Source organism: Bombus vancouverensis, chromosome 10, assembly GCF_051014615.1.
Source record: "Bombus vancouverensis nearcticus chromosome 10, iyBomVanc1_principal, whole genome shotgun sequence".
Lineage (NCBI taxonomy): Eukaryota > Metazoa > Arthropoda > Insecta > Hymenoptera > Apidae > Bombus > Bombus vancouverensis.
Genome location: NC_134920.1, coordinates 353,750 through 412,997, shown reverse-complemented (window position 1 = coordinate 412,997; position 59,248 = coordinate 353,750). Strand labels below are relative to the sequence as shown.

The 59,248-nt window shown below is 38.0% G+C and overlaps 1 protein-coding gene, 1 long non-coding RNA gene and 1 pseudogene across 6 annotated transcripts; 2 read left to right on the top strand and 1 right to left on the bottom strand.

Moving 5' to 3' along the window:
• Positions 1-18,092: 18,092 nt before the first annotated feature.
• Positions 18,093-49,655, bottom strand: LOC117162906 (uncharacterized). 4 transcript variants are annotated; one of them, XR_013059347.1, is made up of 4 exons: positions 47,236-47,373; positions 46,914-47,018; positions 45,903-46,108; positions 18,093-18,603 (listed from the first exon to the last, which is right to left on the bottom strand). It is a non-coding gene; the product is annotated as an uncharacterized LOC117162906 (long non-coding RNA). The 4 variants fall into 4 exon arrangements; XR_013059348.1 differs by lacking the exon at positions 18,093-18,603 and adding an exon at positions 45,780-45,821; XR_013059346.1 differs by lacking the exon at positions 18,093-18,603 and adding an exon at positions 49,373-49,655 and having other exon boundaries at positions 45,984-46,108; positions 47,236-48,639.
• Positions 32,216-33,873, top strand: LOC143303239 (organic cation/carnitine transporter 2-like). The gene is made up of 2 exons (XM_076622150.1): positions 32,216-32,583; positions 32,869-33,873. The coding sequence occupies exons 1-2, from the start codon at positions 32,366-32,368 to the stop codon at positions 33,047-33,049; spliced, it is 399 nt and encodes a 132-aa protein (XP_076478265.1). The 5' UTR covers positions 32,216-32,365; the 3' UTR covers positions 33,050-33,873.
• Positions 39,181-49,873, top strand: LOC117163566 (carcinine transporter-like; annotated as a pseudogene). Its single transcript, XR_013059344.1, has 11 exons — positions 39,181-39,442; positions 44,057-44,317; positions 44,619-44,771; positions 45,501-45,546; positions 45,876-46,134; positions 47,105-47,297; positions 47,404-47,509; positions 48,242-48,345; positions 48,411-48,625; positions 49,021-49,196; positions 49,655-49,873. The product of XR_013059344.1 is annotated as a carcinine transporter-like (transcript).
• The last annotated feature ends 9,375 nt before the right edge of the window (positions 49,874-59,248 follow it).

Here is a 59,248-nt window from a genome sequence, read left to right as displayed (position 1 = left end):
CTCCAGCAGCTTCAGATTCTCGTAATTCTCGATCAGATCAGACTTGTACATAAAGTTCAAATAATCGAGCAGAGCAACGAATGTTAAATCAGCCCAAGAGAGAGTACCATCGTAGAAGTAGCCGTCATTTTCCTTCACTTGCTGGTCCAAACGTTCTAAAATGAACGGCAGCGTCTCTTCAGCAGCCTTGCGTTTTGCAGCTTTGACCTTCTCGTCCTCCTCATAGTGGAAGGCGGCAATTTCTGAAAATTTGTTTTCAGTTAAATACTATTCGCTAATGTTATACTAACTTGAATACAGTGTTGTGCGAAATTTAAATGATACTGAAGATAGAATTACAATCCTTTTTAATCCTTTGTCTTGTATTGTTGACATACGTGTATCGTTCGATTAAATCAAATATTAAATCGGATTTCAACTAATAAATACCTGAACAGATATGTACTATCTGTTATCAAGATTCTCATAAGATTTATGCAAAACAGCACTGGATACTCACTATGACGAATATCATGAATAGTATCAAGAGTGGCATCAATATGAAGATTTGCCCAGTCAGTCTTTCCAGCTAAGTCATATTGTTTGGCTAAGTAACGGCAAATAGCTGTAGACTGAGCAACCTTCCTTCTATCAGCTACGAGCATAGGAAGCAGGCCATAAGGAGTCACTAAAAACATACAACTAATAGAATCAAAGATTCTATCGAACAAACAGATTATGATGCTTCTTAAATATCTAGCTTCCTGTTATCTGTTTTGGAAAGATATAATTTAATTTATTGATAATTTATCAGCAAACAAAGGGCATTGTCTCCTTAACAATACCTATTGTTCTACCACATATCTTATAGAGCAATGGAGAGTAAACAATAATCTCTGTTATACTCTGCATAATTGTGTTCTACTTTATTTAGCTACTTTAGTTAAATTAGGAAAGATGAGATTTAAGAAACAGAACTTCTTTAAATTTTAAGCTTACAGGGCTTTATTTCTGGCCAGACGTCCTTTTTGATACGTTCATCTTCAAATGGAATACTAGCATAGCTGAAGAAGAACGGATTGGTTCTGCCAATGCCGTAACTGGGAAGTAAGTCAATTTATAGAGCGGCATCTTCCTGGAAGTATAATATATACAAAGTAAAAACAAAGAATCATTGATGACAAGAATTATATTATTACAAATTATGAAGTATAAGACAATTTAAGTAAAAAGCATCAACTACTAACTACTCGCATAGCTATTTGTATCTTTATATTTTAATATAGCTTAGATATAAAAAGAATATTATTTTTGGATGTAATAATGTATAAACTTGCGCCAAATATTATAACGAAATATTGCACTTTCTATTTAAGTAGGATAGACATATTACCGGCATTTATCTTTTTTCTATAGCAATGAAATTGTTTATAAAAAAGTTTATAAGAAAACTATCAATTAATGCAAACAACGCATTTCAAAATATTAATTACATTCGCGCGATTCGTTATCCCTAGTATTAATTTAACCATATGGTCCTATACACCCAAGACCCTCTAACAGTAATTTAGTACCATTACTAGTCGTATGTACAATGTATGTTTGTATACAACTTTCGTAACTACAAAACATTCAGCAGTGATTATATATTCTTCCAAACATAAGAAACATTTTCTAATTGCATACTTAAATTTATCGATCAATTATGAACATATGATAACATTTATTTCTTTCAACTACTAATTTTCAAATCCTCTGCTGTTCCGTTAATTGAACGACGCGCCGACTTTTCGTACAAGTATCTTGTATCTTATCTGTATTATTTAGTTATCAATAAAGAAGAAACATTTTCTAATTGTATATTTAAATTTATCGATCAATTATGAACATGTAATAACATTTATATCTTTCAACTACTAATTTTTAAATCATCTGCTGTTCGGTTAATTGAAGGATGTCGGCTGTCTGTAGAAGTATTTCATATTTATTATTTAATTATGAATAAGGAAAAAACATACAAAATATAGCTTTTAAACGGTTTATTATTTATAAAGAGAAACTTTGACTCGAGATATATATACTATATATATACTATTTACTTACAATTTTTTTTTTAAGACTTCAAAGTCGAAACAAGCACAGGAAATTTCCAAGCCGGTTAACAGAAACTTGAATGAGACAAAAATAACCTTTAGATATCTATATGTTCTTCTTCCCCTCTGTTGCTTCCACGTAACTCTTATCCTATTGGTGGAGCTGTGCTGATATGTGAAATTATGTCTACATAAAAACATCCGGAAAGACTCATTGAATGATTTTATAGTTTAAGGTTAATAAATTTCCATAAATTAAAGTTGAAAATTTATGAGAACATGTTTTCTGTAACAAAACTTAGTAAAAACAAACTAGTAAGGTTTATAGATTCTTTAATGATTATGTACGTATTCATAAACTATTTCGATAAACATCGTTGGATAAAACGTCGAACAACACACAACATTGAAGCGCGACATTTCAAATTCAAGGACAAATATTGCGAACAAATGATATTAAATTTACAATAATCTCATGTAAGAAAAAATAAAAGGGATAAAGGTAGTACAGAAGATAGAAAAATCTATAAAACTGGTGGCTGGGAAATAGAAAATATATAAATTTATGTTATTAGAGTTTAGTACTTCTGTCGATCAATGTGTTACCACCGTTCGCGGAGAGACGCAGTCGCAGTAGCGAGAGGCGTAAATTCTCGCTACGATTCGGTGAATCGACGCCGCGAAGTAGTCGTTCCCCTGTTTCGGTTAAGATAAGAGGTGGTTAAATGAATATGACACAGTATAGTAAGTTATATTTCACCGTTTATTCCAACAATTTATAACGAAGGCAGTTACGCTGGTGCGTATGTACGAGATGAATGAGCGACTGATCTGTGGGTGTGTCCTACCCGGTGGAAGGATATTGACCGTTCGAAGGATGTAAAATCAGAACTGTCTTGGGAGACGATGCTGTCTCGGAGGAAAGCTAAGGATGGGTGTGTCTAGCGCACGGGACCATCGGATTTGTTGGTGACGATTTTAGTTAGGATTTTAGTTCAAGCTGAGTTGACCGTGATTCAATTCACGAATATCGGAGAGGAAAAGTCGTAATTCACAATATTACACACAATAATACCTTCACATAAAGGAACACAGCTCAGATGAGACTTTTTATAGTTAAACTTTAAACGTACTCATAGAAACGAAATTTTTTCTTTAAATAGAACTGTTACATTTTACGACACGTATAACATCGAACATTTACCAACATAGCGATGCCAGCGTACATATATATATACTGGTGTACTGGTCATCTTTTTTCCACACGTTTTTAGCTTTTTAGCTGTTTGTGAATGGGCGCCTAATCAGCCAATCAGAAATGGCTGGTATTCTATGAATTCTTTTCTTCAATGCTTGAAGAGCTGGATATTTATCCAAAGCTGGTGCCCCAAACATATACTCGAAATTTTCAAGGGCCGCTGCAAACACGAAGTCCGCCCATGTCGTCTGAAAAAAGGTTTGTATACATTTATTTTGTACCTCCTCTATTAAACAATTTATTTAATTTACCTTGAAAAATGTGAAAAATCGAACTCTTAACTAAAGATCACTAGCTTTTTAGGAAGAATTTGGATTTTTATTTTATTGTCAGAATTTAATGGATAATTTTAGAAACTTCAACCTTTGGAGGTATTTGTTAATTAAAAATGACAAAACTGGTATTATGTAAAAAAGAGTAATGTGTATCCTGAATCAATGTCGAATGGAAATTAGACAGTTCTATAAAAATAATCCTTCTCACGATTCCACAACTTCATAGCTTAATTAAATACAATTCTTCGGCGATATAATTACAAATACATTTACAGGAATTGTGTAATATGATAAATATCTCGTTAAAGAAATTGAAATCGTAAACTGTAGATTCTAGTATTCTTTCACTTTCATGTTTCCTATGAGCCCTTCAATCGCTAAATATTTTGCAATGAAACACGTATTATTAAACAACATAATCATACTAAATTAATTTAATGTGACTATTTATTATTGTTATATAATAACACAGTGATGAAAGAAATAAACTGGTCAAGTAATCTAAGGGACGATAATACGTATCTATGTCAGTGACAGTGAGAAAAATTCAGATATCTGTACTTAAGTGATTACACTTATAAGTATCATTATATATTATATAAATATGATATTTCGAATGGTATCATTTATCACTCATTAAACAAGAGTGTCATATCCAGAGAAATGATTTTACATATCTTAATCTTTGCTTTGATTACGATAGTAATAATTTCTATCAAACTTGATGAGGAAGATACATGAATAATTATCTAAAAGCTGAAAATCTTGGCAAATTCATTTGTACATAAACTAACAGGAGTGAATTTTAAAGATACACTCTGCTCTCAACAATTAAAGCTGTCTTGTCGCAACAAAGTTTCAATAATTTTTTATGGACAACATGGCCCAGTTTGCACAAAGACTAAAAATTTTAACATTAAATTTGGATAAAAAATCTTACGGTAGAAGGAATGATATATCCTTTATTTTTGCCAATAATGTGGTCGAATTTAGTCAAGTAAAATGTTTCGATCAAAAGTTGATTCTTCCTCGCTTCCTTCATTTCAGGATTCTCCTCCATGCGATAGTAGCAGATATCTGAAACGTATATGAAACCAACCGTTACGTTCATTTGTGTTTTTCCCCCCAAACGAAGAGAAAATAAGTTGTGAAAGAAGGAGTAGTCTCTCATAGTTCCTACAATTTCTTCATTCTCTTTGCTTCCTTCAATATTGCCTCAACAAGTTCCTGTGGTCACGATACTTGAAATGTATACAATGTTACCAGCGTGGAAATTGTCTTGGAAACTTGGAAAATCTTTCAAGAGGAACGACATTGCTAACTGAGATTCGAGAAAGGAAAGGTAAGTAAATCCTTGCTTCTACCTAGAGCTTTTTTATTTACTTCTGACGAGTAAAGTACTGTTATTAAAATTTGATTAAAAGTACCAAGAATGTCGAGATATAAACAACCATTTGTGGAAAGGTCAGGAGAAGCAGAATTATCGAATAAACGTTATATAACTCTTAGTGATTAAGTAAGAGAAGAGAAACGAGAAAAAAGTCTTTTATCTAGGTCTTAATAAAGTATACTATATCTATCTAATTGTATACTTAAATTTATCGATCAATTATGAACATGTAATAACATTTATATCTTTCAACTACTAATTTTTAAATCATCTGCTGTTCGGTTAATTGAAGGATGTCGGCTGTCTGTAGAAGTATTTCATATTTATTATTTAATTATGAATAAGGAAAAAACATACAAAATATAGCTTTTAAACGGTTTATTATTTATAAAGAGAAACTTTGACTCGAGATATATATACTATATATATACTATTTACTTACAATTTTTTTTTTAAGACTTCAAAGTCGAAACAAGCACAGGAAATTTCCAAGCCGGTTAACAGAAACTTGAATGAGACAAAAATAACCTTTAGATATCTATATGATCTTCTTCCCCCCTGTTGCTTCCACGTAACTCTTATCCTATTGGTGGAGCTGTGCTGATATGTGAAATTATGACTACATAAAAACATCCGGAAAGACTCATTGAATGATTTTATAGTTTAAGGTTAATAAATTTCCATAAATTAAAGTTGAAAATTTATGAGAACATGTTTTCTGTAACAAAACTTAGTAGAAACAAACTAGTAAGGTTTATAGATTCTTTAATGATTATGTACGTATTCATAAACTAGTTCGATAAACATCGTTGGATAAAACGTCGAACACACAACATTGAAGCGCGACATTTCAAATTCAAGGACAAATATTGCGAACAAATGATATTAAATTTACAATAATCTCATGTAAGAAAAAATAAAAGGGATAAAGGTAGTACAGAAGATAGAAAAATCTATAAAACTGGTGGCTGGGAAATAGAAAATATATAAATTTATGTTATTAGAGTTTAGTACTTCTGTCGATCAATGTGTTACGACCGTTCGCGGAGAGACGCAGTCGCAGTAGCGAGAGGCGTAAATTCTCGCTACGATTCGGTGAATCGACGCCGCGAAGTAGTCGTTCCCCTGTTTCGGTTAAGATAAGAGGTGGTTAAATGAATATGACACAGTATAGTAAGTTATATTTCACCGTTTATTCCAACAACTTATAACGAAGGCAGTTACGCTGGTGCGTATGTACCAGATTTTTTTTTTTTTATTTATTTGTTGATATTACAATCAATTCTCGCGTTGAGAATATGTACGAGATGAATGAGTGACTGATCTGTGGGTGTGCCCCACCCGGTGGAAGGATATTGACCGTTCGAAGGATGTGAAATCAGAACTGTCTTGGGAGACGATGCTGTCTCGGAGGAAAGCTAAGGATGGGTGTGTCTAGCGCACGGGACCATACGGATTTGTTGGTGACGATTTTAGTTAGGAGAGTGAAGGAAGTGGCTTCGTTGTTAATTGGTTAACGAAGGGTCTTAACCGCCCTCGAGAGAAAGTGGTTAGTGGGAGGAAAGTTGCAGCATACGTGAGAAAAACTAACTTTCCCTTGTCCAGTCGGGGTAGACAATAGTCTTTAGAAATTCTTCGGAAACAGACGTTTGTTTGGTTTGAAGGACCTTTTCTAGGAAATCTATGAGATTTATGGAAGGTACTTGAAACTATGGAGGATACGCTGCGAGTATCCGGTGACATCTCGTTGCCATATTGCTCGCGGTGCGACGTAACAAAATGGAATAGAAAGATTATACCACAGACGAAATTATACTTTATACTTTATTATACTTTATACTTTATTATTACATTACATCAATTGACATCTTTGGAATTACAACGATTCGATACACATTTTAACGTTTTAAACGTTTTAACGTTTAACATTCTAACATTCAGTTAGAACTTTGTATTGATTAGAGATATTGTAACGACCAGAAATATCGATACATATATCAATACTTTTACCTCGAAATTCGTAGATTCGTACTCTTCATTGTCCATACAAATTGTGTCATATATGTCCAAACCAAATTTAATTTCCAATTTAAAACCAAAATTCTTTTTCGAAAATGGCACTTCCAATTCTTCTTATTCTCACTATTTAATTGCTAGCCGTATCAAGTAACAACGAAAAAAATAATAATATCTAAACGTTAAGCAGGTCCATATTTTGGGGGATACAATTAAAAAAGTAAATCGTCGGTGGAATATTGTTTCACCTATCAAGAATTTTGGAAGATATAATTAGAAAGGGTAGAAAATTGTTCTCCTTATCGAGCATTTTTTAAAATATAATTGAGAAAGTGGAATCTGGATAGAAAATTGTTTTACCTACGAAGCATTATAAAAAGTAAGTTTAATAAAACTATACCTTGGATATTTCATATATTTTTTTCATATTATACGCATTCGTTAAAATTTTACACTCCCAAACATCCTGCTATACTTGCACAAAAAAGCGCAGTCTAGTAATATCCCCCTCACTGCTCCTCGCATTTTCTTTCTAATCATCTCTCGTTCGCTTTTCCTGATATTATTCTCAGCGTAAGTTCAGAGTGGCGGTTTTTAAACTCAGGAACGCGCGGCTGTTCGTTAAATGAAATATCAAACGTAAGAATTGCCGCAGTCTTAACGCGAGATAATTCATTTCGTGGCACAGAGCGCACGTCGTTGAATATTAATTCATATCTCATATAAGTTGCGAATAAAAAAAGCAGATAAAAGAGGACAAAAATCCGATAATTACCGCGAATCTTTACGCAATTTCAAGAAATACAAAAGAAATTTGTTTGTAAGCATGCTACTAAGTATTATTAGAAGTACTGTACTTTCGATATTTTACATATTCTTGCATATTTTCTACATTTTTCTGTATTTTTGTATCCTTAAACTTTCCGTAAACGCGTAAACGTCTGCGTTCTGACAATGACAAGGAAGATTCTACTGATAAAAATAAAGCATCGAATTTCACCGAACTCTCAGAAATGTAATTCTCAGATCACATAAATTAAAAAGAAAGAACAAAAGAAAATACAAATATATATATATACATACGTAGCCACAAATCAATTTGGATCACGACAGATAAAATAGGTAGCAATAATGTCTCCACGAACATTATCATAATTTATTGGAATTTACATAAAAGCCAAAGAATGCTATTGTTTCAATGACACGGCGTTTTGTCGAGTTAGATAAATACGAATTGTGTGTTTGAACAAGTGTTCGGTCGTGTTTCACGCGACGAAAAAGGAAATCACAAGACAAGGTGTCGCCTCGTTGGAAGCAACAAATCGCAATACGAGGGTGGAAATTGGGTGACACCGGGAGGATTACGAGGGATGAGAAATCTGTCGAGAGCGTGAAAGGCTCGCGGTCACCGGGTTTCTCCAGTTCTGTCGCTTTTAACGCCGAGTTCTTCCGCTTCGAGGATAGAAGCTGCGAAATATCGAGGCCATTGTCCAAAGATTTTCAAGAATATCCGATGCAACGTCTTGAAATTTACGAGAGCAAGTCTGATAAATTCTTATCTCTGGTCCATTCGTGGCCAACTTTTTAATACCCTCGTAACTTGTAACGACAAATAAAAATATTGGTACAGGCCAATTTTTTTTTGGATAAAATCTTGTGTGAATTTACGATTCTTCGTTTAATTTTTTTCCCTTATTGTCTTTACATATTTGGAGTTTAAACGCGTTATAAGTACGTTTTTTTTTAACATGATTACGTAGAATTCTTATTCTGAATAAATTATTTGTTTCCGCTTCATAACTGTTTCTAAATTACAGTGCATTTAATCTTGAAATGCACAGTAACATTTTATACTTTTTACGTTCTAAGGAATTTTCAGGATCGGTTAAAAATTAAATTACAGTAATGGTAATACTCAATATTAATGTCAGACGTGGATACTTCACTGTTTCGTATAATAATTTGTTATCTTGGCATCGATCAAGGTATTTAATATACAAAGCGTACAGATTAATAAGAATTTTAATTAATCCTTCTTCTATAGTATTCGCCGTTCCTTTCGAGCTCGTACCAATTCAAATAGACTTTCGAATAGATTTCAAAGATTTGTCTGTTCAAATAAAACGCGATCTTTTTTATTTCCCTATCAGTCGTCCCGTTACTGTTCCGTTGTTTCCAACAGATTGCAGATTCGTTTAAAAAACATTTGTAACGAAAAACAAACCCACTCGCAGAAATGTTATTCAATATCGCATTTATAACTTTCATAGACATCCTCCTCTCATTGCTATCATTGTAAACAGATTGAAACTTCGTTTGCAAACACTCGCGATTAAAAAAAAAAAAAGAAGAATTAATCTTAAACAATTTTATCTTGTGCTCCATTTATAATTTTCATAATTGTCTTCCCGACGTTGTATCATTTTAAATGGCTTTTTTCTATCCATCTATGTTGCAGCGAGATCAACGGTCCTAATTACTAAATTGCACGATGTGTTCATACAAATTCACTTTTTACGAACGCGATGAAACGAAATGAAACCTAAGTAGAGATTTGTTTTCTCATCAAGTATAACGAGTTTTACACTTTGGATAGATTGCCTCGTTGTGAGAAGGTCTTAATCGTTTATAATTGCGATTAAGTAATTGCAATAAGTCATATTTTTAAGAAACGTTCTCACATGCTGTCACACACTCTAATTAGAAAAGGATCATGAAACATTCGGTTTATGATATTATTTGTTTGTAAATCTTCCTGCTTCCGGAAACTTTTTTAAATATGAAAATATTTATATACAAAATTAAATATTTTTTTCAATATCAACACTTCTTGCGTTTATGTTGTCCTAGTCAGAATTATATTATTTCGTGTATCCTGTTGCTTTTTATATGATAGTCCTCCCGTTGGCCGCGGATTCGTTATCAAGCCTGAGGCCCTCGTCACTAGTGTCACTATCGACAATAAAGGTACCCCACCCGCGACCGGACGATGGAGAACTCCAACACGGAATCGCAATCTCCCGCGAGCCCTGCCCGGGAGGGCGCCTCGAGCTCGGACTCGGAATGTGACTCGAGCTCGGATTCGGATTCAGACTCGACATCAGAAGTGGCATCCGAACACACGTTGTCGGCACGGGATCGTAAGAGTATCGTGCGCGCACTAAAGCGGTCGCTAGGGAAGAAGAAGAGGAAGAAGAAGAAGAAGAAGAAGAAGAAGAAAGGACACCGGGCAACCTGGGTATCGCTGCCGCGCTTCAACCCCGAAGCCGCGGACGCAGATCCAGCCGCCTGTGCACAGCCGTCGGCCTGCTCATGAGGGACCACCGCCTGAAAAACAGCGCACTGTATTCTGCCCTAAACCGTGCCCTAGAGGGTCCGGCAGCGTACTGGCTTACGCAGATAATGAACGGCGACGAGCTCACCTGGCCAGATTTTAAGGAACAATTCGCCGCGCACTTCGGTGGCCAAGAAGTAGCAGCCGCGTCGCTAATCAAGGTAGCCGAGGAACTACCGCGGGACGGCGAAACACCAGGAGCGTACGGAAATCGTATCATCACCCTCCTGGGGTCGAAGTGGCGAAATTCAACCAGGAAAGAGGTACTCGCCGCCACCGCCCTCCATCTGCTGGGCTCGCGCGATGAACGTTTTAAACGATTAGCGCTCACGAGTGACATCACGTCGGTGAAACAATTCCAAAGAGAAATGAAGCCCTTCCTATACACGGAGTGGCCAACGCCCCCGCCGTGGAGGTCATTAGCGAGCTCCGGAAACAAACGAGGCAGGTCACCCGCCCCCTGGACCAGGTGTGGCCACTGCGGTATTTACAGACATCCGACATTCGAATGCCGCAAGAGGGCGAAGTGGTAACCGAAGGAGGACCCCCGACGTCCGGAGGAAAGCTGACCGGCTGCACCACCAAAAGCGTTGTGCTTTCACTGCCACATGCCGGGACACATCGCGTCTTGCTGTCCATCGCGGCGAGAAGAAAAACATTGCCCCGAGGACGAGCGCCGGGTCGATGCCTGCGTGGTGGAAGGCCCGACGGGTAGACTAAGCCAGCAGGCCACACACGAGGACGTGTAAGTGTCAGGATGGCCGAGTCGGAGACAAAAGGACGCCGGGGCCCCTGTGGAACTTCAGGACAACACCCTAACCTTGCAACCTAGAGCCTAATATAGCCATAACGAAATAATCGCAAGTATCCAAACCGATAGTAATCGTACGTCGATCGGAGGATCGTGTGTACTGAGACACTCGACCGGAGTCTTGTTTCGGTGGCGTCGTTGGGATGACGAGCAGTCTTGCTAGAGAGCTGATCGGTGAAGGAAGTCGAGTGCCTTACGAGCAGGGAGTGGTGCACGTGTGAGTTAGAGCAAGGGAACCTGTCCTCCCGTTGGTCACGGATTCGTTATCAAGCCTGAGGCCCTCGTCGCTAGTGTAACTATCGACAATAAAGGTACCCCACGCGCGACCGGACGATGGAGAACTTCAACGCAGAACCGCTATCTCCCGCGAGCCCTCCCCGGGAGGGCGCCTCGAGCTCGGACTCGGAGATTCAGACTCGACATATATATTATTATATATATTATATATACTATTATATCTATATAATATATGTATTTATATCTATAAATATACGTATAAATATATCTATTTAAAAAAATAAAGTTGACCTTCATATATCGCCAATAATATCGCGTGCGTATAAAGAAACTAATTACATTTAATTATTACATTTACATACATTTAACTATTATTACATGCATTTACATACATTTAATTATTATTTTTTTCATAATTATATCTCGTTTGAAATATTTTTCGACATAATTAATTGTTTCAAAAACACATATTCCAGCCTTCTAAATGATTTATTTTGCGTATTATACGAATTATTCCATCTATAAATAAATTGTTCTCTATACACACAAACACGCACACAGTCTGTTAATTACACGAGTTAATTGTATCATTTTTCTCGATAAGTTGACAGAGCAAGGAAAATGAGCGACGAACCTACCTACAAACAAATCTACTTCAATGCCCGTGGTCGTGCCGAACATATACGGTACATATTTGCATATACTGGCATCGAGTATACCGACGAGAGGATCCCCGAAGAACTCTGGCCTGAATACAAGGATTGTAAGCGTGAAGAATCGATTTTTACTTTCATCGTTCAACTCTCAGGTATCTACCATTTACTCAAACTTTTCTGTATATAAAACTTTCGTTTCACGTGCAGGCTAAACTTACTTAAAGTAAAATTTCATACGGAATAAAGTCGAACTTTTCATTAAGTTTTGCTTCCGTAATATCGTGTTTATCGAATACCAACTTAATTCACTTACGATTCTCGAATTTTTGTGTTGCAATCTTTATTGTTTTCAATGAATCGAAGCATTTCGAATATTTTGAGAAAACCGTAAATAGGTGACTTAAAATAGGAATACAAAAATACTTCTACGTTTCTCGTTAATTTAAAAATTTTTTAGGACTTGTCGGAAAAAAAGGATAAAAAATTGAAATCAGTTCGGAAATGAACAAGAACATAGCTAAAAAGTCGAAAGAACAAAGCAGACATAAAATTCGATCTTCCGTTGCGACATTTCTATCGTAAATAGTATAATAAAAGTTTTACGCAACCTAGTCTTCGATATAATCTTATATGTCGCTTGCAGATAGAGAAACCAAAAATCAACGTAAGTCTGTAAATCAATCCTGTCGGTGTAAAACACAAAATTACGTTCGCAAGAGACATTCGATTTATATTCCTTGCATTTCAATTTTCATTACAAGAACCGTGTACATTTTCTAATATCTTTTCCGTGTCTGGTATTATGCGACGTGAATTTTTTATTCGCAGTTGTAAGTCCACTATCATTGCATAAGGTCTTCCTTATGCAATGCTGCAAAACGATACTGATCGTTCCTCGTACATTCAGTACACCGCATCGGACAGATTCGTTCCTTTCCGTGAGAATTACAAATTTTATACTCGATCATTTATCCTTGATTTTAAAAACTTTAGGTTCTTCCCAACAGTCAAAAACACGCGATACCTTGTCCATCGTAATCGTAAGAAAAGAAAAAAAGGAGAAAGAAGACATTTCTGTATTTCTTTACTAGGCCATGTTGATTAAAACCGAAATGATTTCGATTCATTTATTCACAAGAACGCAACGGCCTCGGAAGCTGTGTTGTGATTTCCTATCGATCGTTTCCCTCTACACAGTGTTCATATGAGCCATGTTTGTTCTTAGCAATGCCTTATAAAATGCTGCCTGTGCTGGAGATAGACAGGAAACCGGTAGCGCAGAGTAACGCTGTGGCGCGATACTTGGCGAAGAAGTACGATCTAATGGGAAGGAACGAATGGGATGCGATGATATGCGACGTGCTCGTCGATGCTCTTGGAGATTTGAAGCAAGGTGAGTAACTGATGAGATGACTTTGCATTTGTCTCACCACAGAGACAGACGTTTAAGAATTCATTGTGAAAAGACGTGTACAAACAAGATACGTATGTCTTTCCGTTAAGCGAATGTTACAGTTTGTTTGCAAAAGTCAGTTTTTAGATTATAGAATCGTAGATAGAATTTAGAGGATAGAAACTTTTAATAGTCACTTTTAGTTTAGTAAAGTCTTATCGACAAAAAGCAGACTACGTTATGATACAACGATTCCAACTGAAGATTTCTATCGACATCACGAATTCGATGGCTTCCAAATTTTCTTCTCTGCAATCTCAGACGCTCAACTCGAAAGAATCTTTTAGATCCCCCGACAAACACTCGACTCAGGTTATCTATTATCGTAATCTTCCTACGGGATTTTTTTAACTGCGTTGCGTTAACGAATAACGGGATAACATCACGTTTCTCTCAACGCCTTTCAACGTTCTACAACTTTTATTCTTTGCAAATCCCTGTCTCTATATGATAAACGCTGGTTATCCGCGGAATTTACGATTTCAATTTCTTTAACGAGATATTTATCATATTACACAATTCCTGTAAATGTATTTGTAATTATATCGCCGAAGAATTGTATTTAATTAAGCTATGAAGTTGTGGAATCGTGAGAAGGATTATTTTTATAGAACTGTCTAATTTCCATTCGACATTGATTCAGGATACACATTACTCTTTTTTACATAATACCAGTTTTCTGTAAATTCTGACAATAAAATAAAAATCCAAATTCTTCCTAAAAAGCTAGTGATCTTTAGTTAAGAGTTCGATTTTTCACATTTTTCAAGGTAAATTAAAAAAATTGTTTAATAGAGGAGGTACAAAATAAATGTATACAAACCTTTTTTCAGACGACATGGGCGGACTTCGTGTTTGCAGCGGCCCTTGAAAATTTCGAGTATATGTTTGGGGCATCAGCTTTGGATAAATATCCAGCTCTTCGAGCATTGAAGAAAAGGATTCATAGAATACCGGCCATTTCTGATTGGCTGATTAGGCGCCCATTCACAAACAGCTAAAAAGCTAAAAACGTGTGGAAAAAAGATGACCAGTACACCACTACATATATGTAGTATCGTGGACGAAAGGCCTAAGAAATATCGGGCGAACTATGAACAATGTCGCGAGAGCCGAGGCGCCGTCGGGCCCATCAATGTGTCATCGGTCTTTTCAAGTGCATAGTTTCGTGGAAAAGACCTACGTGACCCTGGCTACGAGCGTCTGCAGAACACGTGTGCGGCGGGCCTAGGAAAAAGGCAATAGAATGCGACAACGGCCAGAGTGTGAGTCGAGAAACAGAGTGTGAGTCGAGGAGCCGAGTGCGAGTTGAGCGGAGACAGAGTTTGCGAGTGGCGTTGCCGAGAGAGTGTTGATTGCGTTTTGGTAAAAGTCGAGTCGCTATCTAGTTATTTAGTTGCGCTGTTTTCTGTACGTTTGGCGTGAATAGTTCAGGTTGAACAACAATCGTCTTTTTCTGTCTGATTAACATCTCTATTGTCCACTCCTTGTAAATACATTATATCACGATATTACATATTTTTGGGGGCTCGTCCGGGATTGGACAAGACAGAAAACGAAACGGTTTAACAGAGCTATTCGAGCTAGTTGTGAATTTACCGGTACGCGGTGCGGTAAAAGACGATATCGTTGACTGTTTAAGTTTGTGTAGTGTGAAAAATGGCAAACGTTGGGGACGAACGATTGTCGGGTGAAGAGGGTTCGACGCTGGAGGAGCTGAGGAGTAAGTTCGCGCGAATGAACCTCCCTATATCTGGTGCGAGGTCAGTGCTGATTGCAAGGCTGAATCGGGCGTGTAGGGCTGGACAATCGTATCCTAAGGGATCGACGGGTGGTGAAGAGCTAACCGGTCAACGAGATTTAGGAAACATACAGAGAGCTGAGCGTGATTGTAACGAAGATGAAGATGTTGAGAAAATGAATACGAAGGAGTTGAAGGAGCGCCTCGCTAGTTTGGGTTTAAAAACGACGGGCAGAAAAGTAGAATTACGCGCACGGATACAAGCGGCCATGGATGGTAACGACATATCGTCGGAAGAAGAAAGCGACGACGAAAGTGAGGATGAAGATGACAAGAAAAACGCAAGAGGATACAAGAGAGATACGCGAAGGGTGTGAGGCGAATGAAAAGAGAGTGTGAGTGTTTGCGTTTCGTCCCGGGACTACCGGTGGACTCGTCAGTAAGGCTATGCCCGGTAGTCCCTGCCTTAGACGTAGAGGGAGTCTCGCTAGGTGCGGTATTTATATCAATCGCTCGTATATTCGACCGCTAGCGAGTTAGACAGACAGACTCGTTGTCGTCGTAGCCCTCTAGTGTTGGCGGTTGGTACCCGCGGATCGCCCGGGAGGTGTTGCGCCGCGTTGATGCCTCGACCTGTCGGCGTCCTGTTGATACCGATCCGCCACAGGTGTATCAGGACCGTGATGAATATTGTCGAAGGGCATGTGTTGGTTCGACACTGAGTTTTAGAGACGTCGAAGATGCATTAGAGTCGTTTAGTGGCGACAAAGGTGAAAATGTCGAACGATGGTTCGAGTCGTTCGAGGAAGTCGCTGATACGTGCATGTGGTCGGATGTGCAGAAGGCAGTCTACGCCAGGAAGCTGCTGAAGGGATCAGCGAAAATATTTGCGAGCTTCGAGTGTCATGCCAGGACTTGGCATGAGTTGAAGAGGGGGCTAGTGAAAGAATTTTCGATGAAAGTCAACAGTAGGCAAGTACATCAGAAACTTGAAGAAACAAAAAAGGAGAGTGATGAAGCATGTTTGGCTTACATGTACCGCATGCTCGAAATAGCCAGCCATGTGGACATAAAGGAGGAAGCAAAGGTGGAATACATAGTGGATGGAATAATAGACGACGAGAACAATAAGGCTATATTGTACGGCGCTACGTCAATCAAAGAGTTGAGGAAGAGGTTAGTGATGTACGAAGAGCAGAAGAGTCGCAGAGCAAAGTCGATTGTGAAGCCGGCTAAAACCCAGAAGAACGGAAAGCCCAGTCAATCTGTAGATGCAATGAAGAAAAGAAGATGCTTCATTTGCGGTAGTGAGGATCATCTAAGTGTTAAGTGTCCGGAGAGGGGAGAAGGTGTTAGGTGTTCCGAGTGCAGCGGATTTGGACATATTGCAGCGAGGTGTACGGCACGATCGAAAGAGACTTGCGTAGTGTCAAGATCCGAAAAGGGGAAGTATGTGAAGGAAGTAATCGCAGGAATTAAGCTTCTATTCTCTGAAATTACTCTCAAATCTCAGAGTCAACCCTTCAAATCCTCCACACTGGATCTTCGATTCGTAATATTTGTAATATCGTAGAATAGCTTTGATTGGAGATCGGCTGAAATTAGAAAACACCGTGTACGTCGTCTTTCGTGGTTTGTTTACATCCAAGAGCGCCTAGTAACAGTGACGCGAGAAAAGATAAGCAGCGTCGAAACAGAAGTACGGTTCCACATTTCAAGGAGTGGCAGTCGAGAGGCCAGAGTATGTGAGCCGAAAAGTGTGCGTGTGTGTGTGTGAGAGAGGACGAGAGCAAGAGCGAGCACGACCGAGCAGGAGTGTATTGGCGAAGATCAGAGCTAATTGAGTCGTCGAAGAGTAGAGTCGTTGGAGGTTTCGAGTCGTCGAAGAGTAGAGTCGTGAGAATTGATAGAGTTGTTAGAGAGAGAGAGAGTGTGTGTGATAGATTCGTTGTGACGAGAGTGATCAAATAACTGCAAAGTTATTTGATATAGATACGAGTATTGCATTTAGTTTCCGTTAAATAAATATCGTTCTCTGTCCAATTTATATTTGTATATTCAATTTAATATTAATAAATTGTAAGTAATCGGAAAAAAATTTCTATCCTTATTTTCCGATATTACATATTTGAAGCATAAATTAAAAATCGACACATTGACTACTTCAAAGAAATTAGCCCGAACGAGACATAACTCGTTCATCGTGGTTTTCGCGCGAAGTAAATATGCGGTTTCTCAATCGTTGTGAGATTCCAACGACGTTAATTCTGTCGAAACGGCGACGCGCGACGACGATCGCACATTCTGTTGCTAGCGAGTGCTTGCAAATTGCGACGATATCGAGCGTAAAGACTAAGCGCAAAAATGGAGGACACTCGGCGGGGAATTGGAAATGCTCGATGACGAAAGGTATTTCAAGGTGTAATTATATCCACCTCCAATTGGATCGCACCTTCGTTCGGTTGCTAGGTCAACAACCTTCGATGTTATTCAAATAATGCAACGGCTGGGGCAGCCGGTAGCGAGTCGTAAAAGTTTCAATAAAACACGTTCCTGCTAGTGAACGTATGTTAAAACTTACACCGAGTTTTATTTCGCTACGCCGTTTACTAGTTCGAAACGATCGATTGCATAATAGTAGCTATTTCTTTCATCTCGGAAACACGATCGTAAACGGTGACAACGGTGATCGTGTTAATTTCCACGCAAACTTTGTAAACATTATACGTCGCGACGCTCTCGTTAACGCGTCATTCCCTCCAACTCGAAAGTCTTGCAACTTTGGTGATCCGTTTTCTGTGTAAAATTGGTTACGAGCATCAGGGGACTTATCGTCGTAATCTGTAAATTGTTTATTAAGGATCTACAGCTTTTAAGGATTTCTCTCTAGAGATTTAGAGATTAGAAGTTTCATTAACGCGTTATCGTGTCTCTAACTCGATCTTTTTTCGTGTAAATTGGTCACGAGACTTACGAGCTTCGTTGTAAATAGAAGATTAGTAATATTTCGTAGTTTCGTGATAGTATATAGACATTTTAGTGCTTAAACGCGCAATTTTTAGTTCGCTTTTCGCTCGCATCGGCGCTATGAAACGGATCAATATCTCAACACTTTCCTTTAGTTCTACGAATCATCTTTCGACCGGCTTTTCTTGGCCTACCGTTTCCTAACGCTGTCCTAATACTATCGTCTTGCTGAGATCCTTTTTCCGATTGTATCTTCTGCTTATTTTATTATAAATCCGAACTTTCATTCACGTCGTATGTTTTACAGCGTAAAATCCGCTAGAGCGTTCCAATAAATGTAACCAGTAGGTGCTCTAATACTCAAACGCACCTGTGCGTATCTCTGCATATTTGCTGAAAAAAAAGATGAATCTTACGTTACATTTTCAATATGCGTAATAAGCCGAAAATTTCTCTGATGCTAATCCTTCGTAACAAAAGGATGGCATCACTATATGCATGAAAATAGCATTTGGCAATCGTTAGAAACACAATACATGGATATATATGTAGTTGCCAAATTAACCTTCGCGGTGTTCAAAGTGAACGGCTAGAAACGATTGCTTTTTGCTATACGCGCATGGTTCGATTGCACCATAATTCGTTATTAAGACGTTTCGAGAGAGGCAAAGGATGTGGTGTCGCAACGTGTTGCGCTCGCACAATGCTCCTTGGATAAAATTCCCGGAGCGCGTATTATCGCGTACGCCGCGCGAACGCGTTGAACCTTCGCGCAAACAATGAGAGCGTGAAGGCGAAAAAATAGCGTCGAGCACGTAACATTCGGCCTGATATCGTTGATTGGCCGCGAATCGTCAACATGCACGGGACAGTTTTACGTAAAGACATTCGATCCGTACAATTATGTTAAGACGTCGACCATAGAACGTACTACGTTGATGCAATTAAAATTTCAATGAAACAGGAGAACGCGCTAATAACTAGTCACCCCGTTGTTGACCATAACGTACAAATACTTTTGTTTAAGAGCTGCTCGTTAGTGTTTACCGCGTGCAGCGATTAAGTGACGAACAAATTACGTTCAAAGGGTATAGAGCTCGTTCTCGATTAAAATTCTCCTAACTTTCTAATGGTATTAGAAATTATAACTTGAACGTATGTACGCGACTGGCAATAAATATCAGGACAGCCGCGGATATTTAGTATAAATCGAATATGTGTTCCATTGTCCTTAATTTCTTTTATTATCGATTATTATTATTATAATTTTTATATTAATATTAATATTATTTAATATTTTAATATTAATATTATTTAATATTTTAATATTAATATTATTTAATATTTTAATATTAATATTATTTAATATTTTAATATTAATATTATTTAATTTATTCTATTATTGATTCGTTCCATTCCGTTTACGTCATAATACGTAGCCTGCGGATTTTTACGCGTATTTTTCAGAATATAAAGGAAGCGAAAGAAAAAACTAGAAGCTGGATAAAAAATTGTTTTACCTCGATTAAACGTTACAAAGCGTGCTACTTTCCGATGTTTTTTTATATTTCCACGTGTCACACGTGTACTTTGCAATTTTGCCCTTTCAGATTTCACAGAAATGCATAAAACTTCCGTGACCTAATTTTTTGGCACGTGCACGTGCTTCAAAATAAATTCGATGATATTAAATACCAGATTATAGGAACCAGAAATGAAGAGTTCTACAACGATGGAATGGGTAAATGATTGTCGATCAGACGAAAGACAATAGCAAACAACGATATAGCGATGATTAATTAATGTAAGATTTTTTCCTTTCAGCAAACAAAAATAGAACTTAACGAACTCAGTAATTGATAAATGATTACGTATAAGGTAAGTGCATTTTCCAACTGTGAGTCATAGTTAACGTTTAGTTTAGCCTAGATAGGATCTTAGCTTTGGAGTAAATAAGTATAATAGTAGCAAAAAATCGATAGAATTGTTAAAAGGCTGTGACTAATCCTGGTCGACTGGTCAGTTATCATCTGAATCTATTGTTATTTTGCTAGTATACTTTTCGAATCATTTTCAGCTATTCTATGGGCAAGCATTCGTTTCTTTCGCGCATGCCACGTATCATTCGCTCATTAACTCGTTTTTGAAAGCTTTTACCGGCGAATGAAAAACGTAACGTACACTTGCATAATGCGTTCGAAGTGTTCGTTCGTTCAATATTCATGTAAAGGTTAGGCGATACGCGTGATAAGTCGCGATGCTACGAGATGTGATTAGATGCGGATGTTAATGTCTTGTAAATACCTTTCCTCGACTATGATAATCATCGAACACTAAGAATTTCGCAAATCGATGCAATTAATCGGTGATCTTGTGGGAAGAAATTTCGATATCACGATAATGTTAACGATAGTATGTTAATTACGACTAGTACCGTTACTGTTACATTGTTTCATAATTAGTATTAGTTTAATATAGTCAACGACTCCTCCGCAAGCATCCGTGCAAGTGTTATTTATTATTATGCTCACCTTCTATTGGAAAGTTCTTGCCTTGCTCAGCAAGTCTTTTTGATTTTTTTCCTGTAGAACTTCCGCGTGTTACCGATTTTTATGCTATGTACGTGTTTGTAGGAGAACTTTCTCTGAGCCGCGAAGTTTTCTTTCGACGATTCAACGATCGAAAATCAAAGAGAACCAATGTTCTCTCTTTCGATAAAGTATGTGATGATAGCCATTGCCAAAATTATTGATATATTTATCTGGTTGAAGACAATCTAGCAAATTATACAGCAAGCCTAATGAAATAATAATAATCTTTATCATTAAATTGCGCCATTATTTCATAATTTCATTGAAGGATAATAGAAATTCACGAAGCCTTCAAATTGGATTTCATATTATAATAATGTAAACATCGTTTGACGGTATTATCTGGTTGTGAATAGGGTTGATTTGATTCAGACAGCGCCAGTCATCATGACATCGACTTCCTATCTCGTTATGTAACATTCATCAGAATAACAGACGCAATTACCGTCACTGAATTATCTTAATGACATTCGTTATTAATGAGTAAGTGTTTTCGACATACGTCGGAGGTCGCAAATCTTGGATCATCTTTCTTTATTATCTGTTTAGATCCAATCCAGTTCCTTCACAGAACTTCTTTCCCTTCAATTTACCTAATTTAATAATTCTTCAAAATTTTCTCATTTTCATTTCTCATTGCATTGTTTATTATATATTCTACAAACCCGTATGAACACAACGCAATAAATTGACACGATAAAAGCGTTGAGATAATAACAACGAGACAATACTCGACAATAATAATACGAGACAATAATAATCGAAAAGGCTGATGAAACAAAGGAATGAGTAATTTGTAAAGACAGGAAAACAGCAATTAACGTACATCCAGCTACAATTGAAAATAACTTTCTTCGCTTTAAATGAAATTCCAGTCAAATACGTTTTATCAGACTCGACTAACAATCAATATTATTAGCTCAATAAATACTCGAGATTCCCAATATTTTTTGTCGAGTTTCAAATAGAAAGTTAATTACTCGCTTGTCGGAACGTCCATCGGCATCGAAGACCGTGAACCAATCTACGTTATCTTCTCCTTCGTTTCAGGCTGTCGCTGGCGATACCAGTCAACCGCGAAGGTTACTCGAGATGCAGCATGTACGATGTAAATTACACGGAAATTTTGCTAAATGGAAGCCACGTACCGGACCCATCGTGGCCAACGAAAGATTGCCAACAAGGATGGGAATTTAATTATACCACCGTCCCTTATGCGTCTGTGGCATCCGAGGTGACAGAAAATGTTCGACTTGTAATTTCCTGCTTTTTGAATATTTTATCTGTTCCTATCAGTCAATCCCTTTATACTGTGTATGTCGTATTCGATTATTTGCATGATCTATTTCGATAAAAAATAAGCGTAGTGTACAATTTTTGGAAAGAAAGAAGAACGATGGAAAGGGTCGAATAAACGTTTGTGGAAAGATCGATAGTTCAGAAGTGGGAAAATTAACAATGTCGATTTCCACAGAGGAAAATTATAGTACGTAACAGAATTACTAGTACATATTGCAGTAATAATTAGTGCATGTAGTGAAATTACAGAGTACATTCTAAATTCAAGCGTTACATTGCCAAATAAAATACAATCTGAAAATGAAACTGAAAATGAAAATACCGGATTGAAAAGAAACTTTAATAAAACGTTATAACGAGCAACAGCGCGAACACACAGATTTGTTCGACATAAATTGCAAGACTTTTTGCTCCAGTGGATTTCCATGAACTTTGCGTCGCTCGTCAGGAGGAGAATTATTCATCGAGGGGTAGGAAGCATCCAGAAGAAGGACGCGAGAACGCGCAGGGTCTTAAGCTTCTCCTTCTTTTTTCCTCAAAGGGAAAGGAAAAAGGACAGAGACGCGCTTCATTAGGAATTTCGAAACTTTGATCGAAAATTCGTTTAATCGAGGCGTTGAAATTGCTATAAGATTCCCGTGATGCTGATAGTGATCAGAAGTAAATCATTCGACTGTAGTTTCCTGTTGCAGCTGGGATGGGTTTGTCAGTATGATGCACTGCCAACCATAGCTCAAAGTATCTTCTTCATCGGCGCTATCTTCGGAGGATTAATTTTTGGATGGGTTGCTGATCAATATGGAAGAATACCAGCTTTGCTCGGAGCTAATTTAATGGGATTTCTCGCTGGGGTGGCTACTGCGTTCACGGGTAGCTTCTGGCAGTTCACTTTGTGTCGTTTTTTCGTTGGATTCGCCTTTGATAATTGCTTCACTATGATGTACATATTAGGTAACCGTTTTTCAATAATTTCTTTTTTGCCCTGGAATTGAGTTTGAAAGCCACACAGTGGCTACAAAAAGTACTTGTACGTATGTATCCTTATTTCCCAATGAAGCGTCTCTCTTCCTTTTTTTTAAATCAGTTTTTACGTTTCATTTTGATAGCATTAATTATTTATAAGCATGTATGAAAGTATTACAAATGATACGAAAGCTAATATTTTAATCAGTCTTATCTTAAGACTTAGTCTTAATTAATTGGTATATATATAAATGACGTTCTAAATACGATGGTGTACAGTTACTTTTTGTAATTACTGTAAGCAGGAAGATCTCTAAGTTTAAATAACAAAGTAATCTCTACAACATACTGTAAAACTGTTGTTATGCTTGATTTACGACTGACGTTTCTACAAGTATATGAATTTTGCAACAGAACTCACGTTGCCATGCAACAATTTAAATGAAATTGAAAACCATTCAAAGTTACGAAGAAAGATGCTTAAATACATATGAATATACATGAGGTCATACATATTTATTTTTCAACTGCGGCGTTTATATCAAAGAGAGGGAGAGAGACAGAGAAAAATTAATTTTCCTGTTTTATAAGAATTTCATGCAAGATAAAAATATGAAACTTTAAGATAGTTGGATTTATATATACCATTGAATATTTATAATATTTAAAGGTAGTTAGTTCGCAATTGTTACGCCGGGAGACTCTCTGCCTGGCCCAGGTCACACACCGCGGGCCAGACGGACACCAGATGTCCGCTCTTCCGTACGGCGTACCCTCAATAGCCTTAAGCATCCGTCATAAACCTGAGTCACTTGCCTGCTAAGGTCCTTCAAACAAACATCTGTTTCCGAGGAATTTCTCGAGACTATTGTCTACCACGGCTTAACTAAGGAAAGTTGGTTTTTCGCACGTACGCTGCAACTGTCCTCCCACTAACCACTTTCTCTCGAGGGCGGTTAAGACCCTTCGTTTAACCAATTAGAAACGAAGCCTATTCCCTCACTCTCCTAAATAACATCGGCACCAACAAATCCGATGGTCCCGTGCGCTAGACACACCCATCCTTAGCTTTCCTCCGACACATCATCGTCTCCCAGTACTGTACTGATTTTACATCCTTCGAACGGTCAACATCCTTCGAGCGGGTATACACACCCGCAGATCAGTCACTCACTCATCTCGTACATACGCACCAGTGTAACTATCCTCGTTATAAGTTGTGGAATAAACGGTGAAATATAACTTACTACTGTGTCATATTCATTCAACCACCTCTGTTATCTTAATCGAAACAGGGGAACGACTACTTCGCGGCGTCGATTCACCGAATCGTAGCGAGAATTTACGCCTCTCGCTGACGCGTTTTCCTCGCGACCGCGTCTCTCCGCGAACGGTCGTAACAGCAATCATTTTCTATACTAATATTTTCCCTCTGTACTCGCGATCAATTATAATTTTGTTTTCTCTTTTAACGAGACAATATTCTGATTACAAAGGATTAGTTGTTCAAAATTGCTTTTCATTTCTGGACAACTATAGCATACCAGGGTTTTCATAAATTTTCACTTCCCAACGGAAAGCGAAGGTAACGAATGAATGGTTCTACAACGAACGCTTCCACAACTATAAATCTACGTATATATATACATACATACATGTATATGGTTTTAATTAAAATGAACATCTTCTTCTAGCAAACTTATTTAAAATTCGTATTTTAAAATTCAGATTGTTGCGATGCTGATGATGTGAGCGAGGTTGTCGTTGGGTCTCGGGTGGGTGACACGTTGTGAGTGTCACGCGATGAGGTCCGCATGCCATGCGACAAGATCGGCGTCCGAGTCGATGCGATATTCTCCGTCGGCTCGGGTTTCACGCATGAATCGCGTGTTTTTGTTGTCGACGGGGTTGTTGCTGATATTTGTTCAAAGAGACCTAGGAACCGCACGTCAAGCTCCCGATGCTCTTGCGATAACGAATCTAAACCCTCAGCTTCCCCCTCATCTAACCCATCTAGCTCGTCTTGAACCGCGAGTATCGTCCTCCAAATTTCATCGAACGAGCTGCGGCAAGATATTAGGAAGATTCTGTTTGCCTTCCCAGACGCTTCGTATTCATCGAGTTCGCGCCTTATGGTTGCAAGTCGACGGGCTACGGCGCCTCGTCTCCGCCGTAACGTGCTGATTAGTTCAGCTTGGGCCATATTTGATTTTAATAACAGGAACGATCTTGTTTGATCAAATGGACGTTGATCTGGGACTCGGTTGATGATCGTTACGATGCGGCGTTGGCTCGTGTAGATGCTGAGCGACGGAGGTGCTCCTCTCCGATGGCGGTTCCCTTGATCAGCTGACTAAGTGGTTGGAACTTGGATTTCACGCGACACTGTATAGTCACTGGTCAGTGCACTTTTTGGGCGACACGAAATCCGGCTCGAAGGACCATGTTTCTTCGACCAATCGCGGGGAGACGTAATCGCAAGGAGAGACGTCAACGGGGGTCGTAAATCCCCGTTACGATTATAACAATCGACACCACGAATTGATCGATCCCCTGATTTCCGTTGAGATAATAGGGGTGATTGAGGTTGTATAACCCTGTGATTCACAGAATTATAAATTATATGTTTCCAGCACTTAGATTACACTGACAGAGAGAGATAAGTAATTAACAACTTGTCGCACGAAGCTAAGATAGATATGTGCGTTAGAGCAGGGCTCTTATAATTAGATTTAGTGTATTAGTGGACGTAGCACTATGAGATTTAGGAGAGGAAATGTATGCTCGACAATACCGAGACCGACTCTCGCGTTATGCTTAGACTGCCCCGTTGGGCATTAGCGTATACTTAGTAGTTGACTTTTCCAACGATGTAGAAGAAGTGAAGTTGAGTGACGATGCTGTGTCGGAGGAAAGCTAAGGATGGGTGTGTCTAGCGCACGGGACCATCGGATTTGTTGGAGCCGATGTTAGTTAAGAGAGTGAGGGAAACAGGTTTCGTTGTTAATTGGTTAACCGAAGGGTCTTAACCACCCTCGAGAGAAAGTGGTTAGTGGGAGGAAGGTTGCAGCGCACGTGAGAAAACTAACTTTCCCTTGTCCCGCCGTGGTAGACAATAGTCTTTAGAAATGCTTCGGACACAGATGTTTGTTTGTTTTGAAGGACCTTAGCAGGCAAGTGACTCGGGTTTATGACGGATGCTCAAGGATATTGAGGGTACGCCGTACGGAAAAGCGGACATCTGGTGTCCGTCTGGCCCGCGGTGTGTGACCTGGGCCAGGCAGAGAGGCCCGGCGTAACATATATTAATGTTAATTTTATATTAATAAAAATCACTGAAATTTTCAGTATCATCATTATTTAGTATCATCGAATTTCTTTCTTCTTTATGTTCCATATTATTATTAAAATTCTCTAATAAACATTCAAGTATCCTATAGAATATTTCCATTATTTTTCACGTATTAATTGCAGTCATATTTTCCATATTTTATTATCGATAAAGTTTGAGTTGGTTCTTTAAATTCCTATTCAACATTCCAGCTAACCAGTCGATATCAATAACACGTGCCTTTCTTCCTGCCAGGATTTATAACTTATTCAAGCAGAACGTCACTCGACCAGATCGTTGAAAGCGTAGAATTCGATCAACTTCATACAACTCACATACAAACTGCAGATAATGCTAACAGTGGGAGGAAAATATGAGACTGCAAAGCGTATAAACCTAGTAGTTTATAAAAGCATTTACACATTTGCCACAGAAAATTTATATGTATGTAGAATATGTGTTATATAAAACATTCTGAAATTTCATTAGCATTGTAATGATTATATTGGTAAAGTTTGAAGCATTTCTGAAGATGCACATAGAAGTTACGAGATATTTAATGCAAACATTTATTTAGTACAAATATACAGCATAAATAGTTATCTTAAACATGTAATAAATGGTTATCAAATATCGGGATTTATTAATATAATAAATGTTTGACTATTTTTATAATTAAATATTTTTGTAATTACTGTGAAATATATAATTACGCTAAATAATTTTGTATCTTGTATATAGATTTTTAAATTTACTTAATTGAAACTCTGCATTATAATAACCGTATTTATAATTCTGACGTCATATTCGATATAATTATTATATGACTTTATTACGATCCTAATGAAATTCCAATATATTCATGAATATATAACAGAAACGTAATAATACTTTGTTGTACTAATTATGATACCATCATATATAATAAATATAAATAAATAAAAAATGTCTATAAATGCTAAGATACTTTTACGAGCCAACAGGCGAGAAGGAAGAAACGAAAGAAAAGAAAGAAGAGAACGAACGTTAATCAGTTTCGAAACGTTAACAACGTCCTTGCGTTGGACGGTGCTCGCGTTTATCGATTGGTCGCATTGCGAGATATCGGTCAGATTATTATTATTAATACGATCGTCTGTAATTTATCTTTGCTAACTGTGCCGCACGGAATCTTCGTTTACAATAAATGAGTTGTCGCTTTTGATCGAACGGTAACACGATATGAAATTACAGGGTGACGGAAACAGCTGGGAGAAAAGCGAATACTTTTTCTGCGCGAATAATGTAATGTTAAATGCAGTAAACCTTGAGAGGCGAAGTGATGAAACGAGTGGTCTCAGAGAAGCTTCTTTACGTCTTCTTCTCCTTTCTGTATCCTTTCTATGAGAATAATATCTCGTCTTCAGAAGAGATCTCCTCGCCCTATCTACGCGTTGTAAAGGCAATACAAACTGAATGATACATATATTTAAAAAACGATATTTTGTTGGTTTTATGAATATTGATTTTTATAACGTGAGGTTCTTCTACTCTTATTTTCTATTAAATTAATGATACATATATTTTAGAATGGCTGTCGCAATGGTGATGATGATGATGGTGATGATGATTTGCGAAAGAAGATGTTGAAAATAACAGACAGCATAAATAATATTTAGATTTCATGGAAGTTGATTTTTGTAATGCTAGGTTCTTCTATTCTTATTTTTCATTAAATTTCTATGTAGAAAATTATTAAACATTTGGATATAACTGGGAGATTATTTCCGTTCATGCGTACCGAGTTACTCGATGGTCTCGTACCGAAGCTGATAACCAACCCAGATTTTCAGGAAAGCGATTAATAGCTTAAAATTTATTCGTGCGAGATAATAATCCAAAATGTAGTTAAAGTTTTTAAGCATTGTTTGTTAGGATTACGAGAAAATGATGAATTAACAGTTATGTATAGACACGTTATATATATGTAGGAGGTCCAGAGCGTATTGGAAAAATTTACGGCGAATTAAACAGGAAATTCCGAGATATTTGCTCAAAATATCTGATTTGTGGAATTATCCTATAGCTATTTTATTTAATAAAAATTAATTCAGGTAATTTTAGAGAACAGAAATATCTGAAACTCGTGATTTAAACGAACGTTCGTCATTTTGGTTTATTGTGAATTATAAATTGGTTCATTATGAAGCATGAAAAGTAAAATTCAATGGTACAAAGTGATTTTAAATAAGGAAGCGAGTTCCATGGTAAACATGGTTCGAGCATCGCAATTATAATAAAGCAAAAAAAAAAAAAAGAAACAACCACTGAGCGGTAATTATCAGGAAGCCACTAGTTACAACTAATTGAAGGTGATTCCGGATTAGAAGCAAGCCACTATTAAGTGGCTAACACGGTTGCTTCATTAAGAGCAATTACTCCCTATTTTACGGCAACTACAAATAGACGTTGTTCACTATGATATATTTCCACGTGTTTATCGCATCTTGTCCTGTTATGCGATTAAAGAGTTACAACCTTGCGTTTCTAATTTATTGGACGTATACGCACCAGACATTAATTTCGTCTACGTATTCGTGAAATTGCGAGATTCATTCATCGCGAAGGTCAGTTCAATTGTTCAAGATAACTTCTCATCGTTTTAATCTGTTTTCTTGTACGAAAATAGAGTAATATTTACTTGTCATTGCACTGTGGATATATATCGATATGTTCGTTCAGGAAGTCAATTGTTTTCATCGAATTAGACTCGACTTTCCGTAGAGAATGTTCGTTTCGACATAAATATGTATCTCAGGCTTATCGATCTTTCAATATCTACCATAAATAGCTTAACAAGGTAACACACGCTCGTGTTTGAATTATGTAAATGATCCTTTGACTCCAACGATCCGTTTATTCACAGTTAATTTATGATATTGCTAGTTACGCGTGATTCTACCTTTTGTATCTTTAAGAAATACAGGGTGATTGGTAATTGGTGGTACAAGCGGAAAGGGGGTGATTCTACGCGAAAAAAGAAGTCGGAAATATAGAATAAAAATTTAAAAATTTAAAAATTTAAAAATTTAAAAATTTAAAAATTTAAAAATTTAAAAATTTAAAAAATTTTAAAAATAACGTCAATTGAGACAACGATCTACAGTGAGATCCGTTATAACGAGACGTGATAAAGTGCACGCGTACCGAGCGAAAATTCAAAGTCGATTTTCTCGAAAACAAAGCCTCAAACGAAAAATTTTTATTCTATATTTTCGACTTCTTTTTTCACGTAGAATCATCCCCTTTCCGCGTGTACCACCAGTTACCAACCACCCTGTATAATTCGTAAATAGAAACGTATTCTTGTCGATAAGTATCGAAACACTTACGGAAATTTAAATGGGCTTGAACAATCATCGGGAAATTATTAAAGTCCTTGTTATTAGATCTAAACACGATTTAATCGTAGAACTAAACACGTTTGTTAAATTAATCTATATATTGTATATCTACTTTTTATATATTTGTAACTCAAATTTTTCTTCTTCATATTGCGTTAAGTTGCCCCAAAAGTTTCTTTCGTTTTATATTATTTTATTGAATTACGTATGATCTATTTTGTCCCAATGAATATAATTCAATAAAATAATATAAAACAAAAAATAGTATGCGTCTATTATCTCCTTACGAGACGAAAGAAATTTCTGCGACAACCTAATATATTGTTCCATTCTTTATTCACAGAATATTTCTTTTACAGATGATTCTTCTAAATATTATGTTTTTTATTCCAGTATTAGAATACGTTGGACCAAAGTGGAGGACATTCGTGGCGAATATGTCGATCGCAATATTCTTCACATTTGCAACTTGCATTCTACCCTGGATCGCCTATTATTTGGCCGACTGGACGATGACCTGTATTGTCACCTCAGTTCCTCTTGTTCTAGCCGTAGGTACGCCATGGTTGATACCGGAAAGCGCTCGATGGCTGGTCAGCCAAGGTCAGATAGACAGGGCCATTAAAATCCTTGGTAAATTCGAGCGAATCAACGGCACCAAGGTGCCCGATGACATCTATAGACGATTCCGGGTAAATAAACCGATTACCGCAATCTTTTCCGTATTTTCTACTTTTATGATCTTTCCTGCTTTATGTGCGTTCTATAAATACCAATTTATATGCCTTTAAGCATATCATATAATCATTTTCTTTGAATAGAAGTCTAATTGGGTCTTTTACGTAATGAAAATTTGTTTACAACCTAGTAATTTTATATCTTATTCATCACCTAAATTGCCAGCGATAAATTGCTGTCAATTTCTGTTATTGTCTGTTATTGTCTATTTCTGTAATGTTATTTATTGAATTTGTATATTGTTTTTATCTTTGAAAATTTTTATACAAATAGATTAAACATTTGGAAACTGCTCAGTCTATGAATAGATCATGGCAATATTAACATTAATGTACGATATAAGGAGATAATCGACTTTCAGAGGTTTGATGTTTTATAAAGTAAAATGAAAAAATTTGCGAACGTCCAAGTAAACTATTTCGAAATGATCGTCTCATATAAATATAACATAAACTTTCTTCCGGATTTTATCGTAATCTTTGTACACATAACAGATTCACATAAATTTGTAAGAAAAACAGACAAACGACATTAACTAATTAAAAATTAACAAATTAAAAATTTGCTAATAACAGGAAACCTGTGCCAGAATCTGCAAAGAGGAGGAAGCAGACAAAACGTACTCCGTGTTGGATCTATTTAGAACGCCACGACTACGGAATATCACGATTCTATTTATTGTTATTTGGTTCGTATCGCTATTAAACAGATATCAAATAGATTGACGTAAAATCGGAATTGTATCTTGTAAAAATCTCACGAACAGTTTTATATCTTTTGTCTAAAAATACTTCATTTCTGAAGCAAGGAATTTGCTTCTCACATGAAATATGATAGCGTGCTTTTCTTTATCATATGAAATTGTTTTACGAAATATAGGATGGCGATTTCTTTGGTGTTCGATGGTCACGTACGAAACGTCGATAATTTAGGCCTGGACGTGTTTGTTACGTTCACGATTGCTGCAGCAACCGAGCTGCCTGCTGACACGTTCCTCACGCTCGTTCTTGATCGATGGGGCAGAAGATGGCTGGCGTGTGGTTCCCTCGTCATTTCTGGTATCTTCAGCATCTGGGCTTCTGCCGTTTCCAATAGTTCGTACATTTCGTTTTTATATATTCACCCTTCTATATTACTGATCAATCTTCTAAATAACTTAAGTCGATAATTCTGACTTAATCAGACGAATATTTTTCATTCGTATAACATTGTGCTTTTTGAAAGGAAGAAAATGTATATTTTGGAATATTTATAACATGCAAATGCTTGTAGATTATTTGCTACATTGCTAGAATAGTTTCCAAGCCCTATCATGTATCCGTTGTATAGATATTTTATTTCCCCTTCTACTGCTTTGATCATAAGATCGCTTCGTATTTCCGCATATATCAAAGGGCGTTGGCAATAGTCCTCAAAATGATGGGCTTCAGCGCTCCAGGAGTGCTATATGGCTTTCAGTAGCCGTAATCCATAATACAATCCCTTAGATTCAAATTGGCTAGATTAACGTTTTATAGATAAGAAGCTTATTGCTTGTGCTTAGCTTAGAGCTAAGCACGCTTATATTAAGCTTAGCAAATGCTTGTATCAACTATTGCAGACAACCAGACAAATTACAGACAGATAAAATAATTTCTTCCCTTTTTATTCCTTAAAATTTTCTAAAATTATTTCATGAAAAATTAGAATTAAAAACTAATGCTAAAATTTTTTCTTCAGGTATATATACAGCTTCTCTGGCAATTCTCGGTAGATTTTGGATAAACATTTCATACAATATCGGTCTCCAATATGCGGCTGAAGTATTACCAACTGTGGTTAGAGCTCAGGGTGTAGCTTTGATACATATAATGGGATACGTTGCTAGTATCCTCGCACCCTTCGTAGTCTATCTCAATGTTGTGTCCTCGTTCCTACCTCTTCTTGTGCTGGGCACACTCGAAATTATGGGCGGTCTTCTGACTCTCTTTTTGCCGAAAACATTGAATAAGGATCTTCCGCAGACGCTGCAGGACAGCGAGGATTTTGGAAAAGATCAGAAGATGTGGGATGTACCTTGTATCGGAAGGTAAAATCACATAAAGGAACTTTCGGTCTCCTTTTTTCAAAGATATTCACAGATCTTCAAGCTCGAAGTTCAAGATTCTCAAGCATTCTGTTAGATCTACATCTTCGTATGCTTTCGTATTACTTTCTTCTTAAAATCTGTTAAATCTCTCAAAAGAAAACTGGACTATCTTCTTTCTTCAAATGCTTTTTAAATCTTTTGAACAGAAGAGAAGGATCGAATTGGGAAGTTATTCAAATCTATAAGCGATTGGATTCAATATTTTTAAACGCAATGTTTTGACAGGAAACGCGAGGACGAGGAGACACCACCGGTCGCCATGTTCCGATCATTTTCTAGATGCAGTGCGAGGAATTCGATGAGAGCGTCGCTTAGCGGTGAACCTTTAAGGAGTAGCATGCTACGGAGATCGAGTATAAAATCGAGGAAAAGCGAAAACTCGATCACAGAGGTCGAAAGGCTGTAGCGAAACGTTCACCACGAAGTACAATATTTGTCGCGTTGATCTCGAGCAAAGAATCTTTAGTCTTCCAAAAACGTGCAATACATGTATTAGAGTAAGACAAGTTACTGAATCCAGGAATCTTAAATTCCACCGTCATTAATATTCATTATCACAAAACAGCGGATTTTTATGCAATTATGGGTTATTCGAAGATACGAAAATTTATAGAATGCGTATGACGCAAAATTTTGTAAAATATCCAAAAGTACAGCACTATCGATGATATTTAATGGATAGAAACATACTTTTGCCCAAGTCCTTTCGATTGTATCAAATCTTTCAATTGTATTATTGTATCCACGAAAATATGCATTTGCATAAAGATCCGCAATGCAATTATCATCGCAATTTTTCATCAACAATGATTGATTAAAAATTCAATCATTAGGCGAGCGAATAAAAATTAGAGTAAGAACGTAGGTTAAAATAATTGTCTTAAATTGTCGTGGGTAGTTAATGTTAAAAATTAGTACTTTCCTTTGTTATAAAAGTTCCTGAAATTGTTCGTACAAAAGCTCCATCTTATAGAATATAGTGCAATAATCGTTATACTAGTAAAATAATAACATCATAAATATACAAAATATATTAACGAGATGAAAATAATATGGACAACGTGGTGTATGGCCACGAGTTTTGTACATATGTACGTGTAAGTATTTGTAGATCGATTAGCAATCGCAGAGACCTCGTGCGCATGTCACGCGACGAGATAGCGCGATTATTTTTATTATGATGTAAATCGTTCTTAGATGTTTTGTAATAAAACTTGCCAGTAAAACCTTCCCTGGATTCTGCTAATAGTTCTTCACCACTTGTTCCTTAGTCGATTGAATTAACGATACAAATAAGTATGAGATTATCTTAGGAAATCTCATTAATATTTTTGTCGACATTTGCGACGTAAAAGCGGGATAATAATATTTTGAAGTTTTGACGACGCGTTGCTTACTATAGATATTGTCTGTACAGGATTCATCAATTTTTAGAGAGCCTAGTCTCGCCGAGATGGACATAATCCTCTTTAAAGCTGAACGTTTTAACACGTAATCCCACTAGCAAGCCATTGCAAAAATGATATTTCGATTAATGATGGAAAATCGCTTTTGAAGACAGAAAAATCTTCTTCGAAGGAAAAATTTGACCTAAATCTTTCGAATAAAATTAACGTAAAATCTGTGTTACGCCACGAGGCTTACCACAGGCTGTATTTTCTAACCGTCGCTCGCGGCCCTACAGTGTCGCAGGCAGACCGCCCTATCTGCCCGTCGGATCATATACAATGTATCGACGAGAGCATAGTTGTTGCCAAGCAGCGAGCTCTAGAAACGTCGATTTTTGACCGTTACGTTTTTCACGCAAGAAGAGGCATACGTGATCATAGGCGCGAGCGGTGGCGTGACCCGAGCATAGTGGGGGTCATCTTCCAAATGAGACAAAGGAATAATCGAAGGGGATCAGTTCCTTCTGACGAGTCAAACGTGACACTTCGACAAATCTGACGAGCAAACGAATTTATCTAGAGATATCGTAAAGTCGAGTCAAATTTCTGTAACATATTCATCATATTATTGTAAAATATATCATTCTATGTTAACCTGTTAATACAGTGTTACATTCATTAAACCACCTCTGTTGTCTTAACCGAAACAGGGGAACGACTATTTCGCGGCGTCGATTAACATAGTCGTCGCGAGAATTTACGCCTCTCGCTGACGCGTCCTCGCGACCGCATCTCTCCGCGAACGGTCGTACCAACTGTAACAAAGCATTTATTGACAAATTTAATATCTTTCTCCATAATCTCCATAAATCTGCAATACCCTTCCTTTGTATTTGTGTGCGTTATTGAATTGAATAAGACACCGATATAACAAGTTATAAATCACAGTTTATTCCAACAACGTCTCTCCGCGAACGGTCGTAACAATCTGTATATAAAATCGATAATTTCAGCATTCAACATGCTGTATATTATAATGCCAAGTTCACGTTATGTTCATAAAGAGTACAGAGATAATCTTCCAAGAAATTTCTCCCTAGAAGTGCTTGAAATCTCTTCTTGGAGAATCTTAGAAATGCGCGAAGAATATTCCAATTTCAGAGTGTTTCGAGAAATATCGTCGAGCTACAAATACCTGGAATTCGAATCGCAGCGAGTATTCGACGTATGCGTGGGAGTCGTTCGTGCTGTTACAGTGGAGAAACATGTTTTTGTTTTTACGGAGGTACAATTCAAGACTAATTGTAGATGTAACGCGATTTAAAGCTATAATAAGCGTGGAAAAACCATTCGCGATCGGCCAATTACTTTTTCCACTGTCAATTTATTAATTACGATTGCTTCTGAAAGTTTTCTTACGCGTAACTGCTAAACGAGAATTTTCCCATAGATCCCAGAAATTTCGTACACTTACTTTGCCATACCAGCTACCACAAGCAACCAAGAAAATATCGATGTCTTAATTTTCGCAACTTTCAGACATTCTTGAAATTTAGACAAATACAAATACAAATGCAAAACAATGCCGTTATAGATAAATACAAAAATTTCGAAGTTTTCCGCTTCTCAGAGAAATTTTGCTTGCATGTGTACGCAGTGCTCAGAAACTCGGCAGATTTAAGCCTAAAAGGATTAAAATTCGATGAAAAGATTACGAGATAATAAACTTCAAAGTCGATTACCACGGAAGTTTACATCGTGTGAAAGATTAAAAGGAATATTCTGACGAGCAGCTCTTAATAGTTTCAGCGTCTAATCCTCTAAAAACGTGACATTAATTGTTCGTGCCAAAGAGGCAGCTACGAATTGCAAAATATCGCGAGAATTCGATCTCGAAGGGCGTAGAAAAGGCAGGGGCGGGAGAACAAAAGAGGATAACGTCTCAGATTTAAAAATGCGCTTGTCACATGATTTTTAAAACTTGTTTTTTTCGGTATCTAAAGCACACTTACAAACACGATTTTTTTTTTAATTCGGTGAGCCGCGGAGAGCTGAATACGACTTTCGTATGGAAAGTCACGAAGGTACGATACGTTATATTTTTGCGAACTACTTACTTCATCTAGTCGGTTTTTTTCTTCTTTTTTCTTGAAGGAACGCATGGTTCTATATCGCTCTCTTTCTCTTCTTCTTCTTCAATGTAATTTTCACGTAGGAGGCTTATCCGCCTCAAGTACGTATTATAATCTTTTATTGTAGACCATCGACGAAATGATTCTTCTCGATACCGTTTAGTAGCATCGTTATGGAAAATTCTTCTCTCTTCTCATTTTAATTCCCTTAACAGTCAATGGAATCCGATGCTATGCGCACAGCTACGTACGTGCAGTGCTATATCATCTCTACTCCATAAATATCGTTCACTGCCCCAATGTTAAGGTTCAACATACGAGAGTTCGCGACCTTTATCGTAGTTTCTGTCGCTAATTAATATTAACGTGATGCAATCTGAAGCGACGAGTAATGAATATGCCCCTCTAGCGTGACGAGTTATCAATCATACATGTTACGAGACGATTGTACCATTATTCGGTGCCAACTAGTAAGGTTACGGAGAAGCATGTTGTCGACGACAGACGAGATTAATCTTACTGATTGCAGTCTTGACACAGACACGCACATATGTAAATGGGACACTTGTAAAGTTTCTATCACGATCGTTGTATTCTTTTTTTGCTTACGTAAAATGTGAAAGGCATTGTGACTCGTTTGCGATCATTGATAGTTTGTTTGGTGAGTGTGCTGTTATGAGTGGGATTAGTAGATGAAAAGATGATTTAACGTGGCGATTTTTATGATTGTAAATATTGACATCTTTTGACGCCGATTTGTATGTTTTTTTTAATATTAATATAGAGTGGAATAGATACACCATTGGGGATTAAATGTTTTTAATCTTTCGTTTCTAAGCTTTAATTAATTACGTTTCAGAGTTACTCGAATGAACTATATCTTAAAGAATAAAATTCGAGTTTGATTATGCGTTCGTAAAAATTGGATTAAATTTGAGTTATTGCCACATGAAGACACTTCGTTACAATAATCATTGTAAATAAAATTAAGAAGTTAAGTAAAACTAGGAACATTATATTTGTCTACGATTTTTTACATTTCTGCGAGACGCACATGTTTCATTGCTAACGAAATAATTAAGTTTATTATAAAATATGAAGGTAAATACGCTTCGTATTAGCAAGTTAATTTTCGAAAGCTAAATGTAGATATTATTATTTGAATGTCATAAATACCCGATACAACAAGTACATACATGAAGTGACACACACTTGTGTATTCATGAGTTTTTAATTGCCTTCTACGAGTTTACGAATTATAAAATTTTATAATTACAAATTACACACTCGAATGATAGATTATTTAAATATTTAAATACGTGTAATAAAATTTCGATTTATTCGATAAATATTATGTTCAGATAAACTCTCCGTTTTGTCTACTTTTCATATCTTTTGGAATCTTGTTAAAAAATAATGAAAAATGGGGTTCGTTATAAATTCATGATTTAGTTAACGATGTTCAAGGACGTTTAATCTGAAGGATCAGAAGGAAAATCATGATCGTTACGAGACAACGTGAGAAAATTTAATGCCGCAGATTGTCTGAAATCAGCCATAATCGCATTGTTACTTACTGAGCGATTCTTAGATCCTTTAGTTCTGTTTGTTTTGCCGACGAAACACGTATAACATAATCTGTTACCGATACTAGGTGATAAATGAACAATAAGGAAGTGAAACTGGTAAATTCCATGAAGGAATACATTATCAGTTTGGAAAAGATAGATGATCAAGATAGATCACGATCATTATGTATTAGTATGGCAAAATGAAGACTGAAATATTTGTACAATATTACAGTAAATAATTAATAACAGATTTCGTGTTAATAAAATGATAAAAAATATTAAATTTAGGTTTAATATTTTAAGCATTTAAAAAAGATGGAACAGAAAACTGTGATAGGCTTTGATCTTTGAGTATTAGATGGTACGATAAGTATCGTTTTCGAAAAAAGAGTATTAATAAATGTAAAGCATTTTAAAAATGAAAATTTTCCATTAGCGAATTTCTCGTCTCTTCTAGTCAGAAATTAAAATTGAATGAACTGTTTTTGGGTAATATTATGAAATTCTCTTTAGTTACGTGTTTATAATACATAACAGAAATGTATCTATTATTCAAGATCCATCGTTCTACTGTTATGGAAACCAGAAGCGAACACAGATTTCCCTCAATCCGACCTCTACACAGTCAGTGAAAGCATTTTCATACAACAAAGTAAAGATAAAAAATTTTCCTTCGACGACGCAATGCGATTCCAGTCACGTTGCTTAATGATCTATCAAGGTAGACAGGATTCTTGAGGAACCAATGTAATTACGTGACTACGATCATAATTTTTCTAAGGTCTCTGTACCCATAAACAATATTGTGATCCCGTTTGTTATTTAATATAATTACTTATATCTAGTTATATTTAGTTATTAAATATTAGCATGATTTACTATATGTAATTCAGTAAATCGGTACAAGATCTAAAGAAAATATTTCTTACGTATGATTTTGACGAACTTTGTGTAAAAATCTATAAAACTAGAAGTTGCTTAGTTTATATACAGATAAAGAAAAGCATCGTTTATATCGTCGAGATATCACATTTATATCATTTTAAAAATAAAAATTCTTCATCAAAGCGAAGAACATTTTCATAAAAAATTACGAACAGAATATCTCGATTCTACAATCTACTGTAAACAAGATAAGTATCGATAATGAATAAATCTTGACATTGAATTTTATTCAAAAAGTTTTATTCAAAAGTGATATCAAATAATCCGTAATGACATTTATTACTCCAATCATATCAGTCAACTACTACCTACCGCGTAATACGCGATCGATTTTCAAACGCACCCTCCCCGCCCCCCCCCCCAATTGGAGTTTCCAGTGTAATTCTGTTATTCTTGAATCTTCGGCTTGTTTTTCATTTTTTAGCTCACTTTAAAATTTCTTCTGGCTTCAATTGTGCTACGATTTAAAGTTTTCCGTGTATACGTTTAGGACGTTACTGCGTGCGGAAATAGTACAGAAGGCCTCTAATTATACCGTCTACAATATTATTTATAGACTTTGAACCATATAGTACGTAAGTATGTAATTGTATATCTGTCGTGGTTCATTTTATCCTTCTCTGTTGCGTGAACCAGCGGTTAGGAGCGACACTAAATCAAGTGGGAATGAAACTCGTTGAAACAACGCTAGACATGGTAACGGATCCATGACTGTGCTTCTGTTATTATCAACGCCAGTAACGGTTAAACCTATTGCATGTGTGTAAGTTGGAAGTTACGTACATAACTTATGCACACCCGTTGTGTGTTTCGCGATCCCATATTTCTTTTAATTTGAATTTTATGAAACTTTTTGTTCGATAATTGATGTGCCATATTACATCCGTCACATTCAATGTTATATGGTGTAATTTCTTCAGTTGTGGTGTTATGTAAGTTACGAGGTCATTCCTGTGTTTGGACATGTGTTTGGAATGTAGTGTGTATCTTTCTCTTCGTATGTACATAGTGAGTAGAGACTGTCTGTCTTTCGCTAGAAGAATATTCTGCATATAGTTATTTACTGTTCTTGATATTTGATTTTGGAAATTTAATTTTCGCTTTGCTTGTATCTTCGAGCGTAAGGTGAGATTTGTACAGACATATCTAGTAATTTGTTAATCGTACTGTTCGAAATTATTGTGTGTGTGAATATTTCGGTGAATATAAACTACGAAAACCTGTCCTTGATTTTTTATGGTAACAAAGCAGTCTTTTCAGAAGAAACAATATTCATAAATCAGTCCCTTCGCAAAAAGCTAATTCTACGAATCTTGTTAGAAGAAACCGGTTGACGAAACTACGTGTCCCTTCAGGAGAGGTCTAATTTATAGAGGTAGCTTGCAAGAAAAAACCAATCTCACAAAAAGCTTGAGCATTCTTAATTAATCCTCTTTAGAATTCAATTACATTTATGCCTTTTGTAAATATTAATTCTAAAATAACGATGCTAACATTTCTAACCTACAGAGTATCAACAAATAACATAACGCAATTCCCCATTTCAATTAAATATGAAAAATATACTAGAGTCGATCCAAGATCAAACCCGGTAAAACAAACGACAAATTTACCTGAAAAATCCACTGAATTCGTTTCAATACATTCGTTATTTAAATTGCAAAAATCAGTTGTGTTTCAACGTCAATTTTTAACACCGTCCATATATCGCAATTTTAGTACGCGACAAGACGACAATACAATTCATTTCAACACCATTGAAAAGTATGGCTGGCTTCGGACAACCGGTTTCCGGCGTGGCGCCACTATGCTTTGGAGAAACAAGGAAATACATATGTATGCACCTTGCTTTTTGTGAGACAGAAGAACTCTGTGTCTCTGTTCTACCAACGTCGCTGTTGCGACGATTTGCCGCAAACCTAAATGGAGTTCGATCAATGGCAACGCGAGCACGTGGTCCTCGATGTTCGCGATCGGAAAATCGAGTTTTCCAAACTATTTCTAGTTTCGCCGGTTCCACTGTCAATCAACGTTTCTTCCTTTGGTTCCGTTTCTCTTCGATTCTCTCCTTTTTTATTGGCAAACACGTGTCACCGAGTATCGTGTTCGTCTTCGCTAAGCAAGCTTCTATATCAGCGATACGCGAGCCGGTTTCCCCTTCATATTTGTACAAGACTTCGTGAACATCGGACGTTTTTCTCCTCTCTTTTCGAATAAGAAAATCCTATCGTTGTTTAACTAACAATTGCATTTCTTTAAATGGAAATGTGGTCGTGTCTCCTTTATATTTTCAATTAGCCAGGGAATTTAGGTTTATTGCCGTGGAAACTTGATCGGTCGTCTACGTAAGGATCTGCGACTCTGCTTCATTTTCGAGGAAAATTTCATCGAATACAATCGTTTCACTCAATGATTGGATCAGTCGAAAGGGAGATTCCGTGACTGCCTGTATAAATATTGATCATAGTGTCTCCTGAAGGGAAGCTGTACCAATCTTGTTGATTTAACTACTGATCCTACTTTATCCTCGAGAAAAATTACTTACTTTGATTGTTTGACCATTAATTTTAGCGTTTCTTCGAGGGAAACAGTGTTGATCGCTCGAGTCTGCTTCTTTCTCAAGGTAAATTGTATTTATTATTTACTCGATCAGCTATTTTATTTTCTTTTCCCGGAGAAACCTTGTTTCTCGCCTGTTTGACCATCCGCGCTATTTCTTCTTTGAGATAAACTGCAGCGATTATTCGTGTAATCAACAAATCTACTTTTTCTTTCTTTACGAAGGAAATCGTATGTTTAACGAAATCTCGCTTGTTTAGTCATTGATTCCGCTAACTTTTCCAAATAAATCGTCAATCATTCGCTCGATTGCCAATTCTAATTTTGCTTCGAAGCAAACTGCGTTGATTATTCGTATAACCTTTTTAATAGAAACTGTTTTTCGCCTATTTTATCGCCAATTTCCTTTTCAAAATAACATGTATTAATTATGCGTTTAATCGCAGATTTTATTTTATTTTATTTCTATTTCTATTTCGTTTTATCATCGATTTTCCGCCGTCTTCAAAGAAACCCACGTGAATTACTTTAATTGCTTTTTCAAACTAATTTTATTTCTTTACTTTTAAATTAAGAAGCAGCAACGAAAATGCTACAATAACGGAAAAATTATTCGGTTATCTCCACAAAGAACACGAAGGTATCGAACTTAGTGTATTGAGACATTTTGTTCGTTGGAAGTTAGTCGACGACATTTGGAACGGAAAGATACATTTGACATGATTTAGTGTGACGTTGAGAGAGAAAAATGGTTTGATCGAGGGTGCCCTTAATTACTAATTTCATAACTTGCTGTTAATCGATCTGACAGTGATATTAGTGGATGTGGTTGGTAGTGCCTGATTAATCGTGATCGATATTTTGAACAAAGAGCAACGAGAAACGATCAGTTTGGAGTTTCACTTTGACGTCGTGAGACTATCGTTAATTAGACATAGAAGGATCGTTTGGTGACAGATAAGGGTTTCAACTTCTGTATTCATTTTCTTCTATAGACTGAATTTAATTTTTCGCTTTGATAATCGTTTATAAAAGAGAAGCGATAATTATTAGTTCTACCTAAGAATGTTACTAATAAATTAGGAAAAAGAAATTTTGATTGGATTCTTGATAATGAGTGAAAATTAATTTAAAAGATTGTATTTGGAATTTTGAGAATCGATCGAGTCCTCAGTTTCAGTGCAATGTAACGTTATCAGTCGCGTGAGTTTGGCTCATATGTGATTTATGTGCAAGCTAAATGTTTCCAACAAATTGTAGCATATTGATTTCTCAAAGTCCTGTATCAAATGTCTTGTAATTATAAGCAATTGTTTCGTTTGGACGATCAAGGGTAATATACTCTATTTTTGATTTTAAAAATGCCGCCATTTGTGTAGACGTACACACGCAAGTATTTATTATGTAGACACGATGGCTCGTAGACACGAACGTTTCTCGTTGTCGTATTTTCCAAACAGGTCAGTTATTTAGAGCACTCGACCACTTTCTCGCTCCTGACAATGACATTAGTCATTCTAATCGATGTCTCGAAATCGATGGTTTTTCTGTCAGCTGTTTCGTTTCCGTGTTTATTCTATATGATAATATTGTTTCACGTATTCGCTTAAATTTAATTGGCAAATGATTAATTTCCCTGAATCCATTTTCAAGTAAACATATCAGTTTAACCTTTTGCTCTATCTGATACAAAAATGAACAATTTGATATAAAAATTTTGCGAAAGATCGATATATTATTTTACTTTTAACTTGGAAATCGTTCTTTTAATTTTTCAATATCTAATTAACCACCTCAGTCCCTAAGACCGTCTGTTTTAACGAATGGTAAATAATCAAATAATTGCGTTGATACATCAGAAGTACCATCTTCTTATATCCCTGATATTAGTGTTAAAACAGGTTTGAAAAACCTTCAATTATTTCATTTATTCTTAGCCTTCGATGGCTTAAAATTTTCTCGGTTATTTTCCAATAGAGTTCAATATATTGATCGAAAACTTAGTTTAGTTAAGCACTGTAACCGGAAGTCATCCTTAAGTCGCCGGGTAAGAGGATTACGAGTAATAAACAAACAATATTAATCAGAAAATTATTCCATTCAATTTTTCTCCTGCATTTAATTAAATATGACAGAGTCAACAAACTTTCCTTCGGTTCTTCTATCTCATTTGCAAATCTATAATATCGATATCCAAACGATAACTCGAACACCATTAACCAGCACTCGAGGCTATTTCTTTCGTCGAAACTTTCCTCAGACATATAGATATCACGTTGACATCGCCGCGTATACCGAATCAGCCCTTTTTAAAGATGATCTCGCGAGCGTGGTTCGTATGCAATTCAATTTGAACGAGTCGCGTGTCACGATTCACTTGACTCCCGGCACAGTAATTGGCCGGCACTCGAGCAAACACTTACACTTAATTTAACGTTTAACCGAATCGAAAACAAAGCGAACAGTTGCCGGACTTCGCTCGTTCTTTCGGTTCATTTCCGAACGTCTTTCGATCAGCATATCGGGTCTCCTCTTTCATCCCCGTTGCCTTTCAAAATCTAAAATCATAATTGAGACTTTGCTGCTCGAACTATGGAAGGGGAAAACGTGAATGACGGGTAAGATTGTTCCTGCGTTCTGTCAGAAAATAATTTCCTGTTTGTGGGAGAGGAAAGGAGCATTGTAATTGGAATCACAGAATGTGAAACATCAAAGGAACTGCCGAATGACATTTATTTCAAAGACTAGAAGACTGAAAACTTTGTTATACGACTTTTATACTGCTACGCCTGGAAATCAAGGATGGATTCTGTTTCAGCGAAATGAAGGACGAGAAGAGTAACTCTATATTGCCCACTGAAGCGACTCGATTGAGACCAAGATTGGAAAGTTTCGATGATGTTCTGCCGTATGTCGGTGACTACGGGAGATATCAATGGCTGTTGTTATTGTCGTTACTACCTTATGGCGCGACGTACGCGTTTCTGTATTTCTCGCAATTTTTCATTACGATTATTCCCACGGAACACTGGTGCAGGATAGACGAATTAGTAAACTCGAATTTCACCGAAGAAGAGAGGTAAGTATGTATAATGAAGGAAAGAAAGAAAAGGAGATATACGTAGCAACGAAAGCTCCTTTAAACTTTGAACGATATTTTTGATTGTTCGTAGAAAGTGACTTTAAAATATTGTGAAACATATGCGAGATATCGCGATTTCTGGAATTTCTCGAATTTTCGAACATTTCGAAAATTATTAGAAAATATTGTAGAAAAATTTCACGATAAGATACAAGATATTTTTGGATTACTCTGTCTGGACTTTGGTTCTTATTTTAATAATTAAAATGATCAGTCATCTATCGTATGGGGTGTTTAGGATTAAGATAGCGATTCCAGTGACGAACGTTTATCCTTATTACGAACAATGTCAACGGAAGGACGTAAACTTCACAGAGCTGTTGAAGAGCGATAAGAGCCTGAGCTCATCGGGCTTCCAAACAAACAAAACGATAAAATGTACTCAATGAGAGTGTTACGACCGATCGCGGAGAGACGCGGTCGCTAGGAAAACGCGTCAGCGAGAGGCGTAAATTCTCGCTACGATTCGGTGAATCGACGCCGCGAAGTAGTCGTTCCCCTGTTTCGGGTAGGATAACAGAGGTGGTTGATTGAATATTACACAGTAGTAAGTTAGGTCACCGTTTATTCCACAACTTATAACGAGGATAGTTACACTGGTGCGTGTGTACGAGATGAGTGAATGACTGATCTGCGGGTGTGTATACCCGCTCGAAGGATGTTGACCGTTCGAAGGATGTGAAATCAGTGCCCTTGGGAGACGATGCTGTCTCGGTGGAAGGCTAAGGATCGGTCCCTCCAGCGCACGGGACCATCGGATTTGTTGGAGCCGATGTTATTTAGGAGAGTGAGGGAATAGGCTTCGTTTTTAATTGGTTAAACGAAGGTTGGTGGATTAGGAAGGGTCTTAGCTGCCCTTGATAGAAAGTTGTTATTAGGAAGCATCGTACGTGGAAAAATCCAACTTTCCCTTGCCAAGCCGTAGTAAACAATAGTCTTTAGAAACTGATTTAGAAAAGGACATTTGTTGGGTCTGAAGGACCTTAACGAGCAAATTACTCGGGTTTATGACGGGTACTTAGGCTATTGAGGGTACGCCGTACGGAAGAGCGGACATCTGGTGTCCGTCTGGCCCGCGGTGTGTGACCTGGGCCAGGCAGAGAGTCGCGCGGCGTAACAGAGAGTATAATTTTACGCAGATTCCATATCCTAGTATAGGAACTGAGGTGAAGTATTCACATCGTTGTCTGAATCGCATGCTTCGAAATTCTTACACTTCTGCTGCGTTCTTTGGGTCATTTCCGATCTACTCTAACCTTGTTATAGTAAATTTCTTAAGTTTAAAGAAAGTATAAGACGATAATTGTTAGTACGGATAATTCCTCGTTCCGATTTTACGCGAACGTTTTTTTCAGAGCATAAAGAACTCTTTCATTCATCAAACTGCGAGCAGAATCGAGATATAAAAATTCGAAGACCGCAGCAGGATTAAAATTATATTCTGAAAAATATGAATCTGGTTTTTCGCTGACTAACTCTTAACCTTGGTGATTAGCTAGATTGGGTATGCGACCGAGAATACCTCGTATCAACGGCGCAGGCCATCTTCTTCTGCGGATCCATCATCGGTGGTTTCCTAGTCGGTTGGATCGCCGATCACAAGGGTCGTATCCCAGCTTTAATGTTCTGCAATGGTATCGCCCTTTTTGCCTCCATTTTCACTGCCAGCGCAAATAGTTTTTGGTCATTCGCCGTCTGTAGGTTTCTCACTGGACTGGCGTTCGATAACTGTATCAACATTCCTCTGATTATCGGTAAGCCTTCTACGAAGTAGAAAGTGCGAGAGGTTCGACCGATAAGCCAATGTTTCAGTCATGCGAGAGATAACGTTAGTATGAAGTCAATGTTTTTATTACGTGAAAGATGATGTTGCGTGAGAAATTTTTGATGAATTGTTCCTCGAAGATAATTTTGACGTTGCTGTACTCGATTGAACTATACGGTTCGAGAGTTCTTGATTCAAGAGCTTTTGCCACCACCAGAGATGAATATATTGATTTTGTTATTGTTAAAGATCGTTTCATCGATTTTCATGTCGTCGAGGATAGTTATATCTTGATATTCTTAAATCGAGTTATACAAGGTGGTTGGTAACTGGTGGTACAAGCGGAAAGAAGTCGAAAATATAGAATACAAATTTTTTTTTTAATTCTTCCATCGAGACAACGATCTACAGTGAGATCCGTTATAACGAGACGCGATAAAGTGCACGCGTATCGAGCGAAAATTCAAAGTCGATTTTCTCGAAAACAAAGCCTCGAACGAAAAATTTTTATTCTATATTTTCGACTTCTTTTTTCGCGTAGAATCACCCCCTTTCCGCTTGTACCACCAGTTACCAACCACTCTGTATATTCGTTCGAAATGAAAATTATCACAAAATTTTCAACACGTAATTCGTTTAAATACGTTAGAAGCAAAACACGTGCATTATGTAGCGCTTTTTGTTATACGGACCAGCTCAAACTCGGAACATTCACGTTTGCAGAGTAAACGGATTAATTTAAAATCGGAATTATATTTATAATCTTACAATTATCCTACAATTATGTTGATGGTATCGTTCATTCGGCTCGTCATCAATTGCTCCATATTAATAATAACCGGTTTCACTCGATAAATCTTCCATGTTCTATTACTGCAACATAAAGAATAATCGTCGTTAAGTATCTTGATATAATAATCAGTTATTCCGAGAGTCATCGACGATCAATTATCCCGCAGTGCTCGAATATATGGCTGTTTCGAAACGAACGTTGGTCGTGAATATCGCCTTTGGCGTATACTTCGCAGTGGCCAGTACAATTTTACCATGGATAGCCTATTATATCGCGAACTGGAGATATTTTACTTACGTTACTGCCATACCGCTGTTATCTGTCGCTATCACACCGTGGATTCTTCCCGAGAGCGCCCGGTAAGTAAACTCCTAATCGTTCGATTATTCGAATTCTCAACTTGCGCTTTGAGATTTATGCAAATTTACTTATCGATCCATATCACTCGTATTTGCTCTGTTCAAGCTGGTACGTTTCCAACGGGATGATGGACAAGGTTGTTGAGAAACTACGGAGAATAGCTAGGATCAATCGCAGAAATCCAGACTCGCGTATTTGCGATATATTCGTCGTAAGTTCGATCAAATAGAATTCTAGAAAGCTTACGCAAAATCATACGGTACAGTACTTGAATCTGTGCTGACAGATATATTTGATTCACGTCGAAAACACACAGACTCGCGAATGTATTTTAACATGCATAGACAGGTTTTAAAAATGAAACGCGATGAAAAATGAAATATGAAATGAAACTTGACTGTCGCGATTCCATTGTGGTATTATATCGATCTCGTACAAAATTTGAAGTAAATCTGGGAATTTATATAGAAATTATAAAATATTTACAATTTACAAGTACAATCGGGGATAAAAATAAGCTGCTATAGTTAATGGAAATAGATGTGAAGAAAGTATAATCAAATTAGTATCAGCCTCATATACTTGAGTTTTATTTATTATATTTCCTTCTAATAATATGCGGATAGTTCAGCAAATGATTGAAATGAATTTTTACATTTTCTCCACTAATCCACTTAGTTTTGTTCCCGACTGTATTTCGGATCAGAAAAGTATTTAATCAACCAACCACCCATTATATTAATAAATCTCGATATCAAAAGCCATGCCGACTAATTCCATAAAACAGAATGCAAAGTGCCACTGTTCGTGCTATCTATTAATGACGAATAAAATGAAAATAAAATTTCTTTTCAGTGTGTTATGAATTTTGAACTGTGTAAGGGCTAAAGGCACGACTCGTATTATATCTTTCGTTAATTATTCTCGAAATAAATTCTTGCAGAGTAACATGGAGGCACCGGACAAAATTCAAGAATCAGCGACGCTGCTCGATCTGTTCAGAACGCCACGGTTGGCGAGAAACACTATTCTTCTAGTTGCATTCTGGCAAGTATAAGATACGAGTTCATGTTGCGAGAAAACCTTCATAAATAACCGATACAATCTTGTAGGTGTTTCACCCTGATCCCGTTCGACGGTCACGTGTATTCATTAAAACTTATCCAGAGCTCGGTGTTCGTGTCGTTCTCGATCGCCTGTGCCACAGAACTTCCAGCTGGGTTATTACTCGCCCTGTTGCTCGACCGATGGGGTCGTAGACTCTGCGGATTTCTCACGATGGCAATGACCTGTGTACTCAGTATCGCTGAACTTATGCTGCATTCCAGTAAATATATCGATCTGTTTATTAAAGTAAAATTAAAACGATTATAATGACGTATTATTGAGAAAAATCTGAAATTAAGTTTATGATGAATGTAAAAGAATTTTGGCAACTTCGAAGGTATTAATCTTGGAAAATAATTATTTTGATGGAACTAGAATTTAGGAATTATTAGGAATTAATTTAGTGGCGAAATTGAAAGAGGTGTGCACATTTTAGAAGCAATAATTTTCTATATGTTGGTTTTCTAGAATTTGGAGATTTATAGAAGTTTAAAGTTTGTGTGAAATTTTAATTTGATTTTGATTAAGCTTCTATCGGACTATATTTTTAATTAAACTTACAATCAAGTATTGTGTATCCAGGATTAATTTTGTATTTTTTAATTTATTCCCCAGTGCTCGCGAAATTAGTAATGTCAATATTGTCGCGATTCTGTCTGAACATGGCAGCCAATGTTGGTCTTCAGTATGCAGCAGAACTTCTGCCCACGCCAGTCAGATCGCAGGGCGTATCTTTCATTCATATTTTCGGAATAGTTGCACACTCTTTGGCGCCATATATCACTGACTCGGTAAATAAATATTTATACTACTATTGTTGTTACAACATTTTTGAAACACCGCTAAGCACATCCACGTTCAACTTCTCTTTAATTTATTCCAAAAGGTACAATAAGCGCTATTAGAAATTATGAAAAAGCTCTCATGTAAATTTTCTCATGAAAATGTAAAATAGTTTTTTTCTTACCTTAAAACAAGTTGTTTCCTGAAGAAGTTAAATATTATAAAAATCTGATCAAAATATTTCTCACTTTCTAGAAAGCCCGTTTTGGAAGTTGCAACCAACGCTTTTCTTTAACTGATCTTTAATCAAAAAATTGAAATTTAAAATAAAAAATGATGGAATAACTTAAGATATGAAACTATATTGGTTGAAACTTTCTAATGAAACTTTTTAAATGAGAAATACTTTGACCAGATTTTCATGGTATTTAACCTTTGCTCATATAAATTAATATTTGTTCATTAGGCTGCAATTTGGGAGGGATTTCCAATGCTCATTATCAGCACGGTGTCCTTTTTTGGCGCTGCACTGGTTTTGTTCCTGCCGGAAACTGTCGGCCAGAATCTTCCTCAGACTATCAAGCAAGGCGAAGAATTCGGAAGGGACCAACATTTCTGGCCGTTGCCTTGCTACCATAAGACACACTTCAATGGACATCAACACTATCACTCCTGTGAACGATAATTATCTGATTTTTAATAATAATTCAATTAAAAAACACGAAGGAGGATTCGTGTTTTTTTAGAAGTAACAATATTACAAGCGGATCAGTCTGACGATTTTTGTACGAGAAAAATCGGAACATATTATTTTTCTATTCTCTTACATTAATTTTTATTTTTATCGTTTACGTTTAAGAATTTGTAAGCCTTAATTCTAAAAAGAGCGAGCAAGTTAATGGAAAAATTTCACTTAACTATTCGCGTTAATTTCTTCGGTTTAACTTTTGGGAAATGCTTCGTTAGCTTCGGGAATATTCCAACGATTCGTTTTACGTACAAAATAAGCATGATAAATATTACATCACGGTAATGAAAACTATTGGCGTAATACCTAAGATAAAGATGCAGAGACATTCTTAGAATTTCTAATGACACCTTTATAGATTTCTCGTTTAATATCGCTATTACATTTGAATCACTTTTACCTAACGGTGTCACATAGTCTCGTTGGAAATTTGTCAAATTCCTTAAAGTGATCACTGAAAATTTTCCTAAATTTCCAAGAATTTATTTATCACGAGGTAAAGAAAATGTGTATTAGAAAGATGAGATCGAAGGTTTACCATTTTTTCAATTATGGCGAACGCAATATGTAATCAATGAAAATTTTATATTTTCACGTTGAAAGTTTCTTCAGATAATTATTATCCAGATGATGACTAACTCTTACGAATTAATGCGTGTCTGTAGGATAATCCGGTAGACTTGATCCGCTTTTTATATCGAAAGTTGAGCAATCGGTGACGCGTTCTTATACACCGAACCGCGAAAAGCAAAATTTCATATGATCTCACCAATTTCGGATGTCAGTCAAATCAGTCAAATCAGTCAAATAATAAGTTCGCGTTAATATACACGTTCGATTTTTGAAAAGCTTGTTCAATTTAATAAGAGTTTTGGTAACAGGCTTATGTTTTTAGACCTAATTGGTTGTTTTCATTTACAAGTACCTCGTGTTAAAGTACTCATAAAATGACATTAAAATCAGAAAACTAATAACTGAAAGATTATCATTTTTCCTCTGTGGTAGTTTACATATAACATAATGCAACTAACATGTCACGATTAATGCAAAATAAATAAATTACTAATATAGACATTTTTTTAGTAATTTGTATAATCGTGAAACGAATTGGACTTTCTAAAGGCAAATATTAAAGGAAACATGGAATTGATGCCAAATCTATCACAAATATTATTTATACTACTTATTTGCGCAGTTTGAAGCGAATCAAATTGATGAAGGTTTCTTTGTTACATGTTAATTTACATTTTAAAAGACATAACAGGCACGCTAATTAGTTTGCTTAAGATACTTTCGAGATACCAAGTTAGACGCGTTTCCATGAAATCATATCAATTTTACGATGATATTTTTCTATCAAGCATGCAATTATAACCGTATCGTTGATTAGTGCATACAATTATCCATGTACATTCGTCTTTCCGAGTACCGCGCTTCAATATTGCTAATTTCAAATTCGTACATTAATGTTCGTAAATGCTTGAAAATGCTATATAACTGTATCAGCTTCTGTTAAAAGCATTTTATAGTAAAATCTCTATAAATTTGTAATATTTTTTAGACAATTTGAATTCATTATATTATACATCATACATTCTAGTCATTTCTAATTAAGTTACTTTTGCGATGTTTAATTATATTTTATGTATATTCTTATAACTCTCTATGTTACGGCGCGTACGATGGTCCGTGCTCCGTCTGAAACTTATATCTATATTCTATATACTGATCTACTACATACTATATACTATAAACTGAATCCTTTGACGTAATCTTAATAGCTTGAAGGAATCTCTAACCCTGTAAGTGTTTTCGGTTTATGGATGGTCCTTAGAACAATGCTTAGGTTTATTGCGCACTCTTACAAATAACGGAGAAAGCGGGTAGTTATTTTTCCAATAAACAATGTCACCCACGAGCCACGTTGGTAGGAGGCTTCCTCGTCCTATCTTCATTCATTAACGTTGGCTATAATCAATGGGCACCCTCACTTTCCTAACGAAAAGTGTGAACAACGAATCCGCGTTCTTCGTTCAGAAAGCACACCCACACTGAGATTTCCTCTCGTGGCGGCACACGAGAACGCAAATCTCACCACTCGAAACCAACTAGTGTCGGACGACGGCAGCGCAGTGGTTAGCGCCATAGAGTACAAACGTTCGGATCCCGGGTTCAAATCCCGGCGCCTCGTACTTTTCCAAAGTCCGATTTTTCTTCCACGACATCTGAATAAGAAGGAAATACAGCAGTACTACACCCCGGCAAGCGACATCTACAGCCAGCAGCCTACAATTATCACGGATATATGAAGGAAGACGGAGAAAAAGAAGAAAAAAAGTGTGTTTCGTCCAGAGCCTGCTAGTGGACTCATCGGTAAGGCTTTTACCTAGCAGGCTCATGCCTTAGACACAATGGTAGGAGGGGGAAACAAAGCTATGTACATGGCAGAGACATTGAAGACGGATTCCTCCCTCCCACGGCCGGACACTGTATCCAAGGCCGGTCGGATCTCCTACCCTCTCTTGCGACGTATCCCAGTGGAGCGGCCCCACTCTTAATCTAGTTTGGTGGGAAAGGTTCGCGTACACACCGTGTGTAAGAACTATTAAAAACCACACAGTGTATCGCGACTACCTTTCTACTACTTAACCCAAGTCCTATATTATCAGTCTTAGGTCCGAGGCGGCTCCTGTCACGTAAAGTTGGTACTTGGGTGGTAGTAAGAAGGCTGAGTCGTAACCCAACTACTTATTATTTTCCTTTATAAAACTTTATTATAAACACTTACAAAATAACACCGAACCGGAGAATAGGGGTTGTATGAGTACAGCAACTAGAAGAGGAACAAGAACTGCCCGAGCTGGGTGAAGTCTCGGTTTATATACGTTTTGGTTTTAGGATGTTGAGGGGCTAGGTGTAGGTTATGATGGGGACCGAGGACGACGCCGGGAGAAGACGACGACGACCGGGAGAGAACCGCCGCCGCCCGCCGCCGCCGCGATGGCGCTTGAAGGAGATGGACAAGGAGATGCTGCGGGCGGCCACTATCGTGTCCGCCTGGAGCTGGGACGCCCGACGGACGACCGAGCAGGGAGGCATCGACGAGGAAGCGGAGGAGCTCCGAAGATACATGACCGCGGCGTGCGACGCCTCGATGCCGCGCTCCGTCCCGGAGGGTGGACGAGACCAGGGAACGTACTGGTGGACCCCGGAGATCGCCGAGATGCGAGAAAACTGCGTGCGTGCCCGCAGAAGATTCCTAAGGGCCCGTCGTCGCAGACTGACGCGCGACGAGGAGGAGATTTCCCGTTTCTACGAGGAGTACAGAGAGGCGAGGCGGACTCTTCAGCGGGAGATCAAGACCGCGAAATCCCGGTGCTGGACGGAGCTGATCGAGGAGGTCGAATCCGACGCGTGCGGACGGCCGTACAAAGTGGTCACCAAGAAGCTGCGACCTTCGGCGCCCCCGCTGTCCTCGGACATGGACCCGACGCTGTTGGACAACGTCATCGGGACGCTGTTCCCGCCGGAAGACACGGACGCGAGCCGACCGGCGCCATCCTCCCCCTCCGTCGACGACGACGAGGAGGCGGCGACGACGACCGCGACGGGATGGAGCGAGGAGCTGCGAGTCAGCGACAAGGAACTCTTCGAAGCAGCCAGGAGGACGGCGTCCCGCGACGTGGCGCCAGGCCCCGACGGAATACCGGGCCGAGCGTGGGCGGAGTCGATCGTCACCATGGCTCCACGCCTGCGACACCTGTTCGACAGATGCCTGGAGGAGGGCGCCTACCCCCGGACATGGCGGACGGCCAGGCTGGTGCTACTACGGAAGGAGGGCCGCCCGCCGGACTCGCCGTCCGCGTACAGGCCGATATGCCTGCTGGACGAGGTGGGCAAGATGCTGGAGAGGATCGTCGCCGCCCGGCTGGAGGCTCACATGACCCAGAGGACGCCCGGATGGCACGACAGCCAGTACGGATTCCGCCGCGGCCGCTCGACCGTGGACGCGGTGAAGAGGCTGAGGACCATGGCCGAGGACAAGGTCTCCCGAGAAGGGGTGGCGGTGGCGGTGTCGCTCGACGTCACGAACGCCTTCAACTCCATCCCCTGGGCCAGGATCGTGGAAGCCCTGCGACACTTCGAGGTCCCGGCGTATCTGGTGGGGATCGTCCGCGCGTACCTTTCCGACAGATACATCGTCTACGCCGGAAGGAACGGGGAAGAAAGAAGACGGATCGAGCGCGGCGTTCCGCAGGGGTCGGTGTTGGGACCGATACTCTGGATCACGGCCTACGACTCGGTCCTCCGATGTCCGATGCCCCCCGGGGCTGGAATGGTGTGCTACGCCGACGACACCCTGGTCCTGGCCGGGGGACGATGGTGGCAGGACACGGCAAACCGCACGGAGGACGCCGTGGCGTGCGCGATGGGCGCCATTCGGAGGCTCGGCCTGACGGTGTCGCCGACCAAGTCCGAGGCGCTGTGGTTCTTCGACCGGCGACGAAGAGGAACACCTCCCCCAGGATCGACGGTGAACATCGGCGGAGAAGAGGTCCCGGTGAGACGCCAGATGAGGTACCTGGGTCTCACGATCGACAGCGGATGGACCTTCGGACCGCACTTCGAGCAACTGGTCCCGAAGGCGACGGCCGCGGCCAACGCCCTGTGCGGCCTCCTACCGAACATGGGCGGAGCAGGATCGAGAGTCCGCCGACTCTACGAGGGAGTGGTTCGGTCCCGAGTCCTCTACGGGGCACCCGTCTGGGCCAGAAGCCTGGCGACCAGTCGCCGCAGCCTGACCCTGCTGCGGAGGCTGCAGAGGACGACCGCTATCCGCATAGCGAGAGGCTACAGGACGACATCGTACGCGTCGGCGACCGTGCTAGCGGCGTCCCCGCCGTTCGAGCTGCAAGCCCTGGCGCTCGAACGCGTATACGAACACCAGAAGAGGAACCCGACGCCATCGACCTCTGGCCAACCGGCCTCGAACATCCGGGAGGAGGCGAAGAAGGAGGTCTGGGAACGATGGCGCTTGCAGCTGATCCAGGAGGACGCCGTGCGGCCGCACCGGGCCGTTCGCGCCGTGCTTCCCAACTGGGAGACGTGGAGGGATCGAGGCGGAGCACCGCTGACCTTCAGGATGACGCAGGTGCTCACCGGCCACGGAGTATTCGGCGAGTACCTGCTAAGGATTCGGCGAGAGGCGACGTCCGTCTGCCACCATTGCGAGGAAGAGGAGGACACGGCGCAGCACACGCTGGAGTTCTGTCCGGCGTGGGCGGAACCACGACGCGTCCTACGGCTCGAAATCGGCGAGAGCTTAGCCCCAGAAGCGGTCGTCGCAGCCATGCTCAGAGGGCGCCAGGAGTACGCCGCTGTCCGCACCTACTGCGAGCAGGTCATGCTGGCGAAGGAGCGGGCGGAAAGAATCAGGGAACGAGCTCGCGACCCGTCCAGCACATCGCAGCGGCCTAGGAATACCACGCGCCACAGGGGCGCGACGCCACCACCGGCGCCGCCGCGCCCTCCGTAGGAGCGCGTGGAAACCAGGAAGAGGCTTCAGGGGACGGGGTTCCCAGGACGAAGCAGAAGAAGCGAGGCGCTAGGGGGCGTGCCCCCCCCCCTAGCGGTCCAAGAAGAACAGGACGCCTCCCTTCGACGAAAGGAGAGATAGACGCCCGGGGGTAACCGGTAGTAATTCGGGAGAGATCCCGGGAGCATCTCGACTCAGGTGTCAGGACAGGCCACCGTGGAGTTTTAGTCGGTAAGAGTCCGACACTACCCGCTAGCGGGCGTTCATGAGGATTTCTCCACGTAAAAAAAAAAAAAAAAAGGTGTAGGTTATGATGTAGAAAAGTGTCCGAAGGTCGGGGGTCCATATCCTATCTCTGATGTGGACGGAGGTGCGTCACAGCCTTGGTGTATGCTATGATGGTAAGGTGGTGATGTGTCCAAAAGTGTCCGAAGATCGGGTGTCGATGTATTATCACTGATGTAGGTTGAGATTTGATTGATGTCACATACCCCCCTCTTTAGATTGATTTTGGTTCTCCAAAATCTTAGTGTTTCCTCAGTATGGAGCGATGGAATTGGACTCTGACTGGTTCGACTTGTACTTGTTCTTCTTCGTCGTGGTATATGCTTTTGCTATTTCAACCTGTGAAGGTTGTTGGCTGGTTAAATTTCGACTACGATTAATAGGGATAATTTGCTAAGTTTGACGAAATGCCGCAGTATCACGTGTTGAATCTTTTGTAGACTTTCTAACAGCCTGTGATATAGAATGAGTTAGTGGTCTTTGAGTAATGGTTTTATACTATCTTGTTGTTTCTTTATAGTTTCATTGTTATCCAGTTGTTCCTTTGATACTTGCATTTCTTTGTTTTGTTTAGCAACTTCTAAAGCCTTTTCAGCATCTACAACTGGTTCTTCTTCAACCAGTACAACTGTGCTTTCCTCTATAGTTCGTGTTTTTGTGTCATTTAGTAAACTTTTCAATTCAATTTCCACAGTATCTGGAGCTTTAGATACCGACTGACTGTCATCTTCTGCATTTTCAATGCCCCAATCATCAAAGATATCCTGAATGACACTTCTTTTGTTAGTTATGCGCACTTTATCTGCTTCACTTATAGATTTATTCCTTCCTTCTGTATTAGCAACATGTATAAGTACGACAATTTTATTATGAATAATTTTCTTTTCTAAATTAATTTTATGTGAACTATCAAAAGATCAATCTTGCCATTTCCATTTGTTGTTTCTTGTTATTCTTTTCTTTAATATCAATGTCATCTGCAGTTTCTAGATCACTAATTACTCCTGAGGTAATAGGAGTTATAGAATCGTTTCTTGTCTTTATATGATTTAATATGTCATAATTGTATTTCTGGCTACAATTTTCAGAAACTTCTTGGGCCACAATTTCTGTTGAAATTACTTCTATAATTGTTCCATCACTTTCTCGTGCTTAACCTATCGAATTAAATTCTTCATTTACAATTTCAGCGTTCTTCATTCCTTTTTGTTCTGCAGAAACATTTTTTTTTCTTCATTGGAATTTACAACAGCATCCTTTTCATGTACAGTTAAAACAATATTTTCTTCTGTACTTTCATTCATATCATTAATATATAGTAGTTTCTACAGTCAGTACCATTACTTCTGAACTACTATCAACTAGTTCAGACAAATCTGTGTCTGTATCCGTGACATGCAATGTTTGGGCTTTATCATCAAAAGTTTCATCAAGTGTTTTAATTAATACTTGACACTGAGCATTAGTAACACTAACTGTATCTATATTTAACACTGTACAAACGTTGTGTTTCTCAATGTTTTGTTCACCCTCATTTGTATTAAATATTTCAACATCGTTCGTACTTTCTTTATCTAAAGATGAGTCACCTGCATATCTTGAATGATCTCCAATCTCAGTTGTATTCTCTGCTTGCTCTTCTTGAAATTTCTCATCTTTTTTTTTTTTTATATATTGATCATCAATTTGTGGGTCCTTATTTATTATTTCTTATTCTACTTCATTAATCGCAGCGTTCTTTATGCTCTCTGTCTCACTACTTTCCTTACTTTAAAAATTTTTTTTTGTTTTTATTTAAATCTGTTACATCACATTTATTTACTACTAAACCATCTTGAATTGTATTATCTGTACATTCCTGTGACTTATTTTTTTTTTTTTTTGATTTTCTGGAATATCATGCACATTCTTTATAATATCAGTCGTTGATTCTGATATTAATGAAGAAGATACATCTACTTTTATCGATGATTCTACTTTATTAATGTCACTGTGCACTTCATCTAGTTGTTCCATAGTAAAACATCAAGATTGTTACAATTACTTAAGAAGTCATGGATTGTTATTTAAATATTTACTGCACTTTTCCATCAATGTAACCCTTTATGGCAGTTTGACATTCTACAGAACACCAATGCTGTATCAGTTTATATTTTTCTTCATCATGAAGTTTTATTATATCACCTAATTCTTCCTGATGTTTTTTTTTCTTTTTTTTCAATTTTCAAATAAGAGTGTGTTTTCTATGTGAATCTTTTAATTCTTGGTTCGCGTCGAGTAAACGATTATTAACATCTTTGGAAAGTTTTTGGACGTTTTCCAGTTCTTTTCTAAGAAAATTATTTTGTTCGTTCATATCTTTTACTTTACCTTCAATTTCTACCCTACGCAATATTTCAAATTTATTTTCATTGACAAGGATCATTTTTCTTATTTTTCAAAATCCAGTTTCAATTTATTAGTTTCTTCTTCATATTTATATCCAAAATCACCCACTTTTTCATATTCACCCTTTAGTTCGTCTAGTTCACATTGAAGGACAGATTATTTGTCCTTGTGGTTCAAGAACTACATTTTATCTCTTTTGCATCTTTAGCTCCAGCTTCACGTTCCTCCATTGAATTACTAACACATGAATTAAGTTTGGCCTTTTTTTTTTTTTGTTCCAGCAAGTCAACTTCATATTTGTGACTTATGTTATTTCTTCTAATTTTATTGTTAGTTCTTCAATTTGTATTCCAAAAGATTGAACTCTTTTTACGTGCGTGTGTGTTTTTTTTTTTTTTTGTAACTCGTCGAGTTGCAATTCTAATTTTTGCACTTCCTCCTTCATGTCCTCTATGTGCTTCTCGAACTCTTGTGTCGTCCTGTCTTTGTCGGAACATTGTCGGAGCGAGTTGATGCTCGGGATCGTAATTAAATTTTTGGTCGTTAGCAGTAATAAGCTCACGTAACTTCACTTTTGATCTTGTTTGGTCTTGATTGTGTTTTCGTGGTACTTGTGGTGTTCTAAAAGTAATCGTCACGTTGCTTGCATTTTTAGTGCACATTGATACACTGCACTCTGCACAGGCAATGCTTTTGTTGTCATGAAATCTCTCTAACTTTTCAGTAACAAAACCTTTTATTTTATTATTTAATTTTGGATCATGCGCCCCTGGTGGAGATACATTATGTGTTCTCTTTACCTTTATTATGCACACGTTTTCCTTTTGCTCTCAATTTTTCGATCATCTTGTGCTGTTCTATATATTGTGTTCTTATGTTCTTCGCATATAAATCCTGTCGATCGATTTTATCTTTCAGTTGAGGTAAATGTTTAATTCTTTACCTGTGATTATGATGAACAACCTCAGCGTATTTCCGTTCTCTCTTTTTTTTTTTTTTTATGGATTTCTTGATAATCTTTTAGAAGTTGCTCGTTATATTTGGAAAGCTTTCTCACTTCGTCTTCAGCTGTTTCCTAACGGGATTTTTCTTCTTCAAGTTTT

What these genes read in the sequence shown, in the direction of transcription:
- LOC143303239 (XM_076622150.1), top strand. Translation starts at nt 32,366, where the DNA reads ATGGGATACGTTGCTAGTATCCTCGCACCCTTCGTAGTCTATCTCAAT. An exon ending in GATGTACCTTGTATCGGAAG is followed by an intron (nt 32,584 to 32,868) that starts GTAAAATCACAT and finishes ATGTTTTGACAG; the next exon opens with GAAACGCGAGGACGAGGAGA.